Source organism: Sceloporus occidentalis, unplaced genomic scaffold, assembly GCF_023333645.1.
Source record: "Sceloporus occidentalis isolate IW3139 unplaced genomic scaffold, rSceOcc1.0.p SCAF_5, whole genome shotgun sequence".
In the NCBI taxonomy this organism is placed as follows: domain Eukaryota; kingdom Metazoa; phylum Chordata; class Lepidosauria; order Squamata; family Phrynosomatidae; genus Sceloporus; species Sceloporus occidentalis.
This window is the reverse complement of record NW_028316985.1, coordinates 58,610,406-58,682,494: the sequence shown is the minus strand read 5'-3', so window position 1 is coordinate 58,682,494 and position 72,089 is coordinate 58,610,406. Positions and strand designations below refer to the sequence as shown.

The 72,089-nt window shown below is 39.4% G+C and overlaps 1 protein-coding gene across 1 annotated transcript; it reads left to right on the top strand.

The window, feature by feature from the left end:
- The first annotated feature begins 32,962 nt into the window (after positions 1-32,962).
- RXYLT1 (ribitol xylosyltransferase 1) lies at positions 32,963-53,278 on the top strand. Its single transcript, XM_089524215.1, has 6 exons — positions 32,963-33,154; positions 39,615-39,776; positions 41,426-41,528; positions 46,228-46,542; positions 48,473-48,643; positions 51,419-53,278. Exons 1-6 carry the CDS (start codon positions 33,007-33,009, stop codon positions 51,837-51,839), a joined length of 1,320 nt encoding a protein of 439 aa, XP_089380341.1. The 5' UTR covers positions 32,963-33,006; the 3' UTR covers positions 51,840-53,278.
- Positions 53,279-72,089: the final 18,811 nt, after the last annotated feature.

Below are 72,089 nucleotides of genomic sequence, written 5' to 3'. Positions count from 1 at the left end.
GGACAATTAAGAAACCTCCCTAAGTTCCATAAACCAGCTGATAGCCATCATCTCCTGGACATCCATGTAAATATACTGTTTGGATTTTATGCTCTGCCACTGTTTCAAATAGGAGCCCAGGTGGATGCTACCACTCATGCCCACAATATCTGCTGAAGAAGCCTGGAACCTCCATAATGCACAGGGAAAGTTTGGAATAGTGTAGGAAAATGCTTCATTGTGGCCACATGAAGGCTTCTGAGATCCACTGATGGGTTTCTTCTTTCAGAGCAAGGCCTCAATTGGATCCTATCTGCAACCTCCTAAATGTTGAGTTCTCCTACCTACTTGAAATGTTATCCATTATGAAACAGTATTTCAGCTGCAATTCTTAACCTTTAAAACATTTTGCATTCCTAGTTAAAACACTTAACTGGGTTTTTGTTGTTGACATCCCTAATGTTCTCAATGCAGTATTAAACAAGGAGTAAAAGTACAAAGTTACACAGAAAATAGTCTACTCTAAGATAACCTGAGATGAGGCAAGTCCCTAGCCTGTTAAGTGACAATTAGAAGTATACAGGCAAAACTGGCTCAAAGAGGCATGGTGATAAACAGGGATAAACCATTACTTTGCTTACTGATGATATGGATTATTTATCTGCAGCCGAAGCTAAATGAAATCTGGATTATGACACAAGATTCAACACTGGTAAAAGAGTACACAGTTCCATTCTTTTCCAAGAGTCTTTCAGATCGGATGTGCAATTTCCCTGAAAGTAACAAATGCCAATATTCTGTTACTAGCCTATTTGATACAATGAGTTTTTCGTTTTTTCAGTAGTTGGGATTACTACACATTTTACATAGAATCAAGGCAGGCATCAAATTTGTAAGCACTGCCGAGAGTGGTGTAGTTGAGCTGTGGTATCATCTGGAGGCTGAAAGGAGAAGCAAGAGGAAAAATAGGCAACTTCCACTAATACTTTTCCATAATCCATCAGGGCCCTATGTCAGACACAAGAGAAACTGGGCTGGAATCCTGCTGTGCCTTTATACTGCTATAAACACTGTTAGATGAAGTTGCATAAAGATGGCATCCTATTCAGGCTTGTGTAGGCCCTACGTGCAATTGTAAATTGTAATGTGATCTTAAGAATTCTGCCTTGGAAGTTCTATGGCCCTTCATGGGGATGCAGAGTTGAAGTGAGTTTTGTATCATGGGAGAGGGCATGGCTGTACTGCATGTTACAAGATTGGTTGCACAATGCTACACTTCACTACTGCAGTTTAAGCAATGGATGTAAAATGACAGCTGCTTTGCAAAGCAAATTCAGTTCACTTCAAAGTGCCGTGACATTTTTTTTAAGCGATGGGGGGAAAACAACATTTTGTGTTTTAAAAAAATTAAAAAGAAGACCCAAATCCATGCAAGCCAAGGTTTGCACCAATGTCTTGAGTGCTGTTGCTGAGTCTGTCATAAACAGTCTCTGTTTACCTGGTAGTACACTAGACCCAAACTCAGCCATATCATCCTCCTCTGATTGAGCTTGAGGCATGGGTCACGACAAAACCCATCTTTCCGCTCTTGCTCTCTCCACCTCCAATTCTCTCCTCCCTTGTGCTATAAGAAACATCACTACAGGACCTTGCAGTGGAATGTCAACACCTGAAACAACTACTGTGGTTTCTTACAGTCAGCACTGTGATGCCATAATCTTTCAGTTTGCTGACTGCAATCATGGATCTACCAGTAAGAAGAGGGGAGCTTCAGGTGGCAGGCACTGAGAAGGCAGCAATAATGGCAGGCTTTCTGCTATTATACCTGCTGGATACCTCAGCTGTTCCAGTCCTGAGGTCCCTAAACTAGACTTCTGCATCAGGTGTGATGGGTGTGATGGGAGATAATCCTAACACCAGTGAAATAGTCAACTGCCAGTCTTCTGTACATGAAATGGGAGGAGGAACAGTTTATCTTTTGCTTCAGGCAGGGAAATGTCTTGAGCTATCCCTGCTGGCTAAACGAAAACTGTAGAAACTGGTTATCCATTCATCACAGTTCAATTCTGTTTTTTGTCAGCAGCAATTTTGTGCCCCAGTAATTATTTCTATTATTACACTTGCCTTCCACAGAGAGACATTGGTTTGACAGGGTTTATGATTACTGCTTTTCCAACTTTCCACCTAAAGCAATTTTAACAATTTATTTTAGGTGAAACTGCAGCACCAGTGAAACTTCTAGAGAGCGTTTCAATTTACTTGGATGAGGCAGCATTTTAACTCCACAGTGCAAACCCTTCATTAATTGCAAAGTTTCTTGAGCTAATGGGGGAAGAGGACAACCAGAGACTACTAGCCAAAATGAAGCAGTAGTTATTACCCAAAGCAGATGGAAAATAGCAAAGAGGGGAAAGCTGGCTCTATAACCACTAAAGCTTTCTTTCTGCAAATGGACCTTGCTGTGACAATTTAGTTTTATTGCCACTTAAAATACTGAATGATGAAATCATAAGTTCAGAAAGCCCTGGTGGCGCAGTGGTTAAATGCCTGTACTGCAGCCATTCACTCAAAACCACAAGGTTGCGAGTTCAAGACCAGCAAAAGGGCCCAAGCTCGACTCAGGCTTGCATCCTTCCGAGGTCGCTAAAATGAGTACCCAGACTGTTGGGGGCAAATTAGCTTACTTGCTAATTAGCTTACTTGCTGTTCACCGCTATGATCTTTGGAATAGCGGTATATAAATAAAACAAATTATTATTATTATTATTATTAATAGGCTAACATACTCAAACAGTTGGCAAAAACTTACTAAGACAGAGTGCTGGAAATGACAAATGCAGTTTTTCCCAATAAACTATAGTGTAAAAGATGGGATGTTCACAATTAAACACCTTTTGCGAAGTCTAGCAGATAAAGCCTAGAAGAAGCTACTATAGAAAAAGCTATCTAAGTTTGTGTGTTAGGTAGGGGCTTTACCCCACAAGCCCCATTTCCTCCACAGTTGTGTTTGTCAGTGAAAATGGAATTATACCTGTTTGTACTCACCATGTCACTCCACATCTTTACAGTCACACAACTGCCACTTCACGCTGTCTTCCTGACTCCCCCTTAACCCCACTTTTCTGCCCTATGCCATACACAGCATGCCTTCTGGGTTTTTTATTTTATTTTTATTTTCACTTTTTCATGCAATTCTGGAACTCTGCTACTGCAATTTAATTAGCTGCTTCAAAAAGAGAAGAAATAGAAAGGGGGGGAAAGACAGTTGGGCTACTTGGGAATAGCAAGGAGGAGGGGACACTGACACCACATGACTTCCAACAACATGTCTGCAGTGATGTTTCACATCTGGGTACTTGCCTATTGAGAGCTCATTGATGAGTTTGCCCTGTCAATGCAAAAGGACACTGTAATTGTGGTTGGGGGATGCAAGAGCTATGGTTCAGAAATGGTGGTGCATGTTAAGTATTGCCAAAGCTGCTTTTTTCTGGATCTAGGCCCTGTGAAGATTGGCCTTAAAGGCTGGGTTGGAGGCAGAGTTGGGATGCAGCATTCATATGACGCATGCCCTGAGTCCACCCCCAGGGCAGCATGATGCTGTGCACTGCACTGCATGGCACGCAGCATCACGGTGCTCCTCTGGTGCTGCATAAAGAAACGGCACCACAGCTATTTCACCCTTTCTAGGATGCAAAAAGGACTTGAAGGCAGAAATACACACACACCCTTTTTGTGGCTCCTTTCCGTGCCCTGGAAAGCCCAGATCAGAGCCACAGTGTGCTGTTGCCACATGCTGTTGCCTCAGCCCCAATCGGCATAGCCCCTTTATTATGATTTAAAAGCCATCCACCTACAGCTCTGGGAGACCAAGATTCATTTCCCAACTCAGCCATGGAAGCCCATTGAGTAACCTTATGCAAGTCATACTCTCTCAGCCTTAGAAGAAGGCAAGGGCAATTCCTGATTAAATCTCAACATAAAAACTCTATGACAAGGTTGCCATAAACTGGGGCCAACTTGAACACACTTAACCACAAAAGAAAATCTCATCTTTTTCTGTTGTTTTCAGTGAAGAATCTTTGGGCTTTATATTTGAGACATAGGGAAAGTAACTACCTCTTCTGCACAATCTCCTGTAAACCAATGCTTTATGCTCATTTTACCACTAATGCTTCACAACGGGAGGAAGCAAGTTTCTAATTGCCACTGTACCATATTGGTAAACATTGGAGTGGGGCTGGAAACCTGCATTCAGATCCTTTACGGAGCATGTTGAGCCAATTACTTATCTCTCAGACTAATGTATCTTGTGGAAATGTGAAAATAAAACAGGAGAGCACATAAATAATGTTGAAGGCACAATAAAAATAATAAAATCCACACACACCTTGCAAATTGCAGTGAGATTTACTTCTAATTGGATTAGGTTGATCTATAATGCAGGATTGGGCAACTGTTGAGTGAGGCAGGGGTTGTTTTCACTCCCACATCACTGCATGGGCTGCAGTGTCACGCTTGACACAACCCGAAGTGGCATCACATCACTCCCACTTTTGTTTTTAGCTGGTTTCAGGCCAATTTAGGGAGTAAGTATCCATTTTTTTTAGGTACAGGGGGAAGTCTAATATATATTCTACTCCACATTTCATGGAAACTCCATGGCATACCCGGGCAGATCAGATAGCCCTATACTCCCCTTACCTTCTCTGCTATTGTTGCTAGTGAAAAGACCCCCATCACTGCATCAGATGTGGAAATGGGGTACCTGGCCATGTGGTTCCAGCCAGGTGCTCCATTTCCATATCAGATGTGGCAACAGGGGTCTTATCACTATGAGTAACAGCAGAGCAAGGTAAGGGGTTTGTAGTGGTAGTGAGTCCATGGCACAGTGATAAGTGGGCATGTAAACACCAACCCACCCTCGCACTAACCCAGGGACTGATCTGGGTTAGGTCCCAGGCCAGCCTGTTTGTTCTGGGCCTAAGTAAGCAAAAGACTTTGTAGCATAAGCTTTCCTCCATACATCTAAGGAAGCAGAACAAGTCTACAATACAACATCTTTAGCTCATTTAGGGGCAAAACAGATTGGATAGAAATGCCAGCATCGGGATGGAGTAGGGGCATGGCAACTGCATGCCACATGCCCCAACTCCACCCAATGCCAGCATCACATCGCATGCCCAACTACATGGTGGGGGGCATCACGGCACTCCTTTGGAGCAGCATTTAGACACCAAAGGAGCATTAAAAAACTGCCGTCATGGTGGCAAGGGTGCCTTTTTGCCAGCAGTAAAAGAAGTGACATTTCACCATTCTTTTTAGCACCAGCAAAGCGCCAGATCTGGGCCATGGTGTGCTGTTGCTGTGGCCCCAATCCAGCAGTTTGTTTTGCCCCTTAGTCTCAAACATGCTGTAAGGTCCCTTTGCATATGTATTGAATAGTTGGTATAATAATGAATAATAATTTATTTATTTTGTTTATTATTGTATTTACTAAATGTTATATAATAAATTTAATAAAATAAAATAATAATAAACCTGAACCACTCAAGGTGCAGCCAAAGAAGAAATGCAAAAGAAAGGCCTCCCATATATCATTTGTTGTGACAGTTTCCTCAGTTCCTCAATTAATGTTGCCTTTGATTCCCATGGTGCAATGGAATTTCACTCCTCAGGCCACAACTCGGACAGCAAGCAAACTTTCCTGCTACCAACAGAGAGGGCAGCAAGCTAGCCTGCCAAAGACTTTATAGGATTCTTTTCCCACATTTTACCTGCTGACAGAAATATTCAAGTGTGATGAAAGATAACTCCCTGGAGAACTGGGGGACAGCTTCAATTCTCAAGATATAGCAAAACATCCTTATCTGAAGAATGAGGAAAGGTAAGAAGTGTTTTGTATCCGGCTGGTATGTGTTTATACTTCATGCTTGGCACTCACTATGCTAAAACAAAGGGAAGACAAACCTATGTTTAGGATGCTTGCAAGTTCACAGACTGTTCACAGTCTTACAGTATTGATCCCTATATAGTTGCAATTTTGACTGGTAAAGGCCTCCGTCAATGAAATTACAGAATAATTTAAGTAAGTAAAATAATATACTTTTGAGTATTTATTTTATTTATAGACTGCTTTTTTCCCAATGCAGGGTACTGGATGGCTTGCAACATGGATTGAACCAGAATATAGCTGAAAACCACCCTATTTTTTTTAAAAAATGAAAACAATTAAACTATCATATTAAAAACAGCACCAAATTAAAAACATTTTATAGTATTGACAAATGATGGGGAAAGTGCAGCACAATCTCCATTTAAAAAAACAACCTTCCATGGCCAAGAGTGTGTCTAAATAAAAAGGGCTCTGCCTCTCCATAGAAAGTGGGGCAAATCTAGCCTGCTGTGGGAATCAGCTCCCTAGTATGGTAGCAGCTTCCAAGAACTCCTTTTCTTGTGTCTTCACCAAATGTGCCTGAGAAGATGGCGGGACTGAGAGAAAGCATTTCCCCCTTGAAACTTGGGCACATATATAGGGAGATGCAGTCCTTTAGATAGTCTGGACCCAAGCCACATGAATCATGACCACCGTCTTGAACTCTGCCCAGAAACAGACCAGTAGACAGTGAAGCTATGATATCTTTTGGGGACTGTTACCCTGGGCCTGGAGAGGTGAAAGGCAACTCTTTTTATTCTCATCCATCACAGAAGAGGCCAAGATCTACTGGGAGGCTGCATTATGATCTTCTCAAACATCACAGAGCCAGTGTGGTGATTTGAGTGCTGGTGAGGATAGGTTTGCCTTAGGCTGGAGATCAAGGTTGGGTTCCCTAGTTGGGAGTGGAAACACACTGGGTGACCTTGGAAGATTCAGACACTCTCAGCCCCAGAAAACCTCAGGATAGGTTTGCCTTAGGCTCACCTTAAGTCGGAAGTGACTTGAAGGCACACAATAACAACAGACATCATAGGTAAATCTGGCAACATGCACTTGCTAGAAAAGGAGCAGGTGCAGGAAATTTGTTTTAGCCTTCATTTCCAGAAAGACCATCTATATGGAACGGTGACTAATCTCATTCCATCTGTTAGCAGAGAAGGAACTGCTGCTCCTTTGCTTACTGACCTTTCCCTCCCTGTCCCTTTTTCCTTTTGAAACATGTCTATTAAAATGTGAGCTTCTCCTATATTTCAATATCTGTACAATCCTTAGGAAATTTTAGATGCTCGATAAATAACAAAGCATAGCAGCAGCAACACCAGAAATAAAAATTTATTGGATAAATGTATTTATACTTGACTTAGAATCATACAATCATAGAATTGCAGAGCTGCAAGGAACCACAACTAAAGCACTCTAGAAAGATGTCCATCCAACCTCTGTTTAAAGAACTCCTGAGAGGGAGAGTCCACCACCCTCCAAGGATTTTTCATGGAATAAGACAGCATTCCAAAAAGATGTTACTATCAAGGATACACTAAACATACTATGGCAGGGATAGCCAATTACAGTTTTATGAGGGTCTGGGGTTCCCAGTAGAGCCTGATTGGGTTTCACGTGACATTTCTAAAATCCATCTATGTTGTTCTATGTAGGGTGGGAAGCATGGCATCTCACATATGCATCTTGTTCATTTGATAGCATTCATGATACAGCACAGTTCTCGTTCTCCCTTATTACAACTTTACTGGCTACCAGACCATTTCAGTTTAGTAATCATACTACTATAGAATCGTATAGTTGGATGTGGCCTCATGGGCCATTGAGTCCAGAACCTGCTCAGTGCAAGGATTCAAGCTATAGCATCTCCCAGCAAATAGCTGTTCATCCTCTTTTTAAAGACATCCAGATGAGACCCCACCATCTCTCTCAGCAATAGGTTCCATTACCAAACCACTTTTACTGTCAAGAAGTTCCTTCTAACATTCAATCAGAAACTACTCTCCTGTAATTTCAGACCATTAGACATGGTCCTAACCTGTGAAGCAGCAGGGAACAGACCTGCTCCCTTCTCTCTGTGACAGCCCTTGAAGTATTTAAAGAGTGCATTCATGCCACCCATCTTCTTTTCACCAAGCTGAACATGCCCAGCTCCTTCAATCTTTCCTAATGTGTTTTGTTCTCCATAACACTTACTCATTGCCCTTCCTTGCACCTGTTCCAACTTGTCCATATCCTTCTTAAAATGAGGTGTGCAGAGCTGAGCAGTGTACCCCATATGAGGCCTGACCAGCAAAGAATATAGTCCTCCAACCAATTATAGATCTATCTGACAATGTTCCCATCTATTCCACATTTCATCTGTTTGCTAATCAAACTATTATGGGGAACCTTATCAGAAATATTTCCATTTTCTACCTGGCGGCATGAAGTCCCTTAATTTCTCTGGTATAATAATTCCTTCTTCTGTCTGATAGTTCTCCAGAATTGCACATATAGTGCGTGTTGTAGCACACATCGTGGCATTGAGCATATGTACAAATTCCACCTATGACGTGAAAAAAAATTACATTTCTAACAAACCCCCATTATGCAAATTACTTAGTACCAAGCACATCTTTGAGGAGACTAAACATAATCTCTAAAACACCTTATCCAAAGAGCATTTCCTATTCTATTCCCCAGTCACAAGGATTGGTTTAACCTTTAGACTAAACATATGCCAATACAACTAATCAATACATCTTATGACTAACTAACTGATCTAAAACACATTCATATCTATACATTTGAACACAATGAATTAGGCATTTTGTATGTGTTTTGGTTTTTTACAAAACTCTAATCTTTGTTTTAAAAGCAAACCTAACTTTTACAGAGCATCTAAATAATAAAAATAAAATTAAAGAGATGCTTGATTTAAAGTGGGGTGGGTAACTTTTAGTACTCCAGATGTTCCAGTGCTGCAGGTCCTTTCACCACTGGATGTAGTCCCAGCCTAGGATTTCCACTGCCCCGTCCCAGATTTGTCCCTTCTCACTTGCTGCCCCTCACACCTGGAACCATCTTTCCACATGAACCACACAGGGTATCACTTCTTTAATCAGTTGCAAAACTGAGTTGAAGACTACAGTTGGCCCTTCTTATACACAGATTTTTTATATACGGATTCAAGCATACACTGTTTGAAAATGTTTTTAAAAAGTATAAATTTCAAATATCAAACCTTGATTTTCCATTTTTTATAAGGGACACCATTTTGCTATGTCATTATGTTTAATGGGACTTGAGCATACACAGATTTTGTTATACTCAGGGGATCTTGGAACCAAACACCAGCGTATAACAAGGGTCCACTGTATATTGTTCAGGGAAGAATTCCCAAGCATTGTGTGATTGTTTATCTGACAGTTATGTGATATTTGATTTGATACTTGATGTTTTTAATTTGTTGCCTGCTTATTTCATCTAATTCTATCTTGTATTATTATCTATTGTTTAAATGTATTTTGTATAATGTACGCCATTGGCAGGTTTCAATTTTATCAATTTTATTGTTTGTATGTACAGTGCTGTGTAAATCTACAGTGCTATATAAATAATAATAATAATAATAATAATAATAATTTAAAAAATGGATATACTTGCTAAGGCTGATGGAAAATGCAGTTGAAGTACAACTGGGCCCCCACAAAATGCCCATATTGATTTGAAATGCCCATATTGACCTTAAAATGAGGGTATAAGTAAGAAAAATCTAATCTTTGTTCATTGTTTTCATAGAGAGAATACTTTGAGAATACTTTTGTTTACTAAAAAAAGAGCTGTGAGTTATCTAGAGGCCCAAACAGACAGGCCAAAATAAAGCTGCTTCGTGTCACTTTGGAGATATGCTGTTTAAATTATGCATGTGTCCTTAGAGGCTGGAAGCCACACCAAAGCCATGCTCCAGTCCTAAGGACTGGAGCACAGCTTTGGTGCAGCTTGTGGCCTCTTAAGATGTGTGTGTCATTTAAACAGCATACCTCCAAAGCGACACAAAGCAGCTTTATTTTGGCCTGTCTGTTTGAGTCCTAGGTAAGCTAGAGGATTTAATGCATGAGTAAACCATTCTCAAACTGGGCATATCTTTGGGGAAAAGTCAAACATTTCTAAGTTATCTCCATAACAAGAATTCAGAGTTGCAATCTTTACAGTAGCCATCTGAAATGCAAGATTTTAAAATAAATCATGCTGTGGCAAAACAAGGTTATTTCCTTAAATGTTTCAGTAGGTAAATAGCAACAGTTCCCAAAGAAGCTAAGGAAAAATAAAGTATAGATTGGAAGATGAGGATACTGGGGATGACACTCTGGGAGCATTTTAACTCCAAAATATAAAATGCAACCTACTTTGTCCATCATCTTCTTGGTTTGACCATAGCGGATCCGTAGCCTTCGTGCCTGGTAATCAGTGCAGTTTGAGCAGGAAACGAGTTCAGGAAAAGCTCCTGAACCTGGGAACCAGGCCTCCAGATCCAGCTTTTTACTGGCAGCATGATTCAAGGAACCTGTAATGCCAGGATGCAGCATTCAGACATTGTTTCAGTATGGTAAAATGGGTACCTAGAAGACACATCTCCCCACCACTACTAATTCAGAAATTAAAATGAAAACAAGAGTGACAGAAAGAAAAAATCACTTCTGTAACAGAATCAGTCTGCAGACTAAACATAGGAACTGCCTACATGTTTGGAAACAGACCTACTACTGCCTTGCAAGCACAGAATAAATGCATTAAGATAAAAATCACTAGTTATTAAGGCTACAATGCTGGGCATTGAGTACTTTTTAGAGAGTGAGCCCCATACAGACTCAAGCATACAATATAATCCCTAATGTTGATGAATGGAAAGGGTCAGGATTGGATCTTGGTTGCACTTTTTAGGCAGAGTAGTAGTAGGAAGTGAGATGTACTCTGCTGTGGTAAAAACCTGCTGTGATGGGGTAGACTGCAAGCTCCTTATCAAATGTTTTGTTGAAATCCAAATAAATGACACCCACAGCATTTCCACCACCTACTAAACTAGTGACCTGATTTTCTTTTTAAAAAATCTAAGCTTAGTTTGGCATCATTTGTTCTTGACAAACCCATGCTGGCTCCTACTGATCACTGCATTGTCATCAAGATACTGGCAGACAGACTCCTGTATAATCTTTTCTAATGTTTTTTCTGCTATTGAGGTCAGGCTGCCTGGTCTGTAGTTTCCTGGATCTTTTTTTAAAAACCTTTTTTCAAGTGAGGGAAATGTTTGCCTGTCTCCAGTCCTTTGGCACTTCACTTGTTCTGCAAGATTTCTCAAAAATTACGGCAAGAGGTTCAGAGAATACATCAACAAGATCTTTCAGTACTTTGTGCTGTGGTTCACCTGGCACTGTAGAACTGAACTCTTTGGTTAGCTTAGGTGACTCTTGACTAATTCCTTATCCATCTTGATCTGCAATTCAGTCCTCTTGTCAAGATCTCTGCTACTATATAGAAGCACACAGTTCTTTTTGAGAAAAAAAATGAAGGAAAATAGATATTGAGTAGTTCTGTAATTTGTTAGCATTTACCATCTATTGAACAGCACCCCTGCTGTCTCCTTGATCATTCTCTTGCCTCTAATGTAACTGGAAAAAACCCTTTTTGTTTCTCTTTGCTTGCTTAGCTAGCTCCCACGAATTCTGAGCTTTTATTTTCCTTCTACTATACCTGCAATCTTGGGCTACACATCTGTACTCTTCCTTGGAGATTTGTCCCTTCTTCCACTCTATGGTGTGTGTGTGTATTTCTGCCTTCAAGTCACCTGTCATTTTCAATGACCCCATGAATTTCATAGGGTTTTCTTAGGCAAGGAATACTCAGAGATGGTTTTGCCAGTCCCTGCTTCTGAATTATAGCCTAAAACACCTGCTATTCATTGGACTTCTCCCATTCAAGTACTAACCAAAGCTGACCCTGCTTAGCTTCTAAGATCAGACAGGATCTGGTACCCATTCTATATACATACTCCTTTTTCTTTTCTTTTCCACCTTGAGTTTGCTGTGAAGCCACATTGGCTTTTTCAGACATTTCCCATTTTTTCTTCTTCCTTAGGATTGTTTGTAACTGTTCTGTTTGCAATTCCTTCTTCAAGAACTCCCACCCTCACTGGGGAGTTTATCACACACAAGGAATTTCTCTTAATTTCGAATGAAAAGGAAGTGGGGCCAGAACGCATTCACATGAATTCGCTAGTTTAGTGAAATTTCGTGAATGCTCATTGCATTCGAACTGGCTCCCCATTGCCCAAAAATAGCATGCCATTGCCCAAATTTGTGTCTATCACGCATTAACGTGAAACCCCATGATTGCACTCGGACTGACTTCCCATTGCCTGAATTTGCATGTAGTGGGTTATCACGCAATAACATTAAACCCCATGATTGCATTCAGATTGACATTGGATTATACTTCCAATTTGCCTTGTCTGATAAACTCCTATGTGTTTTCCTCCTTTAGCATGTCTAGCCATGGGATTCTACCTGGAATTTCCCTGAACTTGTTAAAATCATTTTTCCTGAAATCTAACTTTTCCCTATTAGTTGGGATGAAATCCAGGATGCCAATCCCCTTGTCCCTTCCTTTGTCTTGTCAAACAGGAAACTATCTTCAAGGTACATCAGGAATTTACTGGAGATCCTCTCCATTATGTTACTTTCCCAGTAGATGTCAGGATAACTGAAGTCCCCAGTAACTAAGTCTTGCATCTTTGAGATATCTGAAATGTGTTTTTGCAAAGCATTGTCCACCACCTCTTCTTGGCATGGTGGCCTATAGTAAACTTCCTAACATAATGCTGTATTTATTTCTCTATTTGTTTTTATCCAAAAGCTATCACCTGGTCTACTCCATTCACTCTCATGGACATTGGTACAACTGAATTTATCTTTGACATACGTAAGTGCTTCTCCTCCTTCTTTACTGCCACATCTATTCTCTTTGAATAGGTTATATTTTTAATTTTAATATTCCAATCATGGAAGTCATCCCACCAGGTCTCTGTTAGACCTATAAAGTCATATTTATGGTTCTGCCCTAGGATTTCATGCTCATCTTCCCCCGCCCCCCCCCCCCCAAAAAACAAACAAACCTGTGTGTATTGGTATATAGACATTTGGATCTTTGTTTGTTCTCACCTATTAATTTACTGCAAGTTTTTCTGTCGATTACAATTTCTCCCTCAGCCTCTCCTCTGGAATTCACATCCTTGTGTTTAGAGCTTCCCTTTGGACTGATGTTAGAACTATCATTTCCATCCCCACCTCCCCATCCCTCAAGATTTAGTATAAAGCCCTCTTGATCGGACTTGCCATGCTACTGCTACAGGCATTATTCATGGTCTTTGTGAGGTGTAGCTCATCTTGCCAGCAATCCTCTGTCTAAGAGGCAAAGACCATGGACCCAGAAGCGAAAACTCTACTGTCTACACCATCTGCATAGTCATTCACTTCAGTATCTTCCTATCCCTGTGTAGTCCTTTATCCTTCACTGGCAGAACTGATGAGAATACTACCTGTGCCTTAAACCCCTTCAGCTTTCTGCCCAAAGCTTCACAGTCAGAGGTGACCTGCTCAAAGGTGTTCTTGGCTGTGTTGTTGGTACCCACATGAATAAGGAGAAAGAGGTACAGATCTGTGTTCTTGATGGGTTTTGGCAAGTTGTCAGCAATGGCTCAGATATGTGTGCCAGGAAGGCAGTACACTTCCTGATTCATCTTGTCAAGCTGTCAAGGTGCCTCTGTCCCTTGAGCAATAAGACCCCAACCACCACCAACTTTCTTTTCTTCTTGTTGTGGTTGGTGATTACCTTGACTTCTTCCTTGGCATGTGGTATCCCACATACTCCCCCATGCAAATACACATATACATCATTTTCTCAAACACATCTACAAGGTGGTAATGATCCACCTAGTACAGAGTCTCCAGTTCCCATCCCAGATCGCCAGCCCATAAAAATATCATAATCAGTAAGATAATTGATTGCAAAGGGATCCAGCAAAATTAGCCACTGAGGTTCTTCTAAAAGAGCGAACAAAAGTAAGTCCGGTGCTGAACTTGTACTTAAACAAACAGAAATTATTTGTTTGCCATGTGCTAAACAGCATCACTGCATCAAGTGATCCAAAGTGCTCATAAACATTAGATGAGAAAGTCATAAGAGCTTTAGAGTTTCACTAGAATATCAAGGAAACAACTTCATTAGACTGAGGCATAATTACATTCGCCTCTGCAGCCAAAAAAGGCAAGCTGTGAAAAGCACAGGTGAATTTTGCATCATAAAGTATAAAAACACTACCTGCATTATTATGCATAAGCCCCTTTTTAAAAGTCCAAGACAACATAAAATTCTATTTATATTGTCTATTGCAACTCATTTACAGAAGAGATCATGCTATTAACTGTCATTATAACTGTGGCTGAAGCACTGCACAATTTTGTGTAGTACAATTGTGTATTCAAAAGTCAAGATTAGCAAGCAAGAGAACCATCATAATATATTTACTATGATGGTTCTCTTGCTTGCTAATCTTGACTTTTGAATACCTATATAACCTATGTATAATGACTGTGGGTCTTCCCACTGGCATCTCTAATGCTATGACTTTTTAAAAGTTTTTTTCTTGGCAGATTAGCTTTAAAAACACAATAGAACTACAAAAGGAAACAATTTACTGGGAAAAGTTAGTTATTGCTACTATCAACTGTTTATAGCAGACCTTATGTTCTGAAATCACTGATCCAAGATGGGTATTATGACTAGGATATTGAACTTGAAGGCACATGCACCCACACTGAAAGTTAATATTTTTCAGATGTGTAGCTGTGTTAGTTTGTTGCAACAAAAACATGAAAAGGCATGTTGTTAAACGCTAACAAAGTTTCTATAACATACATTTTTCTTAATTGAACAGTTGTACCTGGTTTTTGTATTATTATTATTATTATTATTATTATTAACCTTTATTTATAAAGCACTGTAAATTTACACAGCGCTGTACATACAATCTTTTTAATTGGACGGTTCCCTGCCCTCAGGCTTACAATCTAAAAAGACACGACACAAAAGGGGAAAGGAGAGGGGGTGGGGAAGGGGCCTCTCTAGTAGGGTAATACATTTAAAATACATAGCAATACAGGAAATGATTCAATAAAACAGGCAAGAAAAGAACATCAAATAGCAAGTGACAATTATATATTGGTTGTCTCTTTAGGTCACCATAAATGTCCTGGGTTTTGGAAAAGATTTTTTGGCAAAGCAATACACAAACAGAAAGCTGTGAAATAGGCCCTGCATTGGAGCTAAGTAGGATTCTTTCATGCTGCTGTTCAGAGAAGGTACAGGACAACTGTGTCTGAGGAAAAGTAAGAGATATCAAGGTTCTTCAGGAAAGCCATCTGACACATAATGCAGAAAATTCCAGAAGTACATTTACTGCACCTATCCTTAGAAGTAAAAACATAATAGTAAGACACTGAATATTGTTGTTAAAATGGCGCCAACCTATCTAAAACATTAAAAACAATTTTAAACGTCCAGCTATAAATCCTATAATAATAAAAGACAATGTCCGCATCTCTGTACCAGCAATAATTCTTTGAGAGATCATGGTAGATCCCTCAAAATTTGACAAAGTTGAAATTCCACATGAAGAGGCTTCCTTGATTTTTTTTTTTTGTTTTTTTGTTAAAGGATCTAACATACCTCATAAGGCTTATGAAACACAGCTTGAAATGTTACTTTGAAGTGGATTGTTATTTTTAAGATGAATACAGTGATATGCTGAAATTATCCATAAATAAAGAGTCAAAGGGTGATGCTCCTTTCCTCTTAAAAGGAACGTTTTAAAATCTGCACACGGTAAAAAAAATAGTGTATAAAATAACTAGCCCATCTTGGTTGTAAAACACTAACATATAGGTAGAACTAGGAGAGCTAGGGGAATTTATACTTAGGATGCCAATTCCCAAAACTATAATAAGGTATTCTGTAAAATGTAATCTAAAAATGTTATTTCTTGAACACTGGGTAGAAGTCAGTCTTACTAGGTTATTTTAGTAAGTATCAAGACAGATGTGAAACAAAGGATATATTTTCTTTGCTAGGCAAGCTAGTGAAAACTCTTCCAATGGGACAGGAGAGGTTATCTAACATTCATTAAACTCCGTAGAACAAATTTTGGGGATATTCCATTCCTATTCAGAAAGTGGCATTCTTGGATATGAATCATCAGGAGCTTGCTGACCTCCTGAGTTCTATTAGAGTTTAATTTGGGGATCAGAATGTCTCAAACCTCTAGGGTGGCATTGGGGTCAGGAGAGGTCTTGCATTTTCTTGAGGATGTCCTGAATTTCCACTTCCTTTGTGGTATATATTCCTAGGGGAGATTTGCATTCCTGCTCAAGATGTACTGCCCTTATGTGACTGGAACAATCAAGATAAAGCAAAGAGCTGGTGGGAAAATGAGTTGCTAGAATTATGCAGGCACCTCTGAAAATGAGGTACATTCAGTTTTGTGTCCTCGCATGCTAATTTGAATGATGATGTTTATTTGTAGTTTACAGGTTGGTGTTTGTTCAATCCTGCTTCTCTGCTCTCCAGTATTTAGAAGGAAAAATATAGGTATTGCAGCCTTTTTACACAGAATGCTTTCAGACAGATAGCTTCTAGCACTACCAGTTGAAAGGTTCTTTGTCCCTTTTCTTCCTTAACTTACTTAGGGAGGGTGGAAAATTGGAAGAAGTGGTGGAAAAACAGTGCAGATTTGCAAATGGAAAGCAATGATAGGTAGAACTCCCATAAAATTCCTCAAATAAGAAAGGGGAAATGTTCATACAGGCAATCTAAGAATTCTGCTGCCTGAGGCAGAGAAGCAAATAATACCCCCACTCACTCAAATCAAGACATCTAGTACCTAAAACCAGTCCATTGGCAGAAAATCCTGCTAGTGTTTCTTACTATCTCAGGCAGTAAAAATAGAATAACAAATTAGTTATTTGCTACCTTTCACTGTACTGATAAATTGCTGCCTGACACAGCTGCATCTCACTGTCTAATGGTTTGTTATATGCCTTCAAGTCGTTGCCAACTTATGTGAACCTAAAGCAACCCTGTTGTGGGGATTTCTTGACAAGATTTGGTCAGAGGTTTCCCACTGCCTTCCTCTAAGGCCAAATGTGACTTGTCCAAGGCTGAGTAGGGATTTGAACCCTGGTCTCCTAGAGTCCTAGTCCAACACTCAAGCTGCTACACTATGCTAGCTCTCAGTGGTAGGGCTGCAAAAAAGCCTTATTTGGAAACATCTTGTTAACAAGTCATTTAACGTTGTTCTTTTCATGGCATTGCATAGCAAGTGTACTAAGTACTGTAACTTGATTTTAAAATTCAAATATTGGCATATATTGATATCCATATTTCCTGGAAACCATATTTTCACACAAAGGATGCAAGGGATGTTTGAATGCTGTTTATTACATTGTGTCACCAGACCTTAGACAAATGTCTTAGCCAGCAAAGCCAAACTCTGTATCCCACTGCTCAAATAATACAACTTTATGATATCTTCAACATCTGCTAGTCCAGTGGACCCGCACCAGGCTACATCAATGGATCATATAAGTGGGTGATATTTCAGGAGAAAGTAGGAATCTCACACACAATCTCTCTTGTTAGTCCCAACTAAAGTAGAACCATTCAATTAATGGAACTTGCATACGTGTTGATCTACCAAGTTACCATTGATTTAGTGGGCCTGCTTAGGGGTGTCACTAGGGGTGTGTGGGCTGTACTGGGTGACACCTTAAGGGGGGGGGGTGTTACACCACAAACATCTGCTATTGGGCAGAAACAGGCTGTGGTGTTCACCTGTGTCCCTTTAAAATGCTGTATAGATGGTGTGAGTGGGGCAAGGCTCAGTGGGAGGAGAAAGGGAATGTATTTATAAAAACATGAATTTATAAAAAAAAACTAATCATTGGTAATGACTACTGAAGCCTGTTGGGAGACAAAGTGTTAGAAATAATACTATTTATGAAATATGGTTAATTTAGTCTAATGGAGGCTATTATGGCAGACTGGTTTTTTATGTTGTCTGAACAGGACAACACCAGAGTGGCAGGAACACATGATTTTTGTCCCATGCAGATGGGGCCTGAGGAAAAGAAGCTGTTGACATTTTTCACTCACAGGTTGTGTAGACCAGCAATAAAGGCTGGCATCGGGGCAGAGTGGGGCGTGGCATCAGAAGCTATGGTGCCCTTCAGCCGTGCAAAAAGGAGCTGCTTTTTGTGGCTCCTTTTTGTGCTGCGGAAAGGCCAGCTCGGGGCCGCAGCATGTAGTTGCCATGGCACTGATCTGGCGAATAAAAGGGCGGCTGCAGGCCACCCCTTAGGGGCAATCTGTTCATCCCCTTAGTTAATCTCAAAGGTACTACAAGATCCCTTTGCATACTAACACAGCTATGTCTCTGAATAATTAGAAAGTGTAGATCAGAATAGAACAACTCAGTTTGGCCTATGAATGAAAATGATAGCACGCAGGTGTTCTACATAAATGCTAAGTATGATTATAATATACTCTATTGACACCAGAAAGAGAAAGAAACTGCAATCATAAATCCATTAGTGAGGTGAAACCACACCTGCACTCTCTATAGAGGCTCTACGTTTTGGGGGGCTTACAGGAAAACATAAATAAAATAATTTTCCAGGTGGATTTAACAAGGATTCCTGCAGATTCAAAGAAGAAAAATGAACCTCTCCTAACTGGTGCTACATCCAAACAGTTTCTTCTCCATTAATCTTTTTGTCAGGATATGGTGTTTCTGAAAGGACAGACATATAGCCTCAAGATTTCACTTGCACAAAAAGAAAGAAAGAGGCAGATGCAGTTCAGTAATCCTGGTCTCCAGAGTCACAGTCCAACACTCAAACTACTATGCCATGTTGCATCTCAGTATAAGAACTGATTATATACATATCTTGGTTTTTTGTTTCAGCGGCCGAATTACCCTATTAAAGACAAGTTATCTCATCTTAATAAATATTGTGATAATATTTTACCTTCCACCAAGAGAGTGTTAGGATAGGCCCCTGGTATCTGCTGGGGTTATCAAAATCTGTGGATGCTCAAGGCCCATTAAATACCATGGCATAGTAAAATTGCATCCTCATAAAATGGCAAAATCAAGGTTTGCTTTTTAGTTTATTTTTTAAAAATATTTTCAAACTGGATGGTTGAATTCATGGATATTAAGACCGATTGTACTTCTGGAGTGCAGGTTCACATCTTGGTAGTCCCTATTTACTCACCCTCCTCTATTAAATGACATCACACAATAATGATTTCTCAAATTTTTAGAAGTCATTTCAGTTAATTATGTGGCCTTGTACATAAGACCCTTACAAAACAGGGGTTTTTTTTATCATGAACTTGCATCAAAAATACAAATGTTGAAAGAACTTCCATTTGTCTAGAAGTCAAACATGAATACACCAAGTTTTTAGATTCTGAATGTTCCGTATTATATTTGTCAACAGTAAATAGTGTTTGAGTTGCACAATTCACAGACCTAGAACTTTTTTTTTACAACACTGTTATTCAAAGTTGCAAACAATGACCCACATTCTACATCAGCTAGTTACTTACAAATTGTTAGTAGTTAACATCTCCTGGCCTGACTATTCCCCCCAACCTACTTAATGAAACAGCAGCCACACTAAGAAATGGCGGTCTGTTCAGCTGGTGATTGGGATGCAGGAAGATGACATATCTAAGACCATCCCTGCCAGTGAGCAAGGAATTGTGACAAGGACCTGCTACTGATTGTCACAGCCTTAGGAGCTGGAGGTGGGTGGGCAACGTCACAGCCAGCTGAACAGACCTCCATTTGTCAGTTCGACTGCTGCCTGGCAAAGTAAGTTTGGGACAGCATTTACAATTGTGGCAAACAGTGCCACAATTATGACTATGCAGTGTTAGTAAATATGGAGAAATTATGGATCCGTAACTCTTAAGTTACAAATCTTTAACGGTAATGCTTGCCAATATCCCCAGGTTACCTGCCTAATAATGTGGTTTTGTGTCTTTTTTTAAAAAAGAGAGTCCGCCCACTCAAAAGAACCCTGGGACAAAAATTGTTCCAACAAATCTACTGACTTTGTGTTAGTTACATTTTTCACAAGCAAGGATGGCCTGAAAACTGCTCAGAACAAATGTTACACCTCACATGGACGTGAGTTTTATGATAGACTACTATTGATTTCGAATCCACAAGCCTTCCTGTGAACATGGGCATTTTTATATCCTGGAGAGTGCATAATTATCAATGGGATCTGAAAAATAAATACATTTTTATATTTGTTTAGATGCAAACTCCATCTCCAGGGTTACAAAAACCCAACATTTAATCAACATGAAAACACAGGATCATTTTCTACCCCTTTTCCCACTGCAGTTTGTTCTGCCTTCCTTTGAAATAATATTCACAGGGCAAATTATACACAGTTGCAGAGTTTGGTGTCCCAGCTGCCTTTCTTGTACCTATGAGCCATTCAAAAGAATCAGTGGAACTGATTTCATTACCAGTGCCCTTGAACATCTTTTATCTACTGAAAAATAATTCCTGAAGTACTGGGATGTTACATCTCATATCCTTGGCTTCTCCTGTTTGCTATTTCTATTGTAGTCTGATAGCTTTTGATTTAGCTCAAAATAAAGCAAATAGTTTGCAGCTTGCTCATCTCATCTAGAGGACATTGATAGACTTTTTAATATATACATCTGAGAAATTATGTAAAACTTGAAATTCAATCATTTTTTGTTCTTAAAGATATAACCTAAGTGTCTGTCGGCAAAGTCCAGGTCTTCAGATATCTTTGGACTGCTACTTCCAATAGCCGTATTTGATACTACCAATGGTGAAAAATCCTCAGGGTTGAAATACAAGAACATCAGGACGGTTCCACATTGCCTGTTCCTGCCCTAATCTGTAGTTTAATTATTTTGCACCTGGAAAAGCTCATTTGGACCAGGAATTGCTTTGTAGCCCTAAACAAGCCACTGTCTCCAGAGCACATTCCCCCTTTTCAAGAAATGGCTAATACTTGCATTCTCTCATACTGACTATTAAGAAATGTGCAAACCCATTCTATATCAGAAGCACTACATAGATGCTATGTAGCGAGTACACTGACGAGATTTGGTCCAGCCCTGATCTGATGATTCAGAAAATGGCTTCAGTGAAGGTTAAATTCCCATTCCATCAAAAGGGAAGCCCAACAAAAAAATCAGTATAGAATCATAGAAATAGACGGGACCAACGATGGTAAAAGGCCTCTGGTAATCAAGATACTCTATAAATCTTATCATTCAAGGAGACTAAACTTTATTATAGCAATGTTAGGTTAAATGCACCAAGCAGAAGCCTAGTAAAACACAATTACATTCATCTCCTTATAAATATAAAAACAATTTCAAATTTCTCACAGTATTGTCACATGCAAAAATGCATACATAAGAATCATAGAATCATAGAATCGTAGAGTTGGAAGAGACCACTAGGGCCATCCAGTCCAACCCCCTGCCATGCAGGAAATCCAAATCAAAGCATCCCTGACAGATGGCCATCCAGCCTCTGTTTAAAGACCTCCAAGGAAGGAGACTCTATCACCTTCCGAGGAAGTGCATTCCACTGTCGAACAGCCCTTACTGTCAGGAAGTTCCTCCTAATGTTGAGGTGGAATCTCTTTTCCTGTAGCTTGCATCCATTGTTCCGGGTCCTGTTCTCTGGAGCAGCAAAAAACAAGCTTGCTCCCTCCTCAATATGACATCCTTTCAAATATTTAAACAGGGCTATCATATCGCCTCTTAACCTTCTTTTCTCCAGGCTAAACATCCCCAGCTCCCTAAGTCGTTCCTCATAGGGCAAGGTTTCCAGACCTTTCACCATTTTAGTCGCCCTCCTTTGGACACGCTCCAGTTTCTCAATGTCCTTTTTGAATTGTGGTGCCCAGAACTGGACACAATATTCTAGGTGGGGCCTGACCAAAGCAGAATACAGTGGCACTATTACTTCTCTTGATCTAGACACTATACTTCTATTGATGCAGCCTAAAATAGCATTGGCCTTTTTAGCTGCCGCATCACACTGTTCACTCATGTTCAACTTGTGGTCTACTTGGACTCCTAGATCCCTTTCACACGTAGTTTCATTCAGCCAGGTGTCACCCATCCTATATCTGTGCATTTTATTTTTCCGCCCTAAGTGCAATACCTTACATTTCTCTGTGTTGAATTTCATTTTGTTAGCTTTGGCCCAGCTTTCTAGTCTATTCAGGTCATTTTGAATCTTGATCCTGTCCTCTGGGGTATTAGCTATTCCTCCTAATTTGGTGTCATCTGCAAATTTGATAAGTATGCTCCCAATTCTGTCATCCAGGTCATTGATAAAGATGTTGAATAGCACTGGGCCCAGGACAGAGCCCTGTGGGACCCCACTGGTCACTTCTCTCCAGGCTGAAAAAGAGCCATTGTTGAGCACCCTTTGGGTTCGGCCGGTCAACCAATTACAGATCCATTTAACAGTTCCTTTGTCTAGCCCGCATTTTACAAGCTTGTTTGCAAGAATGTCATGGGGAACCTTGTCAAAGGCCTTACTGAAATCAAGATATACTATATCCACAGCATTCCCTTCATCTACCAAGCTGGTAATTTTATCAAAGAAAGAGATTAGATTTGTCTGGCATGACTTGTTTCTCTGAAACCCATGTTGACTTTTTGTGATTATGGCATTGCCTTCTAGATGTTCACAGACTCTCTGTTTAATGATCTGCTCCAGAATCTTTCCTAGTACTGATGTCAGACTAACTGGACGATAATTGTTGGGATCCTCGTTTTTCCCCTTTTTGAAGATGGGGACAACGTTTGCCCTTCGCCAATCTGCTGGGATCTCTCCTGTTCTCCAGGAGTTTTCAAATATGATTGCCAATGGCTCCGATATTACTTTTGCCAGTTCTTTTAATACCCTTGGATGGAGTTCATCTGGTCCCGGAGACTTAAATTCATTTAGATTAACAAGGTGTTCCTCTACTATCTCTTTACTTATTCTGTGCTGAAATTCTCCTATTCTGTCCTCTGCTCCATTATCCTCAGGTTGAGCACCCTTTGCCTTTTCTGAGAAGACTGAGGCAAAGAAGGTGTTGAGTAATTCTGCCTTTTCTCTATCTCCTGTTAGCATTTTGCCATCTTCTCCATGCAGTGGCCCTACCGTTTCCTTGTACTTTTATATAATTTCATTTTTAATATTCTAAATAACTTCCTTAATAAAGGGCAAAATAATAAACATTATACCAATGTGTAACAGTTTCAGAGTAATTAATAAATGATCAAATACAGCAGATGCTTATTGTGGTCATGTCTAAGACATCATTGTTTGGCTACTCAACAAGTGTTCTTTCTAGATGAAAAAGAAAAGGTCTACCAAGATATCCATCTATTCTTGGGCCATGTTGTGTATAGCCTACATTCACCGGGTTTTCTTCAGGAATTCTGAGGAAAATGTCATATTTCATAACCAGATTGAAATATTTCCAACCTCATACACTCTATATTACCTTGATTAGATTACCATATCTCAACTTAATCTTTTAAAGATTATTACTAAGAATGAAATGACCAGATTCCATTTCTTATTGTTCAAAGTTCCTTAGATGAAAGATTTAATAAAACTGTTCAGTAACAACGACGTGCAAATGGGACTTGCAACAAAATGATGCAATGTAGTTTAGGGTGGCAGTCAGCCATGCCCTCATCCAGGATATTCCATTTAAACCCCCTGTCGCAACTATAAGTATTCACTGAATATGGTCCTTTTTCATTAGGACTGTTTGGGAGGGCTACCATTAAAAAATATATTTTTTTAAAAATTGTACATCTGCAGGCATCATAGTTTTTCCAAGCCTTCAAAAAAAGGAGGGGGTACTATATAAGGACTGGCACTTGAAAACTGAAATTGCTATTGCTAGAAAAATAGGGTGGCTAAGAAAAATTATTTTAATTCACTATGTACCGATAATAGTGCTTTTTATACATTTGCAAGTCCAACTGGGTTCATTTGGGCTTATTCCCAGATCAGGGAGTACAGGATGACAGCCTTCTTTATTTTCTCACAAGATGATATATAGCTTGTGGAATCAAAGAGCTGAAAAATGGAAATTGCTCTGATTAGAAATTATTCCTGAAAGTAACTATTGGAGCACTGTGGCTTATTTGGGCTAATTGTTATCCTCCCACTGACACCATTTCCTCTAGGAAGTTGTGCTAATCAAGATCTCTTTAAAATGCCCTAAATTGGGCTCTTTTGAAACCCAACAAAAGAGCAAACTATAATGCACTTTTCAATGTGGTAATAAAAATAGTTTTGAACTATTCCTCTACATTCTTTTTTTAAAAGAAACAGTTTGCAGGGCATTTTGTAATGGGTAACAGCTTCCTTCATAATAAGACTCAAAAAAGATATATTTGACAGGCAAGGCAATGTGTCGAGTTGTTTGAAGCCTTAATATACCAATTAGTCATCTCTTAAAACGTTAGACATGTAAGCAGACACTATTTTTAGTCTGCATAACAGAATATAACAAACCATAACTCTAAACATGGGCTTGTATCCCATATCCATTGCCTGACAGAAGTCAGATCAATTTATGGTGCCACAATTGGTTTCCAGCATTTTGTGTGCTTCCTTACCTTTTATGATGCAAAGACCACAAACCCTAATCCTTCTTTAAACTGTAACTGAAATCTGAATCCCAATGACAACCCACAAGTAAACTGTTGTTCTTTAATAGTAAATCCCTGTCTTTACAAGGATGGATACTAAAGAAGATAATGATTTCTTGTTCCTCTTCTAGACAGTGAACTCTCAAAAGTCAGAGTCATAAAACCTGAGAAATCCACTTTTCCAAAAATTTCTGGATTCACTTCAGCTACCCAGTGATGCACAAGTCTCCTGGGCATTCAAAAAGAATCACAGAATTGTTAGAGTTGGAAGGAATCCCATACAACCTTCCTTGCTTTGTTCTGTTTGTTTTTTATAAAACGGGCAGCAGGTCTTGCAAGGCGGTTAATAGATTCAGAAAAACAGAGAAGATTCCATGAATTTGCACATCATCCTTGTATAGAACCTCTCTTTGTGTGTATGTGCCATCAAGCCACTGACAGCTTATGGCGACCTCATGAATTTCATAGGATTTTCATAGGTAAGGAATACTTAGAGGTTGTTTTTCCAGTTCTTTCTACTACACAGTAAAGTCCTATGAAAGCAAGAGTATCCAACTAGTTTGAATTTTCAATATATTGTACAATCACACCTGGAATATATTTATTCAGTTATTGTTTGGATACTTTCCTGTACTTTATAACAAAAAGGGGGCAAAACTGATGCTCCTTTTGCGGCAGCTTCCCAGAGGCTTGGGGGCATGTCATTTAGATGATGCATGCCCCAAGCTGGCAGGAAACGACCATGAAGCCACCCACCTGACTGCATAGCAAGCAGCTTTGCAGTGCCCTGGTGGACAGCGTTCATATGCCGCATGTCAGAGTGCTGCAAAGCCACAGCAGCAGTGGAAAAGCCTGCATTTTGCCAGCTCAAAAAGAGGTGGCTTTCTGTCACTTCTTTTTGCACCGGCAAACAGCTGGATCAGGGCCATGACACATGGTTGCTGCAGCCCTGATCCATCAATAAAAAAGGCAGCATCAAGCTACCTTTCAGGGTCATCTGTTTCGGCTCAAAGTGGTTTTCAAAATACAATTTTAAAAAATGCTTAAAAACTACATTAAAATACAAGAATTAAAGGCACAAACTGCAGGAAAAAGATTACCATTTGTATTGATTTAAAATGGAGCCGCTATTTCAATCATTCATGGTGGGTATTTTTAAAATGTCAATCAAATGATGTGAATCTACATCGCACTGTTTGGGTGACATTTTCCTGGTCTAGAAATCCCCTTGCCAAGAAATCCCTATGATAGCTTCTCCTTGGGGGGGACTCTCCCTGTCAGCCTTGGAGAATGGGAATGGCAAACCCCTCTGAGGACCCCTTGCCAAAAAACCCCTGTGATAGCTTCTCCTTGGGAGGATTCCCTTCCTGTTAGCCTTGGAGGATGGGGATGGCAAGCCCCTCTGAAGAACCCTTGATTCTTCAGACTCCTACCCCAACCCCAATGATAGTTTTTTCTAAAAATGTCAATCAAATCATGCATACCTTTGTCATACCGATGATGCCAGTATTTAAAGCCATGCAATAGCACAAATATGCAAAAGCTGTCAATTTTTATTTTATTTTTTTATTTACACCGTCTAATGGGATGTCCCGAGAAACCCCTCCATGGCTTTGGCTTTGGCTGGAAGAGAGAGAGCAAAGGGGTGGGCATAATCTGTCCCCTGCACATTAACCCCTCACTTCCTGTGCTCCAAACTGAATTGACAGCAGTTCCCATTTGGGGCTGGTAAAAAAAAACCTGGTACTTTTGGGGGGGAAAAACCATGGAAAATGCCTCAGTTTCAAAAGCACCAGGTTAAGGGAGGTTGGCACCAGCCAGCCCCCCCCCCCCCCCCCGAATTCGGGTTGGGAAAACCCAATGCAAGTATGAATGACCTGCTTTTAAACTGGTTTCCAAACCATTTTTAACATAGTGTGAACGACCCCAACACTGATATCAGATGCACCTCCAGACTGGGACGGATTGTCCAGAATCAGAGCACCAAAAAGATGGCGGTCTCCACTATCACATAAGCTAACAAGGGTAGTTGAAGAGAACAAGTTCAAGAGGCAAGGTTATTGTTGTTCTTGTTTGTTAATGTTAGCCACTTTGTTAACAGGTGCTAAAAGTAAGGATATTTTTTAAAGTAAAAGTAAAAAAAATACTATTAATACAATTAATATAGTTTGTTAACAAGATTAAGCATTCACCTCATCAATATCAATGCCTTCTTTGAAGAACTTAGTTTAATTTGGATAATTGCTCATGTTTTATCTTTTTATTTCTAGTCTCTTTGAAGGATAAATATTGGCAAAATGATAACTTTTCATTCAGCAAAAAGAGAAATGCAATAATATCTGTGCTCAAAGAGATGGTGCAGAATGCTTAATACAGTTACATGATGGTAAATAACTGCTTTTATCTGAGATTGTTAACTGTTTATATTGTTTTAATTGCATACCACCCAGAGGTTGAGACAGAAATATTTTACTGACTAAATTTAATAACAAAGTAAAACAGAATTCAAAGACATAACCATGTTAGTGTGGAATTAGTGTGCAAGGGGATCTTGTAGCACCTTTCAGACTAACTTCCTTCCTTCCTTCTTTCAGTTACTCTTAAAGGTGCTACAAGATCCTTTTACACATTAAATAAAACAGGACACCAAAGTGTGGACTTCCAGATGTTGACAGATCATGCTGATGTTGACAGATCATACTGATTCTCCTAGCATTCCTCACCAATGCTATACCAACTAGAGCCCATAAGAATACCAGTCTAGAGACACAATTTGCTCACCCCTAATTTAATGCACAGCGTCAAGAAAAAGAAAACTTTACCTTCTGGATCCTTGAAACTATCTTCTTTTTTTCTGAAACCAAATTATAACTTACTAGAAGACAATTGTATCTTCCTTTGCTCATCTCAGAAGATTATCCACACATCAGCAAATTGTCAAGCTTGTACAGTACTCTGATTTAGGAGGTACAAGTACTTTGATTTTTTTCTTGCCAAGTGTTTGACAGGGAGATAAAATTTCATAGAGTTTTATGTAACAAGGCAGATAGTACTGTCTTCCTGGAAGCCCTTACTGAAGAAATGAAGTACACGTTTTTTTAAACAATGGATGTTAATAATTCTGTTAGTTTCTGATGCTTGTATTTTTTTAAAAATGGTAACACATACAAAAGTTGCATGCACTGTGCTCTTGAGTCCTGACTACCTTGAGCCATGCCTAGTAGACAGACATTTCAGTGAATTCAGCTGAGCTTTCTGCATGAATTCTTATTTGCTGAACCCTAAGGCTAGTAACAAATGTGTACTGGCATGGTTGCTACCTGTATATACACAAGCCAGGTCATATTTCTGGAAGAGTTTCCTTTCCTTTCTTTATAGAATGTATTTTCTGTGAAACTAACTGATTCAGTCTGGCATCTACAAAAGAACTAGTTGATTGCCTTCTTCTTGTTGTTGTTAGTTGTCCTCGAGTCAATCCCGAGTCATGGAGACATTGTGGATGAGACGTCTCCTAGAACTCTTATCTTCCACTGCTCTGCTCAGGTCCTGCAAATTCATGCCCATGACCTCCCTGATTGAGTGCATCCACCTGGCATATGGCTTTCCTCTTCTTCTTCTTCTATCCTCTACCTTTGCTATCATTAATGTCTTTTCCAATGATCCATGCTTCTCATTATGTGGCCAAAGTATGACAGCCTCAATTTGATTATCTTGGCTTCCAAGAAGATTTAAGACATGATCTATTCCAGGACCCCATTTGTTTGTCTCTTTGACTGTCCATGGTATCCTAACTAGCACCACATTTCAAATGAGTTGATTTTATTCCTGTCTGCTTTCTTCACTGTTCAGCTCTCACATCCATACAAGGTGATGGGAAATACAATGACTTGGATGATTCTAACTTAATGCTCAGTTGTGTATCTTTACTCTTCAGGATCTTTTGCTAGTTCTTTCATACTGTAGCTGCCCTTCCTATTCCTAATCTTCTTATTTCATGACTGCAGCCACCATTCTGTTCAGTGTTTGATCCTAGGTATGGGAGTTCTTTAACTATTTTGATTTCTTCATTGTCAAGGTTGAATTTATGTATTTCTTCTGTGGTCATTATTTTTGTTTTCTTTATGTTCAGCATTAAGCCTGCCTTCACATTTTCATTTTTGACCTTTCTTAGTAGCTGTTCCAAGTCTGTGATGTCTTCTGCCAGTATTATGGTCTCATCCGTCTATCTTGGGTTGTTGATGTTCCTTCCTCTTATCTTTACTCCTGCTTTTTCTGAATCTAACCCTGCTTTTCTTATGATGTTTTTGGCATATAAATTGAACAGGGTGATAGAATGCAGCCTTGCCTGATCCATTTGCCATTCTGTTTCTTTGTATTATGTTTTGACAGTATCTTCTTGTCCTTGGTAAAGATTTCTCAACAGGACTACAAAATGCAGTGGCTTTAGAGCATTCCATAGCTTTTCATGATATATACAGTCATGTGCTTTGCTATAGTCTATAAAGCACATGCTGTGTTTTTCTGGAATTCCTTGGTGCACTCCATTAGCTATAGTATGTTTGCAATGTGGTCTGTAGTGCCTCTTCCTTTACTGAATCCCACTTGTACCTCTGGAATTTCTCTCTCCGGGTATGACTGGATTCTATGTTGCATAAATTTGCTTGCATGGGAGATTAATGCTATGGTCGTATAGTTGCTGCAGCCTTTTGTATCTCCTTTCTTGTGGATTGGCATATATATTGAGCATTTCCAGTTTGTTGGCCATCACTTTGTTTTCCATATTTGTTGGCATATTTTAGTTAACATTAAAATTGCTTCTGCCTGTGTGCACTATAGCAGTTCAATTGGGATATCATTTGTACCTGGTGATTTATTTCCCCCCGATTTCTCTTATTGAAGATTATTTTTTAGCTAACTCTATTCTACTGGGATTTATTGACTATGAATCCACAATTTGCCCTACAAAATAAAGCCCACTGAGCCTCAACCTTGATTTCAATTTCTGCATTTTTAATTGATCCTGAAAAAAATATTATTCATGAATTTCAATAATTTATGCAAGGTTGTAGAAACATTTTTCCTGAAGAACATGAAACAGAAGTGAATGTCATAGATCTAAATTGTTTCTTTATACCTATAACCTATAAGGGCCAATCTAACAAGATTTTAATTCTTTCAAAACCCTTTTTTCTGTTTCTTAGGACTTTAAAAAACTGAATTACTGCTACGAAATTCAACTCAAATTCAGGATACATCTGGATTTTATTGCATGCGTTTTTTACAACAATGACAACAAGTAGGTGGGTGCATCCTGGGTAACATCCAACTACAATCCAAGTTCAGCCAGCTGATTTGCAAAGCCGGGAAGCTCCCAACTTTGAAAAGAGGCCGGCTGAACTCTGATTCTAGCCGAATGTTACCCAGGAAGCACCTGCCCAGTGGCCTCAGCAGCAAAGATGTGTGCGATAAAATTCGGATGTATCACGAATTCGAATTGACTTCGGCAGTGGTAGTTCAGATTTTTAAACTGTGCAATAATCTCCTTAGTTAAGAAATAATCATAAACGGGCATGTAATATAATGTTCCTGTCTTGCTGCCTGTATTAAAAACCACTCTGTAAAGAGATACTTTCTTTTACTATTCCACCCCCACCCACCCCGCACTCAATTTTAATTAATACATATCTCCATCTTATATAAACATCTTTATCTCTTGCCTACATTTTAAACAATCATCAGGGGATGTTTGGAATCGCATACACAACTGAATGCTACAAATACTTGGTGCTCTATTAGTTTAAAAAGATTTCCAATTAACATTTATCAAAGGTCTTATCTTTAAATTCTATCAACAAATAATGCATTATTTTTGCTCAGTAACTGAAATAATATATTAACAGATGAAAAAGACAGATTACTTTGGCTCTAAGCAGAGCAAATGACGGTTCTAAAGCTAATATTTGGAAACTGTACCATGATTGCTTTCACTATAAAGAGAATTCTGAAACAGAAAAAATAAATTTAAAATAATTAGTTTTTCAAATAGAGTGTTTAATAAGAATTCAAAGATAAAGCTGTGTTTGTCTGTAGAATGAGTATGTAGAGAGATCCTGTAGCATCTTTGAGAGTAAATGAAAGAAAGAAATTGGCAGCATGACCTTTCCTAGACTTCAGTCTACTTCCTCAGATGCAGGAATTCCTTTCTTTCAATTGGTCTCAAAGGTGCTACAAGTGCTCAATATGTTTAAAGCAATCCAATGTAAATCAATTACTAGGATATTGAGCCTTTCCAAGGAGCTTGGACCTTGGCAGCTCCCCAAGCATGGCAGGTGCTGACTCGAACTCTGTTGTAACTGTTTAGGACAGGTACCAGCAAACATACTTAATGTCACATCTTAACAAACATATGAAGCACCAACAGTTTTAAAAGGATTGTCCAAATCACACTGCGGAAATAATCCATTTAAGGCCGCTTTAGTTGCCCTGGCTCAATGCTAAGGAATTCTGGTAACTGTGGTTTTATGAAACATTTAGCCTTCTCTGTCAGAGCTCTGGTGCCACAATAAACCACAGCTCCTGGGAGTCTCTAGCCCTGAGCCAGAGCAGTTAAAGTGGTCTCAAACTGTATTATTTCTACAGTGTGTTTTGGGCTGATATGGACAAGCTTGGAATGTGTCCAGAGGATGAAGACAAAGGCAGCATCTACACTGCAGAAATAATCAACCCTGACACCTTTTTAGCTGCTATGGTTCAACGCTATGGAAGTCTGGGAACTCTGGACCCATTCCAAGCTTGTCCTACAGCATCTGGTATTCATTGGTGGTATCCCATCCAAGGAACCAGGGCTGATTCTCCTTAGCTTCCAAAACCAGATGGCAAATGGCATCTTCAGTACTAAAGCAGAGGCTCAAACCATGCATTCCTAAGTGTAATTACACAGAATTAAGTTCCACAGAGCTTTCAGCAGAGTTTAATAATTAATTACAACTTCATAGTTATTATTTGATGAATACCTTAAAAACAAACATTGTACAGTTCACACAAGAATAAAGGCTCTGTTCCCCCCCCCCCCATATGTTGTGGTGTCCTGGAGCCTCAATGCAAAGTACTGCAGTCAGTATTGCAGCCACAAGGTTGTGAGTTTGATCCCAGGGTTGACTCAGTCTTGCATCCTTCTGTAGGTTGCTAGAATAAGTACCCGGCTTGTTGGAGGCAAGTGGCTTACAGACTGTAAACCGCTTAGAGAGTGCTGAGTTCAGTATGAAGCGGTACAGAAATGTAAATGCTTTCGCTATTGCTCGTCCTCCTTTGCAGTTAGGAGGACATCTGGTCACCCTTGCATAAGTGTTGGAACCTCCAGCGATGCGTTGCTTGCAACAAAGGCAATTACAACGCAAGGGGCGCTTGCTCCATTCATTCTCTGGGAATAATAGTCTGATACTGAGTTCCTGCATGTTCCCAAAACATCTGCTGCTGGTGGGACCAAGGGTTGGGCCCCTGCCCTGCCTTGCCCAGCGTTGTAGCTCATACTTCAGCCACAACACCTTGCAACACCTCTTGAGAAAAGAGGTACAACCTAATGGCTGCATCCGCACTGCAGAAATAATACGGTTTGACACCGCTTTAACTGCCATGGCTCAGAAATAATCCAGATTGACACATGAAGTTCTATGAATTGTAGTTTTGTGAGACTTTTAGCCTTCCCTGTCAGGGAGCTCTGGGGCCACAGCAAACTACAGTTCCCAGAATTCCACAGCACTGAGCCATGAAATTTAAAGTGGTGTCAAACAAGCTTATTTCTGCAGGTGTACCTCACAGAAGGGGAGGCTAAATGTCTCACAAAGGTCGAAAGCACACTGCAGAAATAATCCCGTTTGAGAGCTTTTTACCTGCCCTGGCTCACTGCTAGGGAATCCTGGGGAGTGTAGTTTTTGGGAGAGCTTGAGCCTTCTCTGTCAGAGATAGCTCTGGGGTGCCACAATAAACCACAATTCCCAGGATTCCCCAGCACTGAGCCAGGGCAGTTAAAGCGGCCTCAAAACTGGATTATTTCAGCAATGCAGAGGCAGACTGTAGTCCCAAGGGAGGGGCTAGTAGGTCCCTTTGCGGAGGAGCACTATCGTCGAGGGTTTCACTCAAGGCTCTCTTGGAGCCGCTCTTTCTCTCCTCCTCCCGGCGTCACTCACTGGGCGCCAGCAGCAGCAGGGCCTTGGCTCCGCCCGAACAAGATGGCGGCTCCCGCGGGGCCTTGAAGGATGATGAGACTGACTCGGAAGAGGGCTTGCTCCGCGCTGCTGGGCGCCTACTTGCTCTTCTCCCTCTACGCCGCCTACAGCGTCTTCCTCAAGCCTCGCAGGCCTCCCGCGCCCCGGACAGGCCTCAGGGAGAGGCCCGGGAGGGCAGGTATGGGGGCACTGGGCCGCCTCCCTCCCTTTCTATCGCTCTCTCTCTCTCTCTCTTCCTCCCTCCCTCTCTCCCTCCCTTTCTTTATTTCTTTCTTTCTCCCCTCCTCCCTCCCTCCCTTCCTTTCTCTCGCTCTCCCTTCCTCCCTTTCTTTCTTTCTTTCTCTCTCTCTCCCTTTCTTCTTTTCTTCCTTCCTTTCTTTCTCCTTCCCTCCCTCCCTCTTTCTTTCTTTCTTTCTTTCTTTTTCTCCTTTCCTCCCTCCTTCCCTTCCCTCTGTTTTTTCTTTCTCTTTATTTCTTTCTTTCCTTCCTTCCTTCCTTCCATTCTCCCTCCCCTTCTATCTTTCTTTCTCCCTTTCTTCCTCCCTCCCTCCCTTCCTTTTTTCTTTCTCCTTTCCTTCCTTCCTTCCATTCTCCCTTTCTTTCATTCTTCCTCCCTCCCTCCCTCCCTTCCTTTTTTCTTTCTCCTTTCCTTCCTTCCTTCCATTCTCCCTTTCTTTCATTCTTCCTCCCTCCCTCTCTCCCTTCCTTTTTTCTTTCTCCTTTCCTTCCTTCCATTCTCCCTCCCGTTCTTCCTTTCTTCCTCCCTCCCTCCCCCCTTTTTCTTTCTCCCTTCCTTCCTTCCTTCATCACCTTGCCTTGCCTTGAAATTTCCAATCTGTAGGCCATTGTTTCGTTTTCCATATTCACTGACATATTTTAGTTAGAAAATAATAATAATAATAATAATTGTTGTTGTTATTTGTCTCCCACCTCTCCCTGTATTGGATCGAGGCTGGTAACAACAAACAAAAACAATAAAATCAAACATGACTATCAACAGATAAAAGCATAATAGGACTTATTAGATCCTAGTTACCCAATCTCCCCCCCACCCTAAAATACTATTAAAAACAATACCCAATAAAATGGTTAATAAAATGAATTGAGATCAAAGTCTGGGTACAGCTAAACAAATGGAGAGTGAAAATTCTGAGGAGATCAGTTAGGGAAGGCCTGCCAGAAGAGATCCATTTTTATTGCCTTCTTAAAGGCCTCCAAAGATGTTAGATGGCGGATCTCATCCGGCAGGTCATTCCAGATTTTTGGAGCGGCAACAGAGAACATCCTCTGGGAAGTTGTCTTCAGTCTAGTTCTCTCTAACTGCAGTAGGTTCTTCCCAGAGGACCTGCAGGAAGGATTGTATGGGAGGAGGCGTTCCCTCAGGTAAGCTGGGCGCATGCCATGCAGGGCTTTATAGGTAATAACCAACACCTTATACTGTTCCTGGAAGCTAATCGGCAGCCAGTGTAGGTATTTTAAGATAGGTGTAATAGAATCAAATTTGGAACTCCCTGTCACCAATCTGGCTGCCATATTTTGGACCAATTGCAGCTTCCAAACGTGGCATGAGGGTTGCCCTATGTAGAGCACATTGCAGAAATCGAGACAAGAGGTTACTAGTGAATGTACAACCGTTTCTAGGTTTTCTCGTTCCAGGAAGGGCCATAGCTGGCGAATCAGCCAAAGCTGATAATGGGCGCTCCTGGCTGTCGCATCCACCTGGGATGACAGCTGTAGCGACAAGTCCAGGAGCACCCCCCAAGCTACGAACACAGTCCTTCAGTGGAAGTGTGGCCCCGTCCAGAACTGGGGAGCTTATCACTATATCTGGACTTGGATTGCCTATAGCAAGTACCTCCGTCACTGAAGCAGTCTGAGAAATGGAGAAACAAATTTGTGTGTCATCAGCATATTGATAACACGCTGCCTCATGTCTCTAGATGATCTCATCCAGCAGCTTCATGTAAATGTTGAATGGCATTGGCGACAGTATCATGCCTTGAGGGATGCCTGATTTGAGCTCCCTCTTGGCTGAACAACTGTCACCAAGCGACACCATCTGGAACCTGCCCGAGAGATAGGACCGGAACCACTGCAGAGCAGTGCCTCCGACTCCCAATTCCCTCAGGCGCTCCAGAAGAATACCATGGTCTGTGATATCAAAGGCTGCTGAGAGGTCCAAGAGCACCAACAGGGCCACATTTCCCGTCAATGCACAGACAGAGATCATCGACCAATTCAAGAATTTGACCAGATTATACCTTGTAGTTTGAAACAGCTCATCCAATGAGGCTTTTAATACATGTTCAATACATGTTCCAGTCCCAAGAAAAGGTAATACCAACTATTTCAGGGGACACCTTTCCTCCATTACTTACCATAATACAGTGGGCCCTTGCTGGGGTTTGGTTCTAGGACCCCATGTGGATAACAAAATCTGAGCATGCTCAAGTCCCATTAAATACAATGCCATAGTAAAATGATGTCCCTTATATAAACAACAAAATCAAGGCTTGCTTTATGGAATTTATGTTTTTTAAAAATATTTTCAAGCTATGGATGGTTGAATCTGTGAATAAAGAATCTGTGGCTATGGAGGGCCAACTATAATCAAAATCAGAAGATTACATTACATATGATAGCCTTCATATTATTGTAGTTCAGCTTATGGCAGCCCTACAAATGAGAGACCCACAAGTCACACAACCATCAGCAGTCCTATTCAGGTCTGGCAGTCTCAGAGCCATAGCAATGGCAATAGCAGCTTCATTTATATATCACTTCATACCACTCTAAGCAGTTTACAACTGTAAGGTAATTGCCTCCATCAAGCTGGGTACTCATTTTAGCAACCTTGGAACGATGCAAGCCTGAGTCGAGCCTGAGCCCTGATTGGTATTGAAAAAACACAGATGGTTACGTACCATTTTATTTAGTAGTGGGGACATGTACACAGCCTCATGCACTCAGCATGCATGCACCATTGTTGAATAAAATGGAGTGTGGTAATCCACAGGCACTCAAATCTGTGGATAGTTAGCCCACTATAGGCCTACTGTATTGCATATCACTATTAAACAGTTAGGAACCAGCGTGGTGTAGTGGTCTGAGTGTTAGCCTATGACTCTGGAAGCCAGGATTTGATTTCCAGCTTGGCCATGAAACCCACTGGGTGACCTTGAGCAAGTCACACGCTCTCAACTTCAGGGGAAGGCAATGACAAACCTCCTCTGAACAAATCTTGCCAAGAAACCCCATGATAGGTTCGCCTTATGGTCGGCATAAGTCAGAAATGACTTGAAGATGCACAACAGCAACAGCTGGACAGTTTGCTTGTTGTAGCAGCAATTAACACAGAGATGCTTCATGCTGTAGATTTATGTAATGAGCCTTGAAACACAGGTGTGGAATCTGTGGCTTTCCAGATATTGATTAACTTTGACTCCCATCAGTTTCTTTGACTAGACATGATATGTTGCAATCCAACATCAGGAGAGCTACAGTTTCCTAATTGTTGCCTTAGAAGAAGAATCCTGCTATTTGGGGATAGATCTATAGCTATGTCTATACCAGCACACATTATATTGGTTAGCTTTTTCCAAAATAATATTACTCCTGTGGTAAAATGTTTGCATAAACTGGCATGCCTGTCCGACATACTGTCTAGTAGCACTCATTTTGTGTTACTTAAACTGTTGTACTAGAATGAGTTTAATACATGTTTAATTAAACTAAAACCTTTTGCTTTCTTGAGCCCAAGCCTCATGTTCACGTTGTCTCTGTGGTGTTATCATCAGCACTCCTCTTATATGTAAAATAAATATCAAGCATCTAACCGCACTAAGAGCCAAAATGAAAGAAAAAAAATCTTACGTAAATCATCTCTTCATAAATGGACGTATGAGCACTGATGCAATCTATGAAGAATTTGCTGCTTTTTCTTTGAAACACATTTTGCACATCCAATTTAACTTTACAGTTCCTGGTAAGGCTATTACACTGTGCATATCTGCATAATTAAGTGGAGCAAAGAAATGGGTGTATGGAATGGTGAAAAGACAGAATAATAGTAGTGTTCCAACACACTCATTGAAAAGCCAGCACTACAAAACTAAAAACACGTTTCACCCATAAACATGCTTTCAAAATTTGAGATAAAAATACTTTTCAGCAACTTATTTTCTTCAAATTTTATATCAAATTATAGCTGATAGAAGCCAGATACGGGTCAAAGGGGGCATCATTTTGAAACATAACAAGCTCTGTTTTTTAATAATAATAATAATTGGTAATTCCAGTACTGAAGAGATTTTGTCCATGAGAGCAATATTGTAAACAGGTTTATATTGTATGTCTCATTTTTACCCCATCCAATTGCTTTGTCCCACTATGCCGTATTTTTCTGTAATGAATAGAGTTGTGAGCATTATGTTCTGTGTAAAAGTTGTGAGCATGACAGAGTTGTTAGGATCTGGGATGAAAAAATGACAGAGACACCCCAAAAGCCTTTTTTCCATTCCTTCCTTCCTTCCTTCCTTCCTTCCTTCCTTGATGATTAGGAGAATACAGTCACCCTTCTGTATCCATGGATTCTTTATCCACAGATTCAAGCATTCATAGTTTGATAATATTTTTTTTAAATAATAAATTCCAAAAGCAAATCTTGATTTTACTATTTCATATATGGGACACCGTTTTATCATCTCTTTTATTCAATGGGACTTGAACATGCACAGATTTTGAGACTAACTGAAAGAAATAAGTTGGCAGCATCAGTTTTCGTAGACTTAAGTCTGCCTCCTCAGATGCATTTGCTGGAGTGGAAAGCCAGGGACAGAGCTATATATGGCACTGGTGTGTAAGAATGTCAGTTCAAATCCAAAAGTGTATGGAAATGAAGTAGCAGGTCCAGTTTTAACAATAATCATTTGTGAACAAAAGCACTGGAAATTAGCTTTTGTGTGTGGAAATGAAGTGCCAAGTCCAGTTTGGCATTGGAAACTAGCCTGTAGGTGAAGAGAATAGATGAGTGTAGGACACTCCTATGAGGATGAGAACAGATAGTGTTGAAATGTGAGTAGTGTACTAGGAAGCTGTTATCTTTGTTCAGTCCATTGCTGAGGGACTGTAGTCTGTGGATGAACTCCAATTCTGCTGTTTCTCTTTTGAATCCATCTTTGTAGTTCTTTTGTTCAAGGACTGCTGTTCTAAGGTCTGAGATGAGATTAAAATTTTCTGCCACTGGTTTTTCTATATTCCCATTCCTAATGTCTGAGTTATGTCAATTTATCCTCTGGTGCATGGTCCCTGATGTAGAGTGCTGATGGGCATTAATGACATAGTATGGCATAAATCATATTGGAGAATGAGCTCTTGAAAGTCCCCCTAATATTGTGATTGATGTAATTAGGTCCTATGATGACATTTCCTGGATAAATGTGTGGACAGAGTTGTCATCTTAGTTTGTGGCAAGGCTTAGTACCTGTGTCCTGATTTGTGTCATGTGTCCTCATGTAGGTAAGTACCTGTTTGAAGTTTGTACTTACCTACAGCAGAACTCACAACACAGATGGGGACATAGGTATTGAGCCTTGCCACAAAGGCAACAGCAAACCTTCTCAGAAGAAAGCCTGTCAAGATAACCCTATGATAGGGTCATCTTAGGATCCCCATAAGTCAGAAATTATTTAAAGGCACACAGCAGTGACAACAATAAGCTGTTTTAGGAGCAGTGTGGTGTAGCGATTTAACTATTGGACTGCAACTCTGAAGACCATAGTTCGAATCCCCACTGGGCAGGTCACCCACTCAGTCTCAGAAGAAGGAAAAGGCAGACCCCCTCTTAACAAAACTGACAAGAAACCCTCATGATAGTTTTGCCTTAAGGTCACCATATTGGAAATAACTTGAAGCACATAGCAAGAAATATGTTGCTTTGGGCTCCATATAAGGAGAAAATCAGGATATAAATCAGATAAATAAATAAAAGCAGCAAGGCAGGTAGCTTTGTAGAGTAATTGATCCCTACCACTGGAATGGAAGGGAATATAATAAAAGCCATTCTAAGCTAAAATAAAATAGCAAGGGATAAAGAGAAGAAAACATTGCAATTCAGAAATCAGATATCACTTAATGACAACGTATGTGATGTGTGGCATTATCACATACTTTTAGCTTGCTCTCCTTAATTATCCTAAACTAGCCAAGTTGGTTGCAGAAATAGTAGAGTGAATTGGAAATGGTGGAAGTTGGGAGATAGAAGTAGGAAGTAGAAAAAGAGGAAGGCCATATGATAGATGGATGGACTCTATTAAGGAGGACATGGGTATGGATTTAAAGGACTTAAGCAGAGCAGTGGAGGACAGGGATTCTTGGAGACGTTTCATCCACAGGATGTCCATGAGTCGAGATTGACTCGAGGGCAATTAAAACAACAACAACAAATTCCCTAGACATATTTTGAGTTACCAGGGATTCAGACAGATTTTGCACACAACATGCTGTGCTACAACCATGTTTCCATGGTTTAACGAAACATTTATACACTTCTGTGTGAATAGCATGGATTGGTTACAACATACTGTTATAAAAAGGACTTTAGAGTACCTTGCCTGTTGATGTAGTCTTTTCATCCTCAGAACATGCTGCTTTGGGAGCTGAAGAATGGAATCCTTGGGAAGTTGATGAAAAAAATGATTTGCAGCAGATGTCTGCAAATAACCATCACCTACTGAAAAAGACGGAAGGGCAAAAGGAACAAACAGATCTTAGAGTTCAAATTTGGGGGAAAGCTGCTATTGGTAGGTACATAAATATTGTGATTGCTATATCCAAATATCATTGCTTCTTGTTTCAATGCAACCTGAAACATTTCCACAGTGAAATCCTACTTTTGGCAAAGGAATTACTTCCTAGTAAATGTATTTAGGACTGCAGCATTTAGCTGGAAATCAGTCCTATCAGTAGTGATTGGATTTCTGTCTGAGTGGAGGGGGGGGGAACACGACCCTGAAGAGATGGCTTGAAGCTGCCCCTTCTGAAGACAGGATTGGGGCCACAGCAAACACACCGCAGCCCCAATCCATCTTGAAGTTGGCCATAAAAAGAGCAGTAAAGATCCTCTCTTTTCTCGGCTGGCAAAAAGCCGGCTTGTTCCACCCCACCATGGTTTGAAGCCAGCTACAAGCTGCTCCAGAGGTTTGCAGCATATAAACACCACGCCACCAGAATGTCTTGAAGCCGCCCACATTTGGGCGGCCGCTGAGCTTCTGGGCGGTTTCAGGGCATCATCAGAGCATGTAGTGTGTAAAGTCTGCACTCTGTTGATGCCGTGAAGGCATCTTTTATGGGCTGTCTGTTCTGGCCCAGAATGTTTTTGTGTGGGTTTTTTTGGTTTGATTTGCTTTTTGCTGTAAAATGGGGCAGGACATTACCTGGCAAGTTTGTTTGACAGTTAACTGTTATTACTCATTCTTATGATTAAAATTGTGGAAACAATTTCAGTGGTATGGACTTGATAAATTCATTGGGATATACACAGTTATTAGATATTGTTAACAGTTGATGGATAATTCTTATGAAAAGCAGTGTGTTTTGTGTGGATGTGCACAAATTGCATGTCCTATACAGATTCTCATAATGGAAGCCTGTTGGTCCTTTTTGGTTCTAGTGGGGCCAGCCAAGAAGTAGAGAAGGTACTCAGCTCTTTTGTGGTCCATGCAATTTCCATTCTGTTTTCATTTTACATGTGGTTTCATGCTCGTGTGTGTCCTTGGAGGTATGCATTTTGAACCTTCTCAGTCGGCCAGATTTAAAACCATGGGCCTAGAAATGATATGGATGGGCTTGTACATAAGCCTATTTCTATTTTCAAAATTACTGCTCTCCTCCATGCTCTGAAATATTTTTTCTGTTGTGTGAAGATAACTGACATTATTACTTATGTGAAAGTGTCACAGAGTTCTTCTGGTGTTATTTGCTCTGATTGTTAACATTCATCATGTATGTTGGAAGCCATAAGACTTGACTCCTAGAAAGAAACAAGAAGTATCCCCTCTGACATCGTGAAGAAGGATAAAAAGCATCCTACTCAAATCTCATAACCCTTTTTTTAACCTGCCCAGTTTAAATTCTCTTTGTGAGAACAATATGCAGGAAGAGAAACCCTTACCTTTTGTTAACTGGTCTTGTTTACTTCCTGATTTCACCCATTAATAGTATAAGGGCCTTGTAGGTTATTTTTATTCTCATTTAATCTTTCTTCGTCATTCTACTTTCTGGTAGATCCTCGTTTGCATTAATATCAGTTAACAATTTTCTGCTTTCCTGGAATATGCCTACTTTGCTTGTCTTTTATATCAAAGACTTTCTCTCAGTTTTCTTTAAACTTATATGCTGTAGTCATTCAGATGTATCTTTAACCATGACATTATAAATGGTGTTTTTATAGGTCTTTACCTGTGGCAGCATATCTTTGAAGGTCTGCTTGAGCCTGCAGATGTTTCAGCTCAGTGGAGAGAAGGAAGCATAAAAACAGAAAACTCATTCTTCAGGTACTAACTGTGTGATGCCTCTTGTCAGTTTGGTGCAGTATTATTTCATAGTCTGCTGTCATAACTACACTAGGAGTTTATGGGGATTGTAATCCCAAAAAGGTTTTTTCAAGCAATGGGCAACCCATGTTACATGTCTTTCATACAGCCTGCTGAGTATCCAAGTAACCCTCCTCCATTATCTCCTCATATTCTTTTAAGATCTGTTAAAGTTCCAGGTGCCAATAGCCCATGATCCAGAGACAAGGGCATGTGTCACTCTACTATGGATAGATGAAGACTCTAAAAATACACTAACCTGGATCACAACCTGCTGGTTATACTAGGTAGAGCAGCTCTTCAGCATCCAGTTAAAATGACTGTGGGGAGATGCTGTAATATTATGATTAAGAAGCTGACACACTAACACCCAGATTCTCTATGTACAGTCTTCTGGGCACAACTTCTGAAGTATAAGTGCTGAGAAACCAGGCTTCTCCTGTGCTTCTGAGAAAACTCAGTTTAAAAATGTAATGATGGCTGGCTTCCAGGGATGCATCTGAAATGGTTTGAGCCTCCTCTTCCCCTCTGTGGCCCATCACTCTATAACACCTTGTACTTATTGTACTCAACGGCTGAAATATGTTAACCTGAGCTGTAAAATCATCACAACTGTATCTCATAATGGAAGACAAGACAGCTAATGTGGTGCAGTGCTTTTAGTTTCAGACTACAACTCTGGAGATCAGGGTTTGAATTCCCCATGAAACCCACCAGGTGGCCTTGGGCAAGTCAGTCTTGCAGCTGATATAGTCCATTTCCATTAAGCTGTGTGGGAGACAAAGACATCTTCCAGTTGACATAATCAAACCCTTCCCATTAAGCTGTGTGAGAGGAAAAGAAGAAAGAAAATAGCAGAAAAATAAAAAGTTGCCACCCTGACTTTCCTCCTTGTCATAATCAATCAGGAGAACTTCAAATGATGTATGAAATCCACCGTGAACCAATCCCTTTAGGATTGCTCTGCTAGGCTGTAAGTTTTATATCTGAAAATATGTCCCGTTAAATTAAGTGGGAGATACTTCTGAGTTAATATGTATAGGATTGCATTTTAGGCATTTAATGTCTTTGTTTCTTTCAGACTTTACCACTACTGGAAAGCAAAAAGTTAGCTTAATAGAAAATATAAAAGAAATTACATTTTAATGCATACCAGCTGATTGCAGAAGTTTATTGGTTAACTTTATTGAGCAGCATATCCATTTATTTCAATATTTGTACTCTGTGTTTTGATCTATAGATCTCCAAAATTGTTAACGGGAGATGTTCTAGTTATGATATATTGTAAAGGAGAATCACTAGTCACCAACAGATTACAACAGAAAGAAATAACCAAGCAGTAGGATCAATAAAAACACCAGCAGCATTAAAGAAAAAGCAAGATTCAGCAAATCCCAGAAAGTTATATGAAAAATAATTACCATTGCTTGGTGCTGGATGGCCACTAATAATAAAACAAGAGAAATCCCCATCCTACCAGAAAGGATTTTGGGAGTGCCTTGTATGAGAGACCCCAAACTATACATTAGATGGTAGGAGGAAGTGAACAGGGACTTCAAGGAAAATATTAATGCACATTTTATGTGGGAAAATGTAATCATTCCATCATCCTCATCCCAGATTGTTGAGGGCATTAAAGGTTAAAATAGCACTTAGAATTGGGCCTAGGACCCAGGTGGAAGCCAGTAAAGCTGCTGGCTAAGATCCAGTTGTGGCTTCAAGTCATCAGTTGACCTAGGATGACCCCATGAATTTCATACAGTTTTCTTAGGCAAGAAAGAAAGGGAGAAAAGAGAAGGTGTCACAGGGAGAGGGTGATGTCTGCTCCCTTCACCCAGTTCCAGAACTGCAGGTGGATGCTTCCCTTTGATTGATGCGTGGGTTTTTTCCCCGGCTGCAGAACTGTAACCAGAATACTGCCCATATAACCACACCTTCAATTACTAGATAGCTGTGGTTGGCAGATGCGCTGCATAAAGAAGTTGCCTTGTGCAATGGGACAGCGGAGGAGCTCTATGAAAATTTGTTTACAGACTTTACACTGTGTGAACATAATCTAGAATTACAGCCTTCTCAGTGATGAGCACAAAGTATCTGACTTCCTTCCTTTGCAATACTGTGCAGTACAGGTAAAATTAACAATGCTAACATCATTGACCAGATAAAACCCAGCCCTTATATGCTTGACATTGCTCACTTTTGTTAACACCACCATGGACACATTCTGATTGAGTGGTGATTTCTAAATGGCCCCATATCATGCATGATAGTATTCTAGTCTTGATGCCATTAAGGCATTAATTACTATGGTTGTTCAAGAAAGGGTGAAACTAAGGCCTGTTACAGACTGCCAAAATAAAGCTGCTTCGGGTCTCTTTGGAGGTATGCTATTTAAATGATGCATGCATCCTAAGAATCCGGAAGCTGTACCAAAGCTGCACTCCAGTGCTTAGGAATGGAGTGTGGCTTTGGCGCGACCTCCGGACTCTTAGGACCCAGGCATCATTTAAATAGCATACCTCCAAAGAGACCCGAAGCAGCTTTATTTTGGCAGTCTGTAACAGGCCCAAGAATCCAATTTAAATTAGTAAAAAAGAGTACTGGGCCAAGGGACATTTAAGGAAAATGCACAATAAGGATGAATCTTAAGACAGTATGTAGCTGCATTCCACGGGGCTGTCCACCTATCCCTAGAAACATGCATTCCCAGTCACTTTCAGCTTAATTCATTTATCATCATCTGGTATCTCACTGGTTGCCAACACATGTTTAGAGCTTCAACTGCCTAATACAGTATTTGAAAGTGGAGCATTTTGAGTCATCAGCATGCTCTTGGCAACCACACAAAGTCATGGAGCAGTTTCACTTTGACTCTTCGATAACCCTATGAAGCTACTGCCAAATTGTCACTTGGAGAAATGAAAAACTAGAAACATAAAGACCTCCTGGTGGCGTCTACATTTATCCCAGGCTTATAAAAGCAACTATAGTGAAGAGAATGAACTGCTAGAAAGAAAAGCAGAGTTGTCAGCCTTGTAGCTACAACATGGAGTGGGGATGATGACAGTGGATGGTGCAGTCCTGACTATGGCTAATAGGGCTCACAGTTGTCCCTATCTGGAGGGCCAGTTGATACTTTTTCTTATAAGAACAGGGAATGACATTTTCTGTCGTTAAGGTTTCTTAGCACAAAAGCTCAACTCCTTGTAAAAAAACTTATTGACTAAGGTTATGTGGGAAAGAGATGATAGGTAGCCTATGGCCAGCCTTAGTGCTTTGCCCTCTGATGTTATAAATAGAACAGAGGAGCAGCTAGAGGAAACAGAAAGGAGGATTGGGTAACTCCTACATAAAGAGCTATTAAAATCTGGCAGAAGACAATATGTAAACAATATTGTTAGTAACTGTCATGTTTGAGAAATGCTATCCATGTCAGAATTCTTGACCTTATTTTGAACATTTGTAATCAAGTCTCCTATCTGTACTAACTGTAAAATGTAGTCCCTGATCTCCAAATTAAAAAGTTGGCATTCCTCCTGTTTCCCTTTTATTATTGCTCTGGGAATTTTTGAGAAAAGCATTGAATGAATTGATTCAGAATTCTTGTAATTAAAACGTTGTTTGTTCTCCAGGTAAGTCAGTGGTAGCCTCCCTTACACAGCACCCTCTGGATATTGTGGACTACAGTTCTTATGAGCCCCAACTAACATGGCTAGTAGTATGCAATCACGGGAAGTGAAGTCCAAAATCTGGGGAGTACCAGGATGGCTTGTCTTTGGAATAGTCATTCCACATCAGAGCAAATTAAATTTAATTATTAGGACTTGCTCTCTTATCATCCTACATTTTAAAGGTTAGGTTGTTGTTGTTGTTGTTGTTGTTGTTTTGCATTGTGAACATTTTGGATTGAGTTCAAATTATATTTTACTGATGCATTCCACTCCAAGCAACTAAAATGAATTGCAAGTATTTTTAAAAATATATACTAGAAGGCTTTTAGCCTGTCATGTTCCTGCCCAACATCTCTTCATTTCAGTGTTTTATTTCTGGCAACCTCCACTGAAATGAAAGGAGCTAATGCAGTTGCAGTGCTTGTTGGATTGAGTGTGGATATGATAAAAAATACATTATACCAGCGCAAATCTTCAACTTAAGCATGTAGTAGCTTGGTCAACACTTGGTAAATCTTACTCTCGAGGTGAAGATATTAAGACCTAACACTGACAGATTATGTAGGACAAAGCCTTATGTTAGCCTTAATATCATTTGAAGAAGTTCCACACAGTTTTTATGTGTGTATATGTAATACTGAGCACCAGTTAAACAGCATGATAACTGTTATTTAAGATTCCTATCTGCTGTATTAGAGAGCTAGCATGGTATAGTGGTTTGAGTGTTAGACAAGGACTGAGCGAGATGAGAGTTAGAATTCCCACTTGGCCATGGACCTTGGGCAAATCCTGCTTTCTCATCCTCAGAAAGACAATGGCATACGCCCTCTGAATAAATCTGGTCAAGAAAACTCTGCAATAGTTTCACCTTAGGGTCACCATAAGTTGGAAGCAAAATGAATGCACGTAACAGCACCCTCATCCTGCTATATTGTATGATGTTTATAATAACAGCAGAACTTTCTGTGCTTGTGCTTTGTCATTCACAGCTTCATCACAGGTCCAGCTGTAGTCCCTGGCTACTTCTCCGTAGAAGCTGAAAATGTGGTGTTGGTGCTGAATGGCAGGGAGGAAGGAAAGATCTCCTATGCCACCCAGTGGCTGCATTATACACAAACACTAGTACAAACTCGCAAGCTGCGGCATGTCGCTGTTTTATTGCTTGGAAGTGAACAATGTAGAAATGAATGGATTTACCCTTATTTAAAAAACTATGGAGGGTTTGTGGACCTTCTCTTTGTAATATATGACAGTCCCTTCGTGAATGAAGAAAATATTTTCCAGTGGCCTTTGGGAGTAGCTACGTAAGTATCAAAATGATCTGGGGAATGCTTTAGACCAGTGGTTCCTACACTTTGGTCCTTCAGATATTTTGAACTTCAGCTTCCAAATTTCCTGAATGTTGGCCAGCTGGCTAGGGCTTGTGGAAGCTGAAGTCCAAAACACGTAGAGGACCAAAGTTTGAGAATAGCTGCTTTAAACTTTCATGTTAACTGATATTAATTAAGATTTAATGCAATTAGAGCATATAAAGCTTATGGAATTCCTGTTGTGCTGTGCTGTGTAAACAATAGTGCTTTACTACCATAATGGTATGCAGTGGAGCCTTATCTTATGCGGGCTTCCGTTTCCTCCCCCCCCCCCCCCCCCCATGTAAGTCAAAAACTACATATGCTCAAGCCCCATTCAATATAATGGGGTTTGGGCATGGCGGTGCACGTGCCCCACAGGCATGCACACCATTCACTTATATTGCTGTGCTGCTTCAGTGTAAGCTGAAAGCCGCATATAGCGCACCCACGTATGGCATGGGCACACTGTACTACAGTAATCATTTTACTGTAGTAATATAGTTGCAGGCTTTTGCTTTCATTTTAAAGAAAGAAGCATTTTCCTTTACATGAGTGGATTTACATTTTAGCTTTACATGAGTGGATTGCAATCCTAGACTCATATTTAAGCTTCGTTGAGCACAATGGGGCTTCTAAGCCACTGCATATAGGATTGCACAGGTAGTTTAACCTTCACCGGTTACATTTAATGACATTTAATATATACGTATGCTATAGGCAGGAGATAAATATTCCAAGAAAAGTTAGGGCCAAAACAGACTGGCAAAAAACACCAGCTTTGGTGTGACGTGGAGGCATGGCGTATGCACAGCCTGTGCTCTAACGCTGCTCTCAATCCTCCGTCATGCCACACCACTGACCACACACTGGGTGGCATCACAACATTTGCAGCATGGCATTTACACATGCTGCATCGCAGAAATTCTGTAAAGCCACCCCTGTGGCAGAAAGGGCACTTTTTTCCACCCCAAAAAAGGAATTGCATTTTGCCGCTCCTTTTTGGGCCGGCAAAATGCTGGATCGGGGCCACAGCATGTGGTTGTCACAGCTCTGACCCAGCTCCCATTTACTGCCATCTGTTTCAGCCCTTACTTTATTGGAGTCCTGTCTCGGTCCCCACATGTCCAAGATGGAGAGTGACCTCTGCCTGCATTGAGATCCCTCCAAACCAACAACATCAGAAACAACACTTCATACAAAATGTAGGCCTGTGACGCAAATGTTATTACTTTTCTTTTCCTGTATGATTTGTTAACATTTTGCTTGATGAACAAGCCAATGGAGCTTTGAAATCTTGCATGATGTATTTTGTGCATTTTTGTTAGCCAAATAAAAGATATTGCTCTTTTGTGGATTTCAAACCAAATTTTGTGTCTTTTTCATCCATGCTGCCAAAAAATGGATATTGATCAGGAATGGAAATTTTTTTTTGAGGGGAGATGGTGTGGGACAGTTGAAGGCAAGCCTTTATAGGTGGAGATGAGTGAATAACAATGCAATCCTGTGTATGTTTATCCAAGAATCTTTATTATAGAATTCAATGAGACCCTTATGGGTAAATGTGCATAGCAGTCTCCAGGTGTATTGTACTGCAACCTTTTATCCCCAGCCAGCACAGCTAATATGTTGTAGACTGGAAGGTACCAGATCGGAGAAGGGAAGTGTATAATTGTATGATGAAATGCAACTTATTATAAGTGTGTTGTAGACTGGAGGGTACCAGATCGGAGAAGGCAAGTGTATAGTTCTATGATGAAATGCAACTTATTATAAGTGTGTTGTAGATTGGAGGGTACCAGATCGGAGAAGGCAAGTGTATAGCTGTATGATGAAATGCAACTTATTATAAGTGTGTTTATGCTGGTTGTTTGTTTAATTACAGCTACAGAAATTTTCCTGTAGTTGAACCGAACTGGTCAATGCTACAAACACCAAGATTGTACCAGTGTAATTTCCTAGGAACTGTTTATAAGAATTCAACACGTGAGATCCTAATGGAAGTTATGAAGCAAAATGGACTTGATAAGCTCTGTTGGATTTCAGCCAGAGAAGAGTAAGTCTCCCACAACAAAAATTTAAAATATTAGCGTTTGTCTTTTTTTTTAATTTCATTTTATATATAAATACAAATATTGGACATACAACACTTAACACACAATTACACATAATACATTATTAAACAAATAAACCTAATGACTTATAAACATATACTTACATACATCCAAAAGGATTTCTCATCCTATCTAATCCATATTTTTAAATCCATATAGTTTTATCTAACTTTACATCTCCATATATCTTATATGTTTGCCCTTAACATAAAACCAAACACATATTCTTTTCTAATATCTCTTCCTTAGAGAGAAAAACAAATGAGTCCTTCAATTCATAAAGCTTATATATTTTCTTTCTCAAATGGATTTACTTCTACTTTATTTAACTTTGATTTGAGCTAGTCCTCCTCTTTTATATCGTAACTAAACTTATTTATTCACATTATTTCCTTTTTTCATTCATTCCCGTTTTTTATCCTTTATTTTCTGTCTAACCATTAATCTTCCCTTTTACACATTAGCTTTAAGATGTGCTACTTTATAATACAGAATTCTTATTCTGATTGTCTACCTCTCTACATTATTCTTTCTTTTCCATTGTATCTAATCTTACCCTTTTACATATATTCCATCATTCATTTCTTTCTTTTTTATTTAACTATTATTCCCCTTCTGTTAAATAGAGTATTCTTCTTCATCTATTTTTCCTTATTATTTCCCTCCACTTTATCTCTCCGATAGTTTATTATTAAGTTCCAATCTTCCTGAATCTTCCCTGTTTCTTCCTCTCTTAGGTTCCTTGTAAGTAAATCTAAATCTTTCATACTGTATGTGTTGGCACTCTAATAATATTGTTGCGAATAGAATGATTTTATGTTACCAGGAGAGGGCAAAGTCTAACCTTCCAAATATTGCTGAACATCTACTCCCAGTATCCCATACCACTGATGATACACACCGGGTGGCATCACAGCACACAGCATTTGCAGCATGGCATTTACACCATATCTGCACTGTGTTGTAGTTTCGAGTTTACAATTTGAAGAGTATGTTTTGCCCATCCCTGTCCTGAGTCCATTTGCTAGTCCCAACTAGAGAAGGCCTATAGAATCAGTGGATGTTGACTCACCATTCAAAAGTCAATGTAATCATAGAATCAGAAGGGACTGCAAAAAACATCTAATGCAACCCCCAGCTATGTAGGAATACACAACTAAAGCACTCCCAACTGGCTCTGCTTTATTTGGCACTAACAACTAGATTTAGGCACCTGCTGTTTTCTAAAAATGCTGTAAGTGCATGATTCATGTGTGTATATGGACAGAAACAGTCATTGTTTTCAATTTCAACACCAGTTTACTACACATACTTAAAAACTATCCTCATCATCCCCAAGATTGGCGCCAACAGCACATTTTATTTTTTGAAATAGTTCTATATCTTCTCAAGGCAGAGGTATGCCTTCCCAAGGCAGACCATAAAATAAAAATGTTGGCGCAAAAATTGCCTTGGGACCCAGAATTCTATATTTGATTTTCTGTGTACACAAGGAAATCAGATATCACAGTGCCAGATATGTCATAGAAATTATTTATCTTATACACACACACACACACAATATACACTGATATATTTCACTCATGTCTGATTTTATACTACAGTACATTCCATGACAATTACCTTTTTAGCTTTGGGAACTGGTCCAGATCTAACTGAGCACTGTAATATAGTTTTTCTTCACACAATCTGAATCAGTCTTTCTCATCAGTTTTCCTAAGCCCTTTTGATGAAATTAGATGGTGACTTTGTGAAAAGGATTTTTGGCTGCTTCTTTAATTCCCTTTTAGAAAACTCCACAGGGTGTTATTTCTGCCTGTCTGCTTCCTCGCTTCAGGAAATAACTTGGCTTCTTTCCCTGATTACCTGTGTGCTTGAATTTTCTTTTTTAAAAACCAAAAAACAAAATGCACTCTCAGTAAAACACAAAATGCCATTCTGGAGTAAGTATTAGATAGGTTAGAAATTACTTGATAATCCAGGTCAGAGAGAGCTTAATGATTCCATGTAATACAAATGTATGCCATTAGAGTGGGGGCATTATGGAGCTACAGAAGATGTTTTGGCAGCTGCTGTTTTCCATAAAAAAGTATTTTCTTAGCAAGTCACTTAAGTTTGAAATCCTATGTGTCAAGTGCAGTTTTGCCATTTTAATAATGTTGAGTCATACCTACTGTGCAGCACTATGTATTACTCAAAAATAATATCGTGCATTTCTGTGTATTACTCAGAAGTAAGTTCCACTGTTTTCAGTAAGGTTTTCTCCCAGAGAAGAAGTAAGCCGCACTGTTTTCAGTGGGGTGAATGGCAGAGCAATCTTAATGTAAATATCTAATTCTAATAATAATTATGATACCATACTATACTCCAGAATAACGAGTAATTAAAAAAACCTTTTTTTTTTACAAAAGTGTTCAAAAGGGTGGATGTTGTAGAAAACCTTGAATTTAGCACAAAAATAAATGGCAACTCAAAAGACAAAAGGGAAACAATTTATCTTGATTTATTATCTGCATAATGTGCTCAATTTGAATTGAATTTCTTTGGATTGTAAGTATTCTTGTACATAAATATTTGAAATGGTTTGAAATATGCAGCACTCATTAGATGTTTCTGCTTCTGCTGGTACATTTGATGGTTATCCTAAAAGTGTGTCATTTCGTTTCACTATGTTTTGTTCACCTATATTTTGTTCAGTCTCCTTTCTCCTTTCCTAGGTGGTGGCCTCAAGAAACTAATGAGAGTCTTCGAAATTATCAAGATGCATTACTGCAAAGTGATCTCACACTATGCCCAGTGGGAGTAAACACAGAATGCTATAGAATTTATGAGGCTTGTTCATTTGGTTCTGTTCCTGTAGTAGAAGATGTAATGACACCGGGCAGTTGTGGAAATTCTTCTGTGTATCACAGTGCTCCATTGCAGTTACTGAAGACCATGGGAGCTCCCTTTATCTTTATTAGAAACTGGAAAGAACTTCCTGCTGTTTTAGAAAAAGAACAAAATATGACTCTACAACAGAAAATTCAAAGGAGGAAAAAACTTATGGAGTGGTATCGGCAGTTCAAAGTACAAATGAAACAAAAATTTATCAGTACATTGCAAAAATCATTTTTACATAAGGACAGAGGAAGCTAATTATTACTTTTCATATACCAAAATGAGTAAAGTGTAATTTTTTGTGAACTTTCAATGATATTTAATGTAAATGTTTAAAAGTGGTTCTTGGAAGTCAAAGCTGCATTTTATATTATTCTGTTCTGTACATATAGGGAAAAAATGAATGCCTGTCTCTGAAAGGGTGACACTGGATGAGGACTAGTTTGCTTCTCGTCCCCTTCTCCTTTTGAAATCCATTTTTAGGCTGCAGTCCTACACACACTTGCCTGGAACTAGTCCCATTTGATTTTGCTTCCTTTTGCTTCCTCCAGTGTAATCTAGTACAAAGATGTGCTCCATCTGAATGCTGCTTGCATGTTGTCATAGTATCCTTGTTCGGAATAAAATTAGAAAAGGCCAAAACCCACCCCTGGGCTACTTCAGTAGGTAAGCACCGACACTCTCCTCATCCTTCCTTGAATGAATAGAATGAGCAGAGTAGAAGAGGGTTAAAAAGAACAACACTGTTGTATTTTTTTGCCAAGCCAACGATTTTGCTCCCTGTTGTCTGGGAAAAGTGATTTATTACAGGCAATGAGCATTACTGTAATAAATTATTTCCAAGTGCTGGAAAACACAAGCCAGTCCTTGAATCACATCATATTCCTCCTCTATGATTTATTGAGATTATAACTCTTTAATGAAAACTATAGAGACCTTGTAATTATAAAAGCAACTAAAATTTAAAGTTACACTACAAAAGAAGTTACATTATATCAACATTGATATAATTTAGGATTATACTGTAGTTATTAGGACTGTAAGTAACTAGTTTGTTATTTGTTACTTCAAAGCTCTGCACTTGCTGAGCAGGACATTTCTGTCTGTTCTCTTTAGCAGCAGAGGACCTCTGGTTAATCCAAAAGATTTTTACCTCCTTTATGAGAAACATGAAATTTTGGGAGGAATGCAGGGATGCTGTTACAGTAGCAGAATGGTATTTTCACTGATTCTCCTGCCTACTGCCTCTCATATCAATTGTTTTTATTATTATTATTTTATTTTACTGTGAAAAAATTGGAGAAATAAATTTACTTTATTTTCAAATAAATGTTCTCAAAGCCATTATGTAAACAAGTTCATTTGATTGCAGTCAAGCATATATGTAAATGGTTTCGCTCAATGTTTTTACGTGTAGTAGTTAACAATGCAGGAGAGCCAGTGTGGCTAGTGGATTGAGTGCTGGACTATGATTCTGGAGACAAGGGTTCAATTCCCATTTCGGCCATGAAACCCATTGGGGTCTCAGCCTTTGGGGAAGGCAATGACAAACATGTCTCTGAACAAATCTTGTCAAGAAAACCCTGTGATGGGCTCACTTTAGGATCACCTGCAGTCGGAAACAATTTGAAGGCACACAGCAACAACAAGTTAACAGTGCAGTCATAACTAAAAAAGGTGACAAGCAGGGTTTTTTTTTTAAAAAAAAGACAGAAGATTCTAGCATCAGCCAAATTGGCTATGGACTACCTAGTCCCTTTCTGCTGGCTAATCTCAAGAGATAGTCTGGCAGATGACTGCTGACACAACTGTGCTGCTAGTTGAGATTAGCCAACAGAAAGCCAACTTATGTCACATCAAGCCCAGTCAAGCTCAGGGATACAACCACTGTGCCAGCACAAGTGAGGCTGGTGTGGGTGTGTGCCTGCCTGCCTGCAAGTCGCCTGTTGACCTCTAAATTTAATAGGGTTTTCTTAGAAAAGGAATACTCAGAGGTGATTTTGTTAGTTCCTTCCTTTGAAATATAGCCTACAGCACCTGGTATTATCAGCAGTCTCCCATCCAAGAACTAACCAGGCTGACAATGCTTAGCTTCCAAGATCAGACAGGATCTGACGCCTTTAGAGTATTCCTAAGTAATTGGTGAATTTCCTGGACTGATAGAGGCTTGGATTCAGCACAGTTTCAGCTGATATAGACTCTAATGCCAGTTTAGATGGCCCATAACTTTCTTGATGGGGTAGGATTGTACTGTAAAATGTTAAGATTTGTCTGCTTTTTCTTATTTATTCAACAGAGAATCAGATATGATGTATTTTTAAATTATTGTTGATTGCCTGTGAAGATTAACTATTTAAGATATGACCCTATATGTATGTCTGTCAGCCTCATAAAACTCTTACATGATTGAGAACATGTTCACAGTCATAACATTAAAATACTGTTCTACGGGAAATTTTGAGTTTCAAATGCACCCAAATCTATAGCATTGCTTTATATATTATATGTTACATATGTTACATTTTATAGCCCACTGTATCCTTAGGCCATGATATAACACATACACCTAGTACGTGGATATCTAGCTGAGTGGGTGCCAGTTGATGGGGAATGGTCACAGTCTGCCAGTATGGTGAATTCTGTTATACTTCTGTTAAAGTATCTAAACGCGTGCACATACATTTAATTTACCATATACAAATCTAGAGTGAAATTTTTGTGTCCTCTTTTCCTGACAGCATGTGGAAGCTACCTTAAAGGCAGCCTCATTTGCAATTCACTGCAGTTGTCTAGCTTGAAAATTTCCAGTGCAACATTTTCTGACATTTCTAGACAGCAGCTGGAAGGTTTGTGGGCTTCCTTATAGGACAGTCAAGCTTCCTGTCCTTCCTATTTGTCCCTCCACACAATTGTTGTTCACAACTCCAAAAACAACTGCAGGCAAAGACCTTTTATTCTGGGAGGCTTTTAAAACAGAAATACTTGGCTTTTAAGAGGGTGCTGTGTTGTTTAAATTAAACTGTTGTTAATTGCTTTTTGTCTTTGTAAGTGTATGTTTTGAATTGTTTTGATACTGTGAATAGTTTAATGCTACTTTAACGTTCAACTTTTGTATGTTTTTAGCTGTATTGTACTTATTTCAAATTGTAATCTGCCTTGAGTTTCAATTTTGGGGGGAAAGATTGGGAAGGGGAGGAGGAGGATAAAGAAGAGGGGGTGCAGTACCTGTAGCAGTTTCTGTCTCTCATGTCAATGGAATGGAGAATTCACTCTGGGCTTTAGTCCCAGAGAGAAGGATCAGAACTTTGGCCTAACTCCTTTAATGTCTTGACTGAATTCCAGACTATATTCACCATGTCACTGATTTAGAAGCTGCCAGCTGCCTATGGCCAGAGTCTTGCAACAGTCTTATGATCCATAACATCCAATGCAGATTCACAGTCCAACTGACATGTGCAATATCACTCCAAGTCATAGAAGCAGGAGTTTTCTGAAGGTCCTGTGGGCTGTCTTGTAAAATGAAGTTAGCTTGCAGAGTAGCCATTCTCAAAATGCAAGTTTATGTACCAACATAGTTGGCTGAATATCACAACATTATCTTTAAGGAAGAAAAACACTGGAAGAAAAATATTACGTAAGGAGAATCTTGAGTATGAGAAATACATGAGTATTTTCTTAGGCCAGGTCTGTGTTTTTCTATTACCAGAAACAATGCAGTAGAGCATTTTTCCATTACTTTATTTCAGTAACTTTGGGCACTTCTATGATGAATGGAAGTGGTGCAAATCAGTGTCTTGTGTCTTCAGAAGTAAACCACAACTGAGTTCAGTGGAACATATTAGTGGGTATGTGTCTGAGATTGCAACCTTGAAGGTATTTAACTAGCAATAGTTAATATCAATTAATGTGTATTAATTATAATACTGTATTTTATTAGCATACTAATTAATTTCTATGCACTGATTTTTCTAATCCATGTTACACTTATAAACTCCAGAATATCATTTGTTTTTGTCATATCAAGACAGCTTCCTGCATTTCCAATGATTGTCTGGCCTAGTTTCCTAAACCCACTAATATAGTTACAGGAATTTTTGTCCTGACAGGCTTTAAATGCTTTTCTGATTATATGGCACAGATGTGTCAAATAAAGCTGTTACCCATTCTTACGTGTACACATTGAGAGAAGGATGACATGCTGAATTTGGGCCTGTCAGCTGTTTAAACTGTTGGAAAAAAATTGAATCCATAACAGAAGCATTTAGTTGTTTCTTATTTATTTAGCTCATTTACATTTTGTCAGGGTGGCACACACAATCCTCAGTACCAACTATTCCCAATTAGAGTAGTGCCATTGAATCAATGGAATTTACCTATGTGTTGGCTCAGCATTAAATGATTGGGAGTAATCAACAGGGTTGCAGCCATGGTTTTCCTCATCTACAGTTCCATGAGGTAGGTAGCTGGGCCAAGGTTACCCAATGAGCTTCATAGCCGACTAGGGATTTGAACCTGGATCTCACAAATCCTAGTCCAACGATTAACATTACTCAGAGTGGGAATTCTCTACTCCAAATGCTAAACTTCATCTTGTGAAGAAATATTCTAAAGGTTAAATGAATACATACCATATTGATGGTTTGTTAATTTATAAAAAAACCTCATGTATAACTATTGGCAATGAATGTATATTCCTTTACAATTTTACAGCTTGTGAAGAAGCATTTCCCACCTGTAACATGGCAGCTGAATAAATAAAAAAGTATTTTGTATAACAGCACAGCTTCATACACGTTTTGTCCACAGGAATACCTTTATCCCCCTTGTGTCCCCCTCCACAACATTTCCCCAACTTTATTTCCCAGCATTTCTGATTATTGGTTATGTTGATTGTGTAGCCACCTTGAATCCCAATTTTAAGGAAAGGTAGGATATAAATATAGAGGAGGAGACAGGGTGGGAAGAGGAAAAGCTTTAGATGTTGCTAGCATCAGCGATACTTTTTTCTGACACAGCTGAAAGATCAGTGTCAAATATGACCAGAAGCAAGCGCTACATGAACACAAACAGATTCCCTTCTACCAAAGGCCCTTGCTTGTTTGTTTACTTTATCTTTATGTCTGCCCTTCAAATTCTGCCCAGTGGCTGATTGTCAAAGAAAGCAAATGGCTGTTGCTTACACACAGTAGAGCAAGAAGGCAATCGGTCCTTTTCCAGTGACGGTTAAATACCTATTAAGGGCAAATCACTGGAGCAGATTTAGGTTCAGTGTGCCTTGCTCTATCTCCTCCGCCATACCAGCCTAAAAATCTAAATCATTTATATTGTTTTTGTTTGTGTTTTTAAACCTTTGCAGAATGGTTTCCATAAGGCAGCTCTAAATATAACATGATTTTATGTTTCCTTGTTCATGAGCACAGCACATCTCTCAAAGCTTCTGGTGCCCTGAGCCATTCATGCTTGTTTGTTCCAGTAATTTCTTTCTACTAATTAAATTTACTAATATAAAATCCTAAATTGTTAATCAGGTCTCTGGGGTTCTGAGCACTAGTTTTGCAAGCAATTTTCATCAAGCTCACACCAGTCTAAGATAATGTAATGGAGGGTCCAATGTTTATAGTAAATTTTAATACTTTTTTGAGGGAAAGTGGAGTAAAGTGAAATACATCTGTAACGAATAAGGTACCGGTAAGAGAATTACAGTGATGCTATTGGATTTTTTTTCTTCCTGGAGACATCCTTTAGAGGCATAAATTGAGATAATGGATTCAAATGGAAGGGTGCTTCTTATAGATACTTTAGTTAGGACCTCAAATGATCTTTGTATCTCCCTGAGGATATAATATAGTTGTACAAAAAGCATCCATGGATATAAGAGGTCACAAGTTCAATTCCTGTTCACTCCATCTGTATTCTCTAAGGCACATGGAACCGTACATAATATTAATTCCATGACATGGATGGGTGAGGTCACTTCTATCTACTCAATTTCTACAGAAACAATTTCACACTTATAGGAGCTACCATTAATTCTGTTTACATGGAAAGTGCACACATGATCTCTAAAATTCAAGACTTTATGGCATATTCTTATGCCTTGCTTTACAAGAGAATCATGCTTCCAGGGGTATGATTCACCATTGGAAGTGGACTGCTCTTCCTTGCAGCAGTAGAGGGCAGAGGTTATCATCAGCCAAACAGTCTGAAATCAAGCTTTTCTTCCTGATCAGTTGCTGTCACTACCAACATGTTTGCTGATCACCTCTTTCGTGGTGCAGTGCACACCTGGTACTTTCTTCTTTAATAAACTAGATGATAATTATCATGCTTTGCCATGTTTATTTTTTGAAGATGAAATTATTATTACTTCAAGGGCATGTTATTGCTCCCCTGGTATGCATAATATTATCATGTCCAACAAGAGACATATGGGATTTTGTTAGTACAGCTGTGCAACGAAAGGAACAGGAAAGATTATGGTTTCCTGTGCTGGAGGGAAGACATTATTCTTGTCGGTGTTTAACAGGACGCTTCAGTTTCATAAGCCTTCCAGATGGTGCACCTATCATTGCAGCTGCTTTCTCTCAAGACCGAGAGGCATGGATTAATGCATTTTCTCTCTCAAAATCATTCCCTCTTTTTCCTTGTAAGGGCTGATTACCTCTACCTAATATAATACCTCTGTGTTCTTTGGAGTATTTTAGCAAGCCAAAGATAGGAAAGGGGGGGGGGGGATGCATGATCTCTTGGCTTAAAGATTTTTTAAATAATGTTTAATGCCAACTACTATGCACCAAAAGGGAGAGGAATTTTAATTGAGTAGCTTATTGCTTTTTACATTGATGTGGAGGGCCTACAGAGCTTCTTCCCAGTGTGCCAGGGACCGGCACCATAATTATGTCCCTTGACTACAACTGTTTGTATCTTTCATGGATGTTTGCTGTGAACTGGCAGCCAAAGCTTGCAAACCAGCACTGGTCCAAAGACCACCAATTGGAGTAACACTGGAATAGTCAGCCTTTCAAATTTAGTTCTTGTTCGAGAGGGGCAAAGAGGAAGGAGGAAAAAACAATATCTAAAGCCCTAGTGTTCACTTGTCAGAATAACTCAGGGTGCCCGCTTTCTCATGTGGTCCCTTGTCATTGCTTGACACCTCTGCTGTGGTCAGAACAATGCTGGGCAACTTATGACCTCAGAGCAACTTGATCCCACAGCAGCAGCACCAGGCGGCTTGCAGGGACTAGGAATGAAAGCAGCTGCCATCATTGCTGCAAAGAGAACAGAACCTACAGCTCAATTATTTAAATTTGGGTTAGGGGAATGAAGCCCTGAATCAGTGTTTAAAATGTATTAATTCATTCTTTTCAATGCACTTGATACTGCAGCTGTGCTAGCTCAACTCTTTAGCCTAGAGTGGAGTCCTCAAGCCAAACTTCCACAGTGTTCTTCCTAATGTTTACATTGAAAAGACTCCTTCATCGGACCAAAGGCCTATCAAATCCAGCATTCTGTTCCCACAGGGTTTCTGTAGGGAAAAGTATGATCCAAAACACACTGTAGAAATAATCCAGTTTGAGACTGCTTTAACTGTCCTGGCTGAGTGCTAGGGAATCTTGGGAATTGTGGTTTGTTGTGGCACCAAAGCTCTCTGACAAAGAAGGCTGAATGTCTCACAAAACTACAGTTCCCAGAATTCCCTAGCATTGAGCCAGGGCAGTTAAACTGGTCTCAAACTGGAGTATTTCTGCAGTGTGCTTTGGACCGAGACCAAACAGGCTATGAGGGCAACACTCCCCCACTCATGCTCCCAAGGAGCTGAAAAAGTGTACTGTCTCAGATACAGAAGTAATACATAACCATCATGACTATGCTAGGAACCACTAATAGCCTTATATCCTTCATATAATTTATCTAATATTCTTTTAAAATTATTCATGTTTGCAACCATTTTCTACTTCTTTAGTCAGTCCTCTTTACTTCATGTTCACTGGGATGGTCTGAAATAAGCCTGGTCTTGCTTTAGTAAACCTAACTGAAATTATGACTCAGTGGGGTTTAATTGTACTTACTTATTAGTAAAATATATAATAATATATCTCTGTTCATCTGTCTGTGTTGATCATATAAAAATACTGTAACAATATAATAACACCTTTCTCTGGTAAGTGAATGGGTCTTAGAAGAGGATTTCAGCATTTGGGCAGGTTTATGTGGAAGCTAATAAGTGCAATTTTTAAATTTATTTTTAAGAGAAATGGACTATCATTAAGATTGCTTTTGCACTCAAGTGTATCACTAGGTTTGTTTGTTTGTTTGTTGTAGTATGTTAAACTGCTGACCACTATAGGATAAATAAGAATAATCAAGGGGTGGATTATTTCCATTTTTATGTGAATGTTTTAATTTAAAGAGAGATCCACAAAAAGTTGTTTTCATCAGAAAAAAACCCAGAAAAGTTATGATCTCTTTTACCTCGGGTTAGATGAACGTTGATAGAAAATGTGCCTCATATTGTCAATACACAGCAAAAAGTTTCCCATTTTCAGTAGAATGTATTGCAACATTGTCTTCCTTCTTTAAATCTATTTTGGTTGTCTAGAAACAACAGCACTTCAGCTTAATCTGTATTTACAGGAGACCAAAGATGTCCAGATTGTTTTGCAACCATGTTTCTCATCCACCACTAAGAACAAAGCTGCCTTCTTTGCTGTATGTTACATGTGATTATATTTTCTACAAGTAAGAAAATGAAGTGAGTGAAAAATGAAATATTCATTATAAAATGCTTATCAAATCCTTTTTATGCACGTCTTTGGGGGAAAGGTTTAGTGGCCATATTTGTTTTAACAGCCCTTGAAAAGTTCAGCCCACATAATGTGGCCTCAAGGAATCTCAGCTAGGCTTCTGTGGTTTTCAGTATTCCCTCCTGCACTTGAACAAGTTATCATCAGGAAGTTTTAAGATACCCTTTAATTTTGAGAAAATTACAGACTGCATGGAACTAAATACTACATGAAATGTGGTGTAGCAACTTTGTCAGCAGGACTGGAGGCAAGGTTGTAACCCCATAATTTTGAAAAATTAAAATACTTTTTTTTTCATTTCTGGAAAAACCAGTATATTCTGGTAGGAGTTCTGCTAATGTTTAACCTAATGAAAGGTCACAATTTATGCAGCACTTTTCAGTATAGAAAAAGTGCTTTGTTCTGTTTATTCCAGTGAAGCTTCCAGCAAGCCTGTGCAGTTTATTAGGCTGCCAGACTGTCACAGAGACAGAAAGATTGTCAAACAAAGTTTCATTATAATGCAACAGGAATTTAAAGCTGAGTCTTGCCATTCCCCAAGCTAATGTTTGCCATACTGGAGGAATTATATATATATATTTAAGGTCTTTCGTCAGATGGTTAGGCCATTGAAAGGCTTCTGTCCTATATTAATTTTAGCTGATGTCACATGCCATCCATTCAAGTGGTGTTAGGTTTGATTTTGGGTTAGTCATCTTGATCACAATTCACTCTGTGTATACTATGCTGCTGTTTAACATTTGTTAAATATATTTTTGCCTTGTATGAATTAGGAAAATTGTCAACATTCACACTCTAGCACAGTGGTTCCCAACCTTCCTGATGCTGCGACCCTTTAATACAGTTCCTCATGTTGTGGTGACCCAAACCCATGAAATTATTTTCATTGCTACTTCATAACTGTAATTAAATAGATGTTTTCCAATGGTCTTAGGTAACCCCCATGAAAGGGTCATTCGACCCCCAAAGGGGTCCTGACCCACAGGGTGGGAACCACTGCTCTAGCAAGTTCTCATTGCTTATGGCCTCTTTACTCTTGATGGCTCATGATCTGCATATACTTCAACTGTCCCAATGTATTGGAGACAGTCCTGATTAATCCTGGGTCATCCTGATGTTTTATCTGCTTTTAAAATATCCCTGTTTCTACTCTCCTCTCACTTTCCCTCCTAGTTCTCAGCTTATTTCAGTTTCTGTGAACTGAGTTCAAAGTGCAAAAGTAGTTTGCACTCAGCAGAGGAGAGTAAGAGGAGGAATCTTGCCTTTCCCAGTAAGTTTACGCAAAAGTAAACCACTGCAGCCTTTCCTATCATGTGTATTCTTTCCCACTAATAACTTCTGCCATCTTAGCCACACTCTGACATTGCTTGGCTACATATGTCCCAGTTTTCATCTGTGAAACGTTTGTGTATATGGATCTGTCCCTTTTCAACAAGACGGTGATGAAAGAAGCAAGGGGGGGGGAGAGAATCTGTTTGTCTCAGATCTCCTTTCATGACCTCTTTACAAGAAAAGAATAATGTGTGCGATCTGGAACCTCCTGAAGTACACTTCTGGTTAGTTTGTCATAAGATGTACAAATGAGCCTGTTGTGGCTTCAAACCTTTTTCACAGACTTCACGACAGCTGCTGGAAACTTTGATTTTACCAAAGAAAGAAAAGGACATGGCCATTTTTCAAGGTGATTTTGAAAAGGACTAAAAATAAAATTCCCTTCTTTCCCTCAACCTGCTATTATAGTGCTTACCCAGTGCAACTTAAAAAGGCTGACTGATGGCAAGATAGTGACCTTTTCCTTATATATACAACAAAGTGTTTTAAAATACAGTATTTGAAATGGTTCTTGGAGAGCTGTCTTTGAAATACAGAATTGTCAGTTCCACTTGACAGATTCAACTCCACCAGCTGATAAAATGACTGGCCTTATCTTTCACTTCTTGAAAATATAATCTTGACTGGGTCGAGGAAAGTGTTCAGTTTGCTGAAAAGGGTACTGTAAGTGTTAGAAAATGATAGAAGGGCAACTAATAATTAGTTTAATCTAGCTCAGCCTTGCAGATCCTTGAAGTGTAGATGGAAGATTTTTATACATATCTGTACTCTTGTCTGAATAGGGAATTGCAACTAAGATGAAATATAGAATCAGGAAATTTTTGTAATAGTGCACAAGTGCAAAACATTGAAAAGCGTTTATGACCTGCAAGAGAAGGCAAACAACATCATGTAAAATGAGGCAAAATGAGGACACAGCAGAAAACACAAATAGCAAGACAAGAAAATAACATATGGTAGAATATAATTAGAAGCTACCCTGGTTTACAGATGATTTGAAGACTGAAAACCTGTATGTTATTCTGCTCCATCCAGAGGGAATCAGAGAATTAGGGCATCATGGTCAAAACCTTTTCTCTTAAGAGAAAATGTTAGGGAATGAAATGAAAAACTCTGGAACCTGAGTAGGGCCACAGGGAGAACTGCCCTTTAATTCCAGGATCAGCATTAAGACAAAAAACTTGTTTCAAAAGCAGGAAGAAAGGAATTCTTTCTTTTCTGGAAACTAGTCCAAACACACATGCACACAAAGTATACTTTTCTAAGAAGCAGTCAATCCTCTTCTGAACCTTTGTGGTTCAGAACAAATTTCTAAAAACATTACTCTATTTGGGCTCAAGTCCTATGACCTTTACCTTTCCTGTCAGGAAGAGGATGCTAGTTAGGATGTTCTGGAAACTATAGTCTAAAAAGTCAGTTCTCCGAACTCTGATCCAGAAGTGCAGCTGCCATTATAGCATGCACACCAGTTACACTTAGAAAATATACAGTACCTGGAGACTCACTGTTTTACAGTATAATAGAGCAATCATATTGGTTATGTCTCTGTCAAAAGATGATGATTAAAATGCTACAGCAATCTATATATAACATTCTTTAACTTTGATTTAGTATATGGGTTATACAGCAAACATTGCATTCAGTTTTTCAACACCTTAAATCATTCTTATATACTAAAGTGCTGCTTATATCATTCAAAAAATTCAAGTGGCGTTTTGTCAAACAATATATAACATAGATGCGGGACAGACCGCCCCAAAAGGGCAGCCTGTCAGTGGCTTTTTTCCCTCCGGAGGGACGCTGCAGCCGCCAGACTGCACTGCGTCCATCCAGAGTAAAAAGAACCCAGAAAACTGGGTTCTTTTTGTGCCGCCAGGTGGATGTAACGAGTATGCCAATGGCACATTCATTACGTAAGTGACACGCAGTGACATGAGGACGTGCGTCACTTACGTCAAGATGGTAGCATCAGTATGGGCAGGACACTGCCATACAACTCCACCGCACTGTGGTAGGGTTAGGGACTGTGCGGTTGGTTCACAGTCCCTAGCTCTAAAATCGGTGCCAGCACGGCGCATTCGGCTTGTCTTTTCCGGGCCACAGTTTTAGGGGAAATATGCAGCCTCCAATGTTTCATACATAATTTTATTCTGCCTGGACTAAGTTTTATAGGCCTGGGATGAGGCTGGTTTCGAGAGACAAGTCTGGTATACTACTCTTCATGCCATTGATGTTTGCAATAAACTTACTTTCTGATATGTACTGTCTTTTGATATGTATCAACTGGCAATTGACACAGACAGTGCTGCAAAGAGGTAAACATGGTTAAGTCATAAGAATCAATTATTTAAGTTCACCTAACTTTGTATATGCACTACAAATTACACAATCATATATAAAGAGAGACTGATATGATGCCTAAATTGCTTATAATGTTTTAAGTGTGATGTTAATACACCAAGCATTAACAGCATTAATTATTATTTATTCTATACCAGTGTTTTAGACCATTGTATTTTTGAGTGATAGCTCTCAATATTCTTTGCCAAATAAAAACACAGTGACAAAATACTGACATAATGAAATAATTTTTAAAATTTCTATAGTCAAATATCACTGATTTTCAAAGAATGTGATATATGTCTGTTTGGGTGTAAAAGTGGAAGTAAAAAGTACTCTTTTCAAACATTTAAGACTAACCACTTTATTGCAGCATAAATTTTCATGTAAATTGGGCCCTTGATATCTGTTGTGGTTTGGTTCCAGGACCAGCCATGGATGCCGGAATTTGTAGATGCTGGACTCCCATTAAATACACTGGTGAAGTCAAATCATGTTCCTTATATAAAATGGCAAAATCAAAGTTTGCTTTTTGGAATTTATATTTATATTTTCAAGCTGTTGCTGGTTGAATCTGTGGATTAAAAATCTGTGGCTACAGAGGGTTGACTATACTAAGTAGTTAGCACCTTTTAGCTAAAGCCTCTAAAGATAAGGTTAGGATATCAATAGTTGTGCTGATGTTGATTAGTCTTAAGGGTACCACAAGATTTTTCTTTCCCTAAATGTCTTTCAGTAAAATAAAAAGCAAGATGATGATTTGTCATTTTGAACGACTTTTTTGGTAAGAATGCGAGCTGCTGGTTTACACAGAAATCTTAGCCCAGATAGTTTGAAAAGGCAGCTAATTCTCCTCCAGATACAACACAAAATTATTTATTAGTATAAATAATTTATTAACCTCAGGTAGATAATGGTTATTTAAATTAATGTATATTGGTTTTAGTTATTTGTAAGCTGAGTCCCAGTATGAGGGGAAACGCAGCATATATAACTGAATTAAAACATCATCATCATCACAATTATCACCATCATGATGTCTTGATCAAAACAAACCTTCCCTACCAGTTGCACTCAAAAAAAGAAATAATACAGTGACCAGAGACTGCTACAATTGCCAAAAACAAACAGCTCTTAATAATCTCCAGGCCATTCTCTTTTGCTTGTAATTTACATAAAGTCATTTAGCAGGAAACAAGAAAAGTTCAGGGAAGACAAAGTATAGTCACTTCATCTTAGACTTTCTACATCAGGAAATTATGGAGTTTATCAGAGAAGGGAAATTGGAAGTATTATCCAATGACAATCTGAATGCAATCATGGGGTTTCACGTTATTGCGTCATAGACTACCACACGCAATTTTGGACAATGGCAAGCTATTTTTGGGCAATGGAAAGTCAGTTTGAGCACAATCTGAATTCACGTAAATTCTCTGAACTAGCAAATTCACATGAATGCATTCTGGCCCCACTTTCTTTTTATTCGAAATTAAGAGAAATTCCTCCCATGTGATAAACTCCGTAGTTTTTAAATGCGTTTGGAACATGAGAATGGGAAGGGCTTACTATGCCTTTTTGAATTAATTGTCTTTTAATGCCACATGAGGGAGCTGTGGTGTCTGAAATGCCAGCAAAGGGATATAAAGGGAATGAACCAGCCAAAGTCTTTTAAAATCCTTTTGATTTAAATGGCACTCTCCCAATGAAGTCAACAGTATTTTTAAAATGCACTATGATGCCTGTTGCATCTGTTTACACTGTATGTATACATGTTTGTTTGTTTGTTTGTTTTTGACAGATCCTGGATTTTGTACGTTTTCTGTACACTGCATATTAGGAGGAAAATGTTTTAGGTTGAAATGTTACAAGATGTAGTTGTCTGAAGGACTTGCAACAGCTAGTATCAGTAGCTAGTTTCTGCAGGAATATTTTTAATTATATCTGTCCGCTGCTACTAGTTTTCATCAGAAAAGGCAGAGAGACATGCATAAATACTGCTGCAGTGGTTTTACTCTGCCAACATTGGTTTTTGTTTTTTTTTTAATTTCTGGAGTGTAATATTTAATTTATTAATCCTTTGGGTATTGTGCTTCAACCATAGTGAGGTGTTATGACAGGACAAGCACATCGTCAGTTACATAATTTGCTGTTATTGTATTTTTACTGCCATTTACAGGGAGAAGGGCTTTCTGCTTATAGGCTTTTCTGTCTCATGTGCCAAAATGACTTTTTTAGTACTATGTGTTGTAGCATTTGCTCTTTTGCTTCAGAGAGCAATTCTTTTAAGGCAGAACAACAATGTCATGGACTGTACTATTCCAGGCAGCAATTTTTCAAGTATGAAAGATACTTAAAAGGCAGCCATTAGGCTGTTACTCTGTTCTTCCTTCTCAGTTTCCCCATTCTACCTGTGACTATAAGTGCTGGTAATTGTTACTGATTTATGATTTGTATAATATAAAAATGAAAATGTGTCACACATAGAGAAATATTATCATAGCAGGTGACATCATTCAACTGTAATTGTTGTACAGGTAATGGGTGATGTGGAAGCTACATAGGAAAGTTATTCAGTGTCTCCTGGACATAATCTTACACAGGTTTTCTTTCAAATTATTAAAGTAAATTTTATATCTTTGGACCACATTTTCCCCATACATCCATTTGAACATTATGACCAAAAATTTGAGCCCATCCACTGCTGCTATTTCTGTGCTCCTTGGACTCTGCAGTCCTCACGTAACTTGTTTGTGCTACTGCTGTCATTGATGTGCTGCCAAGCTCTCTAAACCATAGCCATCAATGGTTAAAAAAAATGGAGGAGAAAATAGGTATGCTGGTCAACAACTAAGTGAACCCAGCTGTTCTTCCTGGTTATATACATGCTGGAGTGTCTATATTCAAGAGCCCATAAGGAAACCTCTAAATTTCTTTGTTCTGTGGCTTCATCTGACAAAGCTGCTATTAGATACAAAACCAAAATGCTGTAGTTTTCTCACATATATATTTACATGCCATCTTGTCAATCTGTTTGACACTGGAGCCTTTTGTTTGTGCTGAGGAAGGAGAAGTATGACTGTACTTTAGTAATCAAAATTTGATTTAGTCAGAACTCAGAATGTTATTCTCAAAAAATTTAGTTATACTGTAGTTGCAAGGCTCAAAACGTGATTAGTTACCATTATATCAACAATGGCAATGTGCATTCTCATTAGTCAATAGTAACTTCAAATTGTGTTAGTTAATAATCTTGAAGTGAAGGCATTCATAGTTTTTTTGTGGGTTTTTGGGGCTATGAGGCCATGTTCCAGAAGAGTTTATTCCTGACATTTCGCCACCAGCTGTGGCTGGCATTCTCTGAAGACGCCAGCCACAGCTGCAGGCGAAACGTCAGGAATAAACTCTTCTAGAACATGGCCTCATAGCCCAAAACCCCCACAAAAAACAATGCCATAATCCCTTATCACTAGCCATTCTGGCTGGGGTTCTGGGAGTTGAAATCCAAAACACCTGGAAGGCCAATGACCTTCTCCATTCCTGATTAAGGGCTATTATCCCAATTAACATGATACAGCATTTATCCTAAAAGCAAAAGCCAAAGCAGACAGACCATTACTAACCTAGGACTGTGGCTTTGCAGTGACTTTGTCACCTTTCATTCTTCCATTGTTAATATGTGCTTTCTGATTTTTTTGTTTTGTCTTTAAAATGTGATCCCACCATGTTTACCCAGAGGAAAAGTCCTATTCAGTGCAAGAAAGTGTGCTCAGCAGCTTCTGCTCCTCCCTGGTTTGTTGTTGTTGTTGCTGCTGCTGCTACTGTTGTTGTTGTTGTTGTTGTTGTTGTGTGCCTTCAAGTTATTTCTGACTTCTTGCAACTCTAAGATGAAGCTATCATGGGTTTTTCTTGGCAAGATTTGTTCAGAGCAGGTTTGCCATTGCCTTTCTTTGAGTATAGGAGGTCAGATACTGAGAGAGTGTAACTTGCCAAAGGTCACCCAGAGGGTTTCTGTGGCTAAGTGGGGATTTGAACTCTGGACTCCCAGTGCTCAAATCACTGCATCACACTGGCTCTCCCTGGTATGTGCTGATATCAGTTGGCCCTTTCATTGTACCATGAACCAGCTTCTCTGTAGCTATGGTAATCCTACCATTTACTCCTCCTTAAAAATTAGTTTTATTAGCACACTTGGAAATGTATTTTGAAAATAAACCAAAAGCAAACATTTATATACATTTCAAATTTTAATGGCTAAGTGACCTAGAGTGTTCTTCCCTAAATAAGGCATGTGAAGGGCGGGGAGGCATTTGGGAACAAAGAAAAAAAATCTTTATGGGCTTCGTTTCCACCGTGATTTAAAGTGAATAGCTGATCGGGTTATATGAATGTTATTCTGATCTTACTGGGATCAGTTTCAATCATGATGAAATGAGGCACTTGCAAAAAAACAAACCGCTCTTTCCTGACACTAGTTCTTTGGTGGTTCTTTTGAAGAAAAAAATAATTCCAAAGCATATTCAAAAAGTGGGAGCGACAGGTCTGAATCGCATCATTCTGGAGGGGTGGGACTAATGGTAGAGGGGTGTTTACTATCCCTCCTTAGTTTTTGGTAGATCCATCAATTCCCCCCCTTAGCGCAACCTTTGTGCTTGTGGTGTGACCTATGGGCACATGGTTTTTTAAATAATAATAATAATAAAATTGATAGAAGATTCGATTCATTGATTTTGCATCTACTTGCAATTAGTGAGGCAAGTAGTTGCAAAACCAATGAATCGAATCTTCTGTCAATAAAGATAGATAGATAGATAGATAGATAGATAGATAGATAGATAGATCCCAAGCCGGGCTGCCCGGGTTGCCACTTATATCACTGATGATGCACAAATGATTGACTTGCATTTTGAAGCAGTGCAAACTAGTGGGGATGACAATCATGCTGAAAGAGTAGCAATTACAAGGGGATAATGAAAATATCTGCTTTCATTGTGGGAACGATGGACCTTTTAGGATCAATTTACCAACATGGAGCAAAGGTGAATCACAAACTGATTTAAAATGTAAGTCGAATGAGCCCATAGCTGCAAATCTGGATGTCAGCCAATCCAAAATTATCAGATTCTCACCTAACCTGATTTAATGCTGACTCTTAGAGAATGAAAAGCAGCCACTGTGGGCAACAAATGCTAGGAGGAAGTCGTAACTAGTTTCCAGCCATTCCTCTTCAGTTTCCAGCAATTTTCCTGTGTTGAGAAAATGGTGGTTAACAAGCTCCCTCTCAGTTTTGTGGAGGAAAGTGGCTTCCTACTCAGTCCACAAATCATGTGTGGCTGAAGAACAGCCCCAGGTGACCTGTGTCATACACTCTATTCTGCCCATCCAAAACTAGCTTTGTTCCATCAGGTATAGAGGAAGATACTGTCCCATCCTTCTTGTGTATGTGTGTTGCACTTGCCTTTAAGTCACTTATGACAACCCATACATTGTTGTTGTGCCTTCAAGTCTTCCTCGATTTATGGTGGCCCCTACAATGGGGTTTTCTTGGCAAGTTTGCCATTGCCATCCTCTGAGGCTGACAGAATGTGACTTGCCTAAGGTCACCTACTGGATTTACATGGTCAAGCTGGGATTCAAACCCTGGTCCCCAGAGTTGTAGTCCAACTCTCAAACCACTATAAAATTCAACTGCCAATCCAGATTGCTTCTTGATATGGAGTGTGTGGCAGGAAAGCATCTTGGGTCAGCCTTGAGTTGCAACTAACAAGCACAGCTCTCTAAAGCTGCTGTCTTCCTTTTTTCCAGCTCCTAACTTTAGTCAAGAGTAATTCATGTACACTAAAGTATAACTGCAGTTGTTCTGCAGCCAAAAGTACAGCTAGATCACTTTGTAGTAGGGGAGGGAATGATGTGGTTCTCCAATTGATAAACTGCAACTCCCAGCAGCCCAAACCAGCACAGTCAGTGGTGAGGAATCCTGGGAGCTAGATTTCAACCATTTCTGGAGGGTTGCACATTTCCTGTCCCTATTAGACCTAGGGACCAATGGGTTGATGGCCATATGTATTATTGTAACTGTGAGGCATCTTCCCCATTGTCATTCCTTGCTTGGAAGAGAAGATCAGTGGGTTTTATGTTCCTGGCTGCATCTGCACTACAGAAATAATGCAGTTTGCCAGCTTTAACTGTCATGGCTCAATGCTGACAGAAAATGCCAAATATCTCATAAAACTGCAAATCCCAGTGCAGATACAGCTAAGAAGATGCAGCCCCTGTTTTATTCTGCTGTGCATTTAAGTCTAATGGGCCCTTCCACTTTTACTGCTGTTCCTCTACATATTCTTTATGTGTGCAGCTAGCCTAGCCAGTATTGAAAAATAAAATAACAACTGCTTACTCAGGCTATAAGAAAACCAGGGGATATATAACCTTGCACTAACCCCTAAATTCAAATCCCTCCTGTTCATCTCTGAAGAAGCAGGTAGCCTTGGGCAAATCACTGGTTTCCCACTTCAAATTGCTCCCTGTAAAATGATCTTCTCTTCCAGATTGCCAGGAAGATGAATGAGATAAAGGGTACACTGTACAAATTATGAATAATAACTTATGCTCTGAGGCAGAGCTGATATTTTCAAGCACTGCTACTATATACATTATTAATACTGAAGTCATAATACAGTATATTAATCAAGTACTGTGGATTTTTAAAAATCTGATCTTTGGAGTTATTCATTTTCAAGTTTCAGAGGATTTAATAGCAGCCTGTCATGGGAAATGGAGTTAAAATATAGTTTCCACCCTTTTCTTTTAATATTATAGACACAAATAATGGGTATGCAGATGACTGTGCTTAATAGGCAATTACTGAGGGCTGCAAAAAAATCTGAAATTTTTCTGTACACCCATTTGAAAGAAGTTACATACAACTGATATGAGGTTGGGTTTGATGATGTATCTCTATCTATTGTATATTACCTATACAATGATATGGGAACACATAATAAGAATGTGAATGAGAACTAAACGTGTAAGGCCTTGTCTGATTCCTAATAATTGTTTGCTAACACACTGCTGATAGCTAGTCATGTGTGTGTGTGTGTGTTTACTCAAAAATCACCCAATGATTTTAATGTGATTTACTCCAAGGTAAACAGCAATTAGAGCTGTAGTAGTTTGAACGTTGGACTATGACTATAGAGATCAGGTTTTGAATACCTGCTTTGTCAGGGAAAACTCACTGGGTGATCTTGGGCAAGTCACATTCTCCCAGCTTCAGAGGAAAACAAAGGCAAATCCCCTTTAAACAAAACTTGCCGAGAAAACCTGTTATGGCAATGGGGTTGCCATAATGGGGTTTTCTTGGCAATAATTTCTTGGCAACTCCTTAGGGTTGCCATAACTCAGAAATCACTTAAAGGCACACAACAAACAGCTATTGGGAATGTTCAAACCTGGCCACTGTTACCCAAAATGCCAGAGGGCACCCACAACCAATGTTTAATAGGGGGAATTTTATTAACTCAAGTGATGGTGCTGAGAGGGCTTTGGGCAACTAAAAGCAGGGGTCAAGTCGGCATATGCTGCTTCCAAAAAACAGAACTCCAGAATGCAAGATTCAAATGTAGCTTTATTTGCAACAGCAAAAGGGAAATCAACCAATATCACACAAAAACACACACTCTCACACACAAACAAGAACTAGTGATATGGAAGGTGGTAGCAGACAGTGATTTTCAGGATTGCAGAGGGTGATTACTGTACCTGATTCCAGAAGCATAGGTTCCATTCTGGGTGGTCTGTGAGAGGAAAGTGGCTCAGCATGCTACCTGTGGCTCTGAGTTGGCCAGCAGTTGCTGAGGAGTCAGGTCAGGTGAGATACAGATATCTCTGACCTCAAAACAAGATCAAATTTATAATGCCTGAGCAGGTATACGTATAGATCAAAATGTAACCGGGGACAGTTTGGGGATTAAGGTGAAGTTCCTAGGAAGGAAGAATAGAACTTGAAGTGTGTAAATGGCTGGACAATCACTGT

Excerpts from the sequence above, each read along its gene's own strand:
- RXYLT1 (XM_089524215.1), top strand. The coding sequence starts at position 33,007 with ATGATGAGACTGACTCGGAAGAGGGCTTGCTCCGCGCTGCTGGGCGCC. Across the intron at positions 39,777-41,425 it reads TTGGGGGAAAGCTGCTATTG|GTCTTTACCTGTGGCAGCAT; the intron begins GTAGGTACATAA and ends GTGTTTTTATAG. Across the intron at positions 46,543-48,472 it reads TGGCCTTTGGGAGTAGCTAC|CTACAGAAATTTTCCTGTAG; the intron begins GTAAGTATCAAA and ends GTTTAATTACAG.